At 45.2% G+C, this 69,422-nt stretch overlaps 6 protein-coding genes across 7 annotated transcripts in view; 3 read left to right on the forward strand and 3 right to left on the reverse strand.

The window, feature by feature from the left end:
- The first annotated feature begins 2,998 nt into the window (after positions 1–2,998).
- tor1 (torsin family 1) lies at positions 2,999–10,815 on the forward strand. The gene is made up of 5 exons (XM_015943258.3): positions 2,999–3,415; positions 5,425–5,690; positions 5,780–5,955; positions 10,132–10,259; positions 10,334–10,815. The coding sequence occupies exons 1-5, from the start codon at positions 3,217–3,219 to the stop codon at positions 10,576–10,578; spliced, it is 1,014 nt and encodes a 337-aa protein (XP_015798744.1). The 5' UTR covers positions 2,999–3,216; the 3' UTR covers positions 10,579–10,815.
- Positions 10,816–12,510: 1,695 nt separating this feature from the next.
- On the reverse strand, positions 12,511–14,492 carry nsa2 (NSA2 ribosome biogenesis homolog (S. cerevisiae)). The gene is made up of 6 exons (XM_015943263.3): positions 14,336–14,492; positions 13,741–13,928; positions 13,510–13,660; positions 13,209–13,388; positions 12,882–13,074; positions 12,511–12,767 (listed from the first exon to the last, which is right to left on the reverse strand). The coding sequence occupies exons 1-6, from the start codon at positions 14,336–14,338 to the stop codon at positions 12,700–12,702; spliced, it is 783 nt and encodes a 260-aa protein (XP_015798749.1). The 5' UTR covers positions 14,339–14,492; the 3' UTR covers positions 12,511–12,699.
- Positions 14,493–14,753: 261 nt separating this feature from the next.
- gfm2 (GTP dependent ribosome recycling factor mitochondrial 2) lies at positions 14,754–32,485 on the forward strand. The gene is made up of 19 exons (XM_054744613.2): positions 14,754–14,942; positions 15,023–15,092; positions 15,265–15,310; positions 21,786–21,883; positions 21,968–22,093; positions 22,174–22,351; positions 22,429–22,489; positions 23,668–23,850; positions 23,932–24,012; positions 24,082–24,230; positions 26,536–26,676; positions 26,750–26,849; positions 26,930–27,113; positions 27,186–27,262; positions 27,336–27,474; positions 27,544–27,711; positions 28,778–28,893; positions 31,890–32,072; positions 32,155–32,485. Exons 1-19 carry the CDS (start codon positions 14,901–14,903, stop codon positions 32,281–32,283), a joined length of 2,271 nt encoding a protein of 756 aa, XP_054600588.2. The 5' UTR covers positions 14,754–14,900; the 3' UTR covers positions 32,284–32,485.
- hexb (hexosaminidase B (beta polypeptide)) lies at positions 32,383–46,717 on the reverse strand. Of its 2 annotated transcripts, none has more exons than XM_054744614.2 (14): positions 46,415–46,717; positions 46,143–46,294; positions 43,722–43,787; positions 43,197–43,243; positions 42,992–43,102; positions 42,814–42,915; positions 41,616–41,748; positions 41,356–41,536; positions 39,917–40,003; positions 36,735–36,807; positions 34,922–35,102; positions 32,927–33,017; positions 32,741–32,845; positions 32,383–32,667 (listed from the first exon to the last, which is right to left on the reverse strand). In XM_054744614.2, exons 1-14 carry the CDS (start codon positions 46,666–46,668, stop codon positions 32,604–32,606), a joined length of 1,647 nt encoding a protein of 548 aa, XP_054600589.1. In that variant the 5' UTR covers positions 46,669–46,717; the 3' UTR covers positions 32,383–32,603. The 2 variants fall into 2 exon arrangements, with proteins under 2 accessions (XP_054600589.1, XP_054600590.1); XM_054744615.2 differs by lacking the exon at positions 34,922–35,102 and adding an exon at positions 36,175–36,349 and having other exon boundaries at positions 46,415–46,715.
- A 16,393-nt stretch (positions 46,718–63,110) lies between these two features.
- On the forward strand, positions 63,111–65,934 carry LOC139070363 (uncharacterized). The gene is made up of 2 exons (XM_070552489.1): positions 63,111–65,587; positions 65,685–65,934. Exons 1-2 carry the CDS (start codon positions 63,239–63,241, stop codon positions 65,712–65,714), a joined length of 2,379 nt encoding a protein of 792 aa, XP_070408590.1. The 5' UTR covers positions 63,111–63,238; the 3' UTR covers positions 65,715–65,934.
- Positions 65,935–67,629: 1,695 nt separating this feature from the next.
- Positions 67,630–69,422, reverse strand: part of LOC139070259 (uncharacterized) — a 2,832-nt gene continuing 1,039 nt past the window's right edge. The window contains exon 2 of the mRNA XM_070551989.1: positions 67,630–67,698. Coding sequence (XP_070408090.1) covers positions 67,630–67,698 — 69 coding nt within the window. The remainder of the gene's footprint in view (positions 67,699–69,422) is intronic.

The following is a 69,422-nucleotide window of genomic DNA, read 5'->3' on the forward strand; positions in this document are numbered from 1 at the left end:
GGTCCTATGTAAATGTTTTAGTGATGATGCGAGGGAGCAGGAGGAGAAAAATGTATGGGAATGGGGAGGAATGGGGGTTGTGTTCTAAAAATAACTTGGCTGTAAAACCCCTCATCACACACTTAATATACATTTCTCAGACAGGCATTAATATATTCATATTTTCTCTCGTTTAAACACTCTCAATGTCCTAATCACGACGCAGAACACAACGCGCTGTAGAAAAAAAAGCATGTAAAATCCTGCTACATGTAAGAATTCTTTTCAGGTGTATTTATTAGTTTTTCACTCAAAAACACTGCAAGAATACCATACACTCATCATATTACCACCACTGCAACACCATGAAAACAATAAAATAACCAGACGCGCCTCTCCATGTGTTGGGTTTGGGTCCAGCATTCCACTCCTGTCCCGTCCGTTGTGAGCTCTGTAGAAGACTGCAGTAGTAGTTGAAATGTCAGCAAAAAACGGTAAATATATATTCATATATATATATATATATATATATATATATATATATATATATAATGCTTTTATTGTTAATAAATGCAACGTGGCAAAGATTTTCCACAAACAGCAGTAATAGGTTGTAACACTTTCTTTGAGCTGCACCGAGCTGCACATGTGCTGCAAAGCATACCATACCATACCATTTTATTTATAAAGCGCATTCAACATGGCATTACAACCAGACAAGGCGCTGTACATTAAAAGATTACAGTTAATTAACACGTTCAGAATGACATTTAAAGCATAGTTTATAAGAAAAAATGAAAACAAGAAAATACTCGAACTAACAGTTGTAAAACACTAAAAACACAAAGGAATGTGAAACAACAGATAAAAACAAATGAAAGAACCACAGTAATACAGATGTTAATTATTGTGCATTCTATTGTAGAAAGAATGCAGATGTCGAAAGTGGTCAATGATTATGTATTATATGCAAGGTTGAAGTAGTGAGTTTTCATGCGAGATTTAAAAATGCTAATTGTTGGTGCTTGCCTCACTAGTAGTGGTAAAGCATTCCACAGCTTGGGAGCACAGACAGAGAAAGCCCTTTCTCCACGGCTTTTCAGACGTGCGTTTGGAAGAGCTAGGAGGAGCTTATCCTCAGACCTGAGAGCACGAGGCGGATTGTAGTAATGGACGAGTTGACACAGATATGGAGGAGCTTGACTGTTCAGGGATTTATAAGTGAGCAGCATGATTTTGAAATTGATCCTGAGATGAACGGGCAACCAGTGGAGAGATTTTAGAATCGGTGTAATGTGCTGTCTTCTGTCAACTCCAGTCAGGAACCTAGCTGCTGAATTCTGGACTAGCTGAAGTCTAGATTGAGCTGCTTTACTGATGCCGTATAAGCAGGAGTTGGAGTAATCCAGCCGTGAAGTGATGAAAGTGTGGACTACTGATTTGAGAAGACGGACACTCAGGATGTGCTTAAGTTTAGAGATACGCCTGAGGTGGTAAAAACATGATTTAACTGTGTTATTGACCTGAGCATCCATCTTCAGAGCCTGGTCTATTTTAACTCCAAGGTTGGAAATTACAGTGGAGACATTAGGTGAGAGATAGTTGAGGTCAGGTTGAAGAGTAGCCGGGATGCTGTGAGGATTAAAAACGATTACTTCTGTTTTGGAGTCATTCAGATGGAGGAAGTTATCAGCAAGCCAAAGATTAACATTATCGATACAATCAGACAGAACTTGCATTGATTGAGTTGGCTTGAATGAAAAGTAGATCTGACAGTCATCAGCGTAAAGATGGTATGAGACAGCGTGCCTTCTGAAAATGGCTCCTAAGGGCAGTATATAGAGGTTAAATAGTAACGGGCCGAGTATTGAACCTTGTGGGACACCCCAACGGAGTGGTTGTGACTCGGATGAACAGCCATCCAACATGACTCTAGCGGACCTGTTATAAAAGTATGACCTGAACCAATTTAGGGCTGAACCAGAAATGCCAGCCCAAGTCTGAAGTCTGGTGATCAAGATGTTATGATCGATCGTGTCAAATGCTGCTGATAGATCCAAAAGTAGCAGAACCACATGGAAACCTGAATCTAAAGCGAGAAAAATGTCATTAAACACCCGAACATGAGCAGTTTCAGTGCTGTGCTGTTTTCTGAAACCAGACTGAAAAATGTCCATTACCTGATTGTCATTTAGATGTGTCAGCATCTGTTCATACACTATTTTCTCAAGGACCTTAGATAAAAACGGTAATTTGGAAATTGGTCGGAGATTAGAGTAATCAGTGGGGTCGAGACCAGGTTTTTTCAAGATTGGCTGAAGAACGGCGTGTTTAAAGGCAGAAGGAACTTCAGCCAATGTCAAGCTACTATTTAAGATGTCTAGCACATTATGGCTAATGAAAGGAAAAACCTCTTTCAGGAGACGAGGTGGGATAACATCTTCTGGGGAGCCAGACGGTTTCATGGCAGCAACAGTTTTTTCTAGATAGGGCAGAGAGATGGGCTGAAAGCTTTGAAGTTGCACATGAGGGGGAATGACTGAATCATAGAATATATGGAATAGTGATGTGTCGGTCGCGAACGAACCGGCTCTAAGAGCCGGCTCTTTGAAGTGAACGACGGGAGCCGGCTCGTCATTGGGAGCCGTCCCCTCCCCCCTCCCCTTTTGCTTTGGTGAAAGCCACAGGCGATTGGTCAGCATATGTAACTGCGTGTCCAGACTGTCCACACACAGAGCAGTAGGGGTGGGGAAGACGGAGGATAAGACTCAGACACACAGCAGAGCACATGCGGGTGGAGGGAGACGAGAGGGAATGAGGAGAAGGAAAAAGGTGAGCGAGAGAGAGGAGAGTGTGACGAAGACGGTGAGAAAATGAGCACCAGCAGTCGGAAAGTGGAGATTTCTGAAAGTGTTCAGTTATGAAATCCATAGAAATGATAAATATTTGATATATAGAATTTTTTTAAATTAGTAAATCATTTTACACAGTTTTGCATTATTTTGGCTATAAATATACTCTATGCAACAGAAAATCTGAGGAGCCACTTGGGAGCCGAAAGAACCGGCTCTCTAAAAAGAGCCGGAATTCCCATCACTAATATGGAACCGTAGAAGAAGAACTACCTTTGGACCATAACGTAGCGCAGCTGCGTCTGACGTGTTGTCGTAGCGAACAACTTCTCTTCACTTCGGAAGGCAGGCTTTTCGCTAAGGACATTTTACGCAAAGCACCAAAATGAAGCCGAAGAAGCAACACGTGCTGCCTCTGCTGTTGTTATTGTGTTCCGGTATGGCAGAAGCTTTAGAACCCATCAGCACCACCATCGCGGTTAGCATGGCTGCAGCTCTCACCGGGTTTTTAGCCAGCTACCAGAACCTTTTCTACTACTTTCACGAATGCTGCCGACCGGAGTGGATTTCTCTCAACAAAACAGGTAAAAAAATTATTTGACAAACAAGCGAATATTTGTGCTTCAACAGTTTTGTGTTTTCTTTTAAAGATCATCCAATCCCATTTAAAACCCATGTCACCTGATCGTGACGTAGCAGGAAGTTCCATTTTGGAAAGCAGGAGCTAGCTTCTCCGCAGATTAGCGCCGTTTTCCCGCCGCGTTGAAGTTGTTTTTATCGCGAAAGAACGACTCATGTCTAAAATTTACCGGTTTTCATCATGAAAGTAGCACGAATAGGGTTGTGGGTACACGTATTATTGACGGTTAGCGTGCTTGTGGGTGCTTTTGATCCATTCACAACAACGGTGTTAGTCACTGTTGGAGCGACTCTGGGCCGAACAATCTATAAATATTTCCAAGAAACTTGCGATGCGAAATGGATCGCCTTTAACGCAACAGGTGAGCACACAGAAGCAATCTACACTTGTCAGAGCATCATTATTAGCTTTCAGATATTCACAGTTTGCATTAGAGGCTTTAAATGACAAGAACTCTGGAAAACCGAACAAGTCATCTGTTCTGCTGACTTCTATGAAGTTGTATTGCGGATGGATGAAAGACTACAATCCACTTTATTTAAAAAGGTCCTGCATTGACACATTGCCGCTTCTTTTCCGGAGTTTGATGCTTTTTTGTGGTTTAAATATCCACAGATTAGTATTTGGAGATTTTGCAAATTTAGAATATATATAAGATCCTATCTAAATTGTCATTTTCCAAAAAAAAAATTGTATATGTGAAGAAAAGAACCATTTAAAACGAGTACACGTTTTATTTAAGCTAAATATTAAGTAAGCAAAAGCCTGATTTGTCTAGACTTCTGCATCATACTGCATGAAAGCAAAGACTAGGTTTGCAGTAGGCTGACCTATGTATGTTTGTCTATTACAGATGCTGATGTATCATGGTCAGCAGATAGATGTGTGCTGCAGATTTTAAGGGGTGATATCTAGACGATTTTTGCCTTCTCTGCATGCTAATAACAGTGGATGCACAACCTTTTTAAACATGATCAGTGGTGTGCAACACCGGAAGACAAATTTTTAACTACTATTCCTGTTTATAATCAGTCACTGTTGAGTTTTCATGCAGGCTGAACATGAAAATAGTCACTTAGTTAGAGAAGGCTGTTGTCGATTTTGCATCCAGGACATAATCTGAGGCAAGATCTCCAAATATCAGGAAATAAGACTGCAAATCCTGCAGACTGCTGCCACTTTCTGCTGCAGCAGACTTGTAATCCAAGCAATTCTGGTTTGTTTGTTTGCACAAAATACGGCTTGCAAAGCATTCATTTCTACCAAAGACCACTGCAAATGCCCTTAACGGTTAATAGCCGGTCAGTGTTGGGCTCCATTGATCGGTCGTTCACTGGGAGATGGCTCATAAAGCTTGGTGGGTTATTTTTGTTTCTAACCGATGGAAATATGTATCAGCCTTGTTTCACTCAGGACAATTTGACTAGTAGGCAAAACATGTTTATATTAATTACAGCAGTATTCCACGACTGCTTCTGCACATGTTCTGAAAAATCCTCATAAAAGGACTACTTCTAAAACCAGCATAGTCCTTGTTACATTACATTAGAGGATCTCGTAATTTGCCCATTTTCTGACTCTAGAGAACTAAACTCATTTGGGGTGGGGACAACTTCTGTTAAAACCTTTAAGACACTTTGGGAACTCCCTGTTGTTGTTTGTGCCTTTCGTAAACCTGTTTTGTACTTTTGCTTTAAAAGTTAGATTTTTCAGGCTGATGTCTTTGAGGGTCTAGTCATTATTGTACTTTCTATGTTTTGTTAACTTGGCAAATCAACTTTAAAAACAAATGTTTAGAAACTAAATTGAGGTAAATGTTTTTTTTTTTGTTAGCAAAGCTGCACATTTGATCAAGCAGGCTCCGCTACTCGTGTTACGACGGGTTTTGTGTTCTGCTGAAACGACTTTTTAAGCCGCTAATCCCTGATTCATTTCCTCTCTAAACACCTTCAGGTCTAAAGGTCGATCTGGACACCAAACTTTTCGGACAGCATCTTGCATCGCGTGTTGTTTTAAAAGCTGTGAGCGGATTCATGACGAATGAGAACCCAAAGAAGCCCCTGGTGCTGTCGCTGCACGGATGGACTGGCACAGGGAAGAACTTCATCAGCAAGCTGATCGCTGAAAACATCTACAAGGAAGGGATGCACAGCAGCTACGTTCACGTCTTCACCTCCACTCTTCACTTTCCTCATCCGAGTCAAATCGATGCATACAAGGTGAACAATATTATGCATAATGCACCGTTGAACTGATACATGGTGGCACTGTTCGGCTGTTTGAGGGAGCTGGTCTCTGTCGCCCTCAGGCTCAGCTGCAGCAGTGGATAAAAGGAAACGTCACCAACTGCGAACGCTCGATGTTTATCTTCGATGAGATGGATAAGATGCATCCTGGTTTAATCGACAGCATTAAACCGTACCTGGAATACTACGACAAGATAGATGGGGTTTCATATCGGAAATCCATCTTCGTGTTCCTCAGGTAAAAGGCTGGTCGTCCTTCAGGGCCCTGGATTCAGTTTGGCTGGTTTTCTGTTTCTTTAGTTCCTGTTTTCTCACAGATAAGCTAACAGCTAGTCACACTGGTCCCACCTAACTAGTCTACACACATTGTGTAGCAGTTTAGTGTTTTAAACTGTGAATACTTCACATTCACTTTTTATTTCTGCAGAAACATCAGATTCATATTCCAGCTCAAATTGTGACAGGATCTTGCAACGAACTACAATCCTTTAAGTCTTTATGTCCTTAAGGAGCAAGTCACCCCATATCAATCTTTTTTGCTGATAACTATGTAAATTAGTGTCTAATCGTGCTGTAGACTCGTGTAGTCAATAATTTGGTACTTTAGTGCATCTTGGATCAAATTTAAATATTCTGCGTGCCGGCGCAAGAGAATATTGTCATCAGTCACTGTGTGCGAGCTGTAAACAGCAGAGACGAAGCATTCTGAAGTTTAGATCCACGTCACTAAATGGGACGGGTAACTGGGTGATGATTAGGGCTGGGGGTAAACGATTATTTTTAAAACGATTATTCTGACGATTATTTTATCGAATAGTCGACTATTCTAATGACTATTTAGAAAATTAATCTAATGATTATTTTTCTATTGCACAATTAACAAAAACCAGAAAATCTCAAATAAATTCCTCAAAAAAAATTGATAAATTCTTACTGTAAGAGAATAAACACTACAGGCCTTCCATTTTGTATACCACTGCATTTATTGTGTTGTTTGGTTATGTTCTGGTGACATGTAGAACTTGGGAGTGCAGGCTGCTGCCTGAGAGGTGGTAGAAGATGGAGTGTCTCCATGCTGCTTTGTTTTGGTCACTTATGTGCGTGAGGCGAGTGGTCTTACGGGTTAAACCAAACTCAGGTGATATTTTACACTAAACCGAAAACCCACAACACTCTAAATGTAATAAAAGGGAGATCTACACCACAAAAAAGATGAACTCTAAACCAAAACGTAATAGCTTATCCCAACGCAAGAAGCTGTTAGCGAAGATGCTAACAGTAGCTTTACCAACATTAAGTTCAAGTTACCAAGTTTAAATAAACCAAAAACACCCAGCAGCAAACAGACCAGCTCGGAGGAGAGACTGCTACCACCAAAACAGCTCTCCTCGTGTCTGAAAGAAGCTCCTTAATGAAGGGAGAAGCGCTCCCGGTGATTTTCTACATCTGCGATAGACACGAAGCAGCGCATCTGACCCCGGAAGTTGTTGTCTGTTGCCGGGAGACGAAGGCGGGCAAAACAGGAAAATAATCTAGTAGTGGACGGACGTTGTTCCGGGTCTTCGGTATTTGGCGGAGATCTTAGTGAAGGCGGAGAAGAGGGCGAACTAGAGGAAAAACAGGCAGATTCCTCCTCTATTTACAAACTCCTGGGGATGCAACAAGTGGGCGCGGTGCGTCGACTTCCGGATCTGACGTCGACAAATTTTTAGAATCGAGCCGTCGACTTCGTCGAGGCTTCGCTACAGCCCTAGTGATGATGAAACCAACAACAACCATCTAAGGGAGGCATCATCATCTTAATCTGCTCCGGTAGGTAAATAAAATGTTTAAGGTAACGTTAGCTTGATACGTTGGCTTCTGTTCAGCTAATGGTGCGTTTGCTTTCTCCTCGGAACGCCGACATTCCGACTAAAAGAAAACGAATGCGCTCTAAAACTAGGCTTCACTTCACTAAATGCGATGGACTATTGGGTGATGATGAAACCAGTGACAACGATCTGAGTATGAGGCCTCTTAATCTTCTCCAGCAGCCAAAATAAACTTTAAAGAGCAAGTCACCCCCAAATAAACTTTTTTTTTTTGCTGATAAACTAAATAAATGAGTGTCTAATCGTGCTGCAGACACGTGTAGTCACAATAATTTGGCACTTCAGTGCATCTTAGTTAAAATTTAAATATTCTGCCTAAAACTGGCAGTTTTGTGCCGTTGTCAGGTAAAACCTCTGCACTGTATTTTAATTTAAATCTGCCACCGCTATTGGCTAAGAGGTATGCTATGATGTAAACTGGTACATTATGATGTCACAATGTCGTTGTGAGCCTGTGTGTATTTGTTAGCGGCTCTGCCCTGTCGGTCTGCCAGGCAACAGCATTTGTTGCATTTTTCAAACAGGAAGTGGGAGTGGAGTTAAGCCTGGTTTATGCTTCTCCGTCAGCTCCGCAAGGGACAGACACACACGGATTGACGGAAGCGTTTTGCTCTCATACTTCTCCGTCTCCTGGAGTGTGTTGCAAAGCAATTCCCCAGCAGGACCACAGAGGGCGTAGCGTTGTTCTGTGGTATCTGTCATGTATCGGTCCAAGATCATGTGTTTATATTGTGTTTTTTTGTGTATATAAGAGACTTTTAACACGGACATATTTGTCTCTCATTCCCCCACCGCTTCATGCGCTCCCCACCTCTAAACCCACGTTTCCTGTCATTTCCGTCCACAAATAAAACGCTTGCTGTGCATCTTTTCTCTCCTCCAGTCACGGGAGAATTAAACGTTCCTATTTTTAGAGTTTTTTCGCGAGGTATTCTTCAAGCTTCTCCGTGTCTGCCGCTAGTTATCCTCGGCTCTCTTTGCAATGGTGGCACTGTAAACAACAGCGGCGTCCTGACCAATCACAAGCTTGCGTAATCCGTCTCGTTCGACGGATGTTTAAAAAAGTGGGCTCGACTCCGTACGTACTTGCGTGCCCTACGCAAGGACAGATAATGGTGTTGCGTGTCTCCGCACTGACGCAGACGGAGAAGCATAAATCAGGCTTTAGACTCTGGTAGGGGGTGACTTGTAAAAAGAGCAAGTCACCCCCTACCAGATTCTTCCTCAACTCCCACTTCCTGTTTGAAAAATGCAACAAATGCTGTTGCCTGGCAGACTGAGAGGGCAGAGCCGCTAACAAATACACACACACACACACACACACACAGGCTCACAACATTGTGACATCATATGGTACAAGGTAACGTTCTAGAGTACCTCTTAGCCAATAGCGATGGGAGATTTAAATTCAAATGCAGTGCAGTTTTTACCTGACAACGGCACAACACTGCCAGTTTTAGGCAGAAAATTTAAATTTTAACTAAGATGCTTTTAAATGCAAAACTATTGACTACACGTGTCTGCAGCACGATTAGACACGCATTTATATAGTTTATCAGAATTAAAAAGTTGATTTGGGGGTAACTTGCTCTTTAAGATCACGTTAGCTTGATAGTTTAGTTTGTGTTTACATAGCTAACGGTGCGTTCGCTTTGTCCTCGGAAATTCCAACTTCCGAGCAGGAAAAATAAACTGTTTGAAAATGAATGGCAAAAATTTAAAAAAAAGAATACACAGTTAATTTAGTTCACAGCAGAGTTGTTTGCTTCAGTGTAGTTAGCCGTTGATAAAACTACAAAGACCATCACACAGTTTGTCCAGCGGAGAAAGGAGAGAAAAAGGAGTACATGGAGCTGGGTTTAGTTTGTGAAACTCCACAATATTAAATTACAAACTGTTGTATGTATCAAAGTTAGCTTTAGTTTCATTTGTAGTTTATAAGACATGGTCTCCTCATCGGTCATTCCAGAGAGCATAGAAGAGGATTTAAGAACAGTTGTTGTTAAAGGTTTTCATATTGAATACTTGTACACTACGATGATAAAATACAAACAGTTGTTTGTTATTTATCATATTTATTGAATATGGTTATATATATATATATATTGGGAAAATAATATATATTTAGTTTAAAAAGCAATTAAAATAGTTATTAAACACTCAAAAGTATCGAAATTTGGTACCATTAAGTACCGGTATCGATTCATAGGTACTGGGAATTAGTAACGTATCGATTCAAATGTCAAAGGTACCCATCACTAGTCACAATGTCATCATGATCCTGTGTGTCTGTCCGGCAACAGCATTTGTTGCATTTTTCAAACAGGAAGTGGGAGATGTGTGAGACTCTGGTAGGGGGTGACTTGCTCTTTACATTTGTTTTGAGTGCAAACTTTGGATTTTTCTTTTTCCTTTCAGTAGACCTTAAATATTTGTCCTCATTTTCACCCGTCTGTCTTCATCATCCATGTCTCAGAACTAGCATGACTGCAGATGCTAATACCGAATACTTAAACATCTGTTTGGTTTAATCTCCGCTGTAGCAACGCTGGAGGAGAGAGCATCGTTCAGACGGCTTTGGAGTTTTGGAAAGCAGGACGAAGTCGAGAAGACCTAGAGCTCAAGGACCTCGAAACCTCCCTTTCTCTGTCTGTGTTCAACAACAACAACAGTGAGTGCAGATGCATCAAGGACCTTATTCTGGCTCACTCTGAACTTGTTTACAGCTGAATTTGTTTGTTTCAGGTGGCTTTTTTCGTACCAATCTGATAGACAAGAGCCTGATCGACTTCTTTGTGCCGTTTCTGCCTCTGGAATACCTCCACGTCGTCCAGTGCGCCATGGCCGAGATGAAAGCCAGACGACTGGAGCCGGACCGAGACGTGGCCGACAAGGTGGCCAGAGATTTAGTCTACTTCCCTAAATCTGAGCGAGTGTTCTCCGTCAAAGGCTGCAAGACAATAGAGAGCAAACTGGACTACTACACATAACGCCAGCATCTGATGGACAGTTTGTCACTACGTGCACTTTTTAAAAAAGAAGTAACTCTTTCAGCCAAAAGACTAAAAACAAGAAAACGGAGCCGACAGAAGAGGCCTCTGGCGGTTTCTGTGTGACTTCAAAGTCGTTGAGATAAAATCAGGAGGCCTTCTCTGACGTTGTGTCTCACTTACACTCTCTGAGCGGGCTGAAGAGCTCAGCGCCAGCTGAATAAAATATTAAAGCAATGGGAATGAAATCCTTTTGTAGACCATTAACCTGCTTTTATCTCACCAGAGTTTAAGGTCGCTGTCTTAAACCTTGGTGAATAAGGGTGACTTTCTGTAGGGGAACTTGCTCTTTTCATTCATTTTTCTTTAACATCAACTACTGAAAACAACTGCCTTAATTCTTAATCTCAACTTTTTAATCGTTTTATAAAACATCTACGTGCTTCCGTCAGTTAGCTGCTGTGGGTGGTCGAAGCAGCAGAGGGGACCCTAACCCCGGCTTTTAAAAACAAATTAGCTTTGTTTTTGTTTTTTGTCCATATGATCTGCAAATTCTGAGTAAAATATATTTTCTGATGTAAATGTATGGTTCTAGCTGGCTGGATTCATTCATGGGTTCATTTAACAGAACTGGCTGCAAGAACTCAGGATTCAACTCTGGCATCAGAAGTTTTGATTGAATACTTTGGTTTTAACACATTAAATCACATTTCCAGCTAAATGTCATGTCTCAAAAACAGTTTAAAGTACAAAAGAACTTCTCTGCTGGGTTCTGAAAGCTCTGAAATGGAATCTGTCTGTGAAACTTCGCTGCTGTTGCTGACACTATCAAGCTCTGACTGTAAACGTCGGATAAGTCAACAATAAATGTGTTTTCTGAACGTGTATTTCTCTGCTTAATGCACAAGTTGCAGGAAACTGAAAATGTCTCTTATAATTCTGGGTTTCTGTTTGGTTTAGGCCAGTTTGGAAGATAACTGTGCAATAGTGTAACTGTGTCAGAGATTAAACTACATAAAAACAAGTGTTTTAATGTAGATCATAGGGTTTATACTGACTGAAAATTAATGTCCAAATCAACTTTTTTTCTTATAAATTATATAAATGCATGTCTAATCGTGCTGCAGACACGTGTAGTCATTAGTTTAGCACTTTGTTTGTTTGTTTATTCATTTAGCAGACGCTTTTATCCAAAGTGACTTATAATTTATAACCTATAGGGCATGTTGTGATCTGTGGGGGAAACCGGAGGAAACCCACGCAGGCATGGGGAGAACACGCAACTCCACGCAGAAAGGCCGCAGCCGCGTTTTAGTTAAAATTTTCTGCCTAAAACTGATGGTGTTGTGTCGTCGGGTAAAAACTGCACTGCAGTTGAATATAAGTCTGCCATTGCTATTGGCTAAGAGGTACTCTAGAATGTTAGCTGGTACAATATGATGTCACAATGTCGTTATGAGCCTGTGTATTTGTTAGCGGCACGGTCTGCCAGGCAACAGCATTTGTTGCATTTTTCAAACAGGAAGTGGGAGTGGAGTAAGACTTTGGTAGGGGGTGACTTGCTCTTTAAGTCAATTTTTAAATAAAAACATAGAAGGAACTGAAAATAAGTAACTTTAATCCAAGGCCTATTCATGTAACAATTTAGAAGAGCACCTAATGAAAAGTTACCTATTCTTTATGCAGCTCTACAAATCAGCACTACATTCAAACAAATTATAATCAATTCTGTAATTTGTATTTGTTTATCTCTTATTTTCAATCTCTTTCTGCACCAACTACCACGGCAATCTCTTGCACAAATGGCAATAAAACCTTCTGATTAACCAATTTAATTCAGATTAACGACTAGTTAATATCACCCTGATGTGATTTTATTATTTCTGCATCAATCTCAGAAAATGTTTGCAAGTAAAATAAGTCTGGAAAACATTTGCTTTCATTCCAAGTTTATTTGTATCAAACAATTATTTCCTTTCCTGTAGCTGTGTCCTTTTTTGTTGTAAAAAAACCTCCAACCACCTCTTCTGAGGTCTTCCAGTCTTGTGAACATAAGTCTGCTGATTGTTGTATCTGAGATTTAATGGAAGATCTGAACAGTCAGCAGCCAGGTGGAGAGTCTTATACCAACAGAACTGCGTTTATACAGCCGTCATTTTCTGGGTTATTTGTCACCTGGGCGTATTTACCTGAGAAGCACATAAGATTAATTTAGATTTTACAGGCTTTTTAAAAACAAAGGTTTAAACGATGTCTAATAGATGTCATAATGACACTGAACAAAAAAAAAAAAAAGAGCTCACCCCAGATAACTTTTCCACCTTGTGTTACCAGGCCCAGCTCACTGACGTTGACCTCTATCACTGTTCCCTTTGTGATGACTCCCAGAGAGGTGTAGAGGGGGGAGGAAGGATTCTTCTTCACCCCGAGGATGGGGAGGCAGAATGTTGCTTTCAATTCTGGATGTGTTACATGAGCCTTCTTAAAACGTAATCCCTAAAAATAACAACATGGTCATTTAACAATTGGGCACAGAGTTTACAGCAATATACGACAATTAAATTTGACATAAAAACCATGAGAAACAGGGCTGTAAATGGTTCAGGACTTGAGCCACACAGTGATCCTACCATAGGTCTGATGAAACGTTCATACTTTGGGGGTTTTCGTGTGAAACCGTCACCGACAAAGCAAACTTTTGTGACCATCCTCTTCCAGGCCTTCTTTTGTCTCTTTCCGGTTTTGATAACTTTAAGCACCTCTGTCTCTCCTTGAGCACGAACCTTTGGCAGAGGCACCTCCCACTTACCCTACACAGAAATAAAGATGTTTGTTTACACAGTACAGTTATAATCATTTCAAACCCTCTATCAAGAAACTGAAAGATATTATTTCACTGAGGAACGTCACTGACAGCCAGCTTTTACTTACAGCCTTCTCTTTTCGCTTCTGTTTGATCATGTTGGAGAGAACCTTTGCACGAGACTGTCCCTCTCTGTCCAACAGGTAAGCTGGAACTGCACCTTTAGGTGTTTTGTCGTCATTCTTCTGCTTGGTGTTCCTCTGTTCGTGCATTTTGATGCTGAAAACAAACACATCAAGTTTATTTACAAGCGTATATGACAGGTAACGCTGAAGCCATTCATATGCCGCCAGACTCACGTCTTCTTCATCTGGATCTTCTCAGCATATCTTTGTTTGTGGTACAGTTTGGCCTTGAGACCAATCATCTTCCTGGCTTTGTGGGAGCGTTCATGAGCTTCTCGGCTCTCCTTCTTCCTTTTCTTCTCGTGGTGGTCCAGGCGATAGCCATGCCGCTTGCGGTGCAACTCAATGTGCTCGTTCTGAGGCTACAAAACAATAATATAGACATACGGGGGAGCTAGATTTGAGTTTTTGACCTTTAAACAAATACACTCTGCTTTATATTTGATATCTTCATCAAATACATTATTTTATCCCATCTAATTTAACGTAACTTTTCTAAATACAATTACTCGATGTATTTAAATGAGGAACACTCCTGACAGGGCAGTCAAAGGTCACTTGAACATCATAGTTAATTTGACATAACCAACAATGTAGCATACATACTCACACATTTATTTTATATTAAACTGAGCTAAATGTGTTAGGAAACGGAATAAATTCAGACTAGCAGATGGACTCAACACATGCGGACCCAAGCTAATTCTGCTAGCATGCTAAACAGCTCACAGAAGCTACAACGTACATTTTAAATGATTAATTTTCTCACCATTTTGTGTTCAAGGTGCTACGCTTAACAGAAAATACGGTATAGGTGGTTCAAGATGACGAAAACACAACTTATTTGGTGTTTTATGCTTCTGGCTGGGGCTTCTCTGATGTTGTTTTCCCCGAGCCGATACTTAGAGGAAGTGCGTCATCAAATTGCAACAGTTTTTTCCGCCGTCATTATCCGGTCCGCTGAAACAAAAAGCGATAAGTGGCGATTTTTAAAATAAGTGGTAGTTTTTCAATATTAAGTATTCATAGAAATATTATCAATTTACGTACGTGCTTATGGGGATTTTAAACCCGCGAATATAAATTAATTACATTTTTGTTTGCATGCGGAACTATAAATGTCATAGGCTAAAGGATCCAGAGGATGTATTTTGTGGTAGTAGCTGTAAGCGTGACTTTTGACTGGGTTTCAAGAATGTTTCTGTTCATAAGGATATTGTGACTTAAAAATTCAAAGTGCCGTTCAATATTTTAGTTGGTTGGTAACCAATGAGACATTTCTTCATTCAAATGCAGCTGGTGTGTGACGTAAAGGAGCTTTTATAACAGTAGAAATGTCTGTCAGAGCCTTACAGACGGTCAACAGAATTGTTTGGGTAAGATGTTTTATGTATTTATTTATTTGAATGCATGCTACCATAGACTGGTTGTGTTATTGACAGTATTCTGTCTACAGGGACGGCATTTATTAACTGCTGGACATCAGAGCTGCAGCTGCAGGTTGAGACACTATGACTTTCATCAAGGTATGTATCATATATGAACACACACACACATATATATATGCATAATCGTGTATTATAAGTTTATTTGTCACTAAAGTTCAATAATAGAGACCAACATGACTTGATGTGGTTCTTTCATTAAGGAAATAATGTGTTGCATCACTATATCTCAACTTTCTGCTCACTCTTGCAGATGATATCAAATCAGTGCGAACCGTGGTCAACCCTGATGTATCCAAGTAAGTTACAACAGTAGGAAACTAGATTACTACAACAGCTGTGACAAAGTATTTGATCCTTGACTGTTTTCTTCGGGTGTTACTTTTTTGTAGGACTTGAATGTTTATGTTTATTTATTTAGCAGACGCTTTTATCCAAAGCGACTTACAATTTATAACCTATAGGGCATGTTGTGATCTGTGGGGGAAACCGGAGTACCCGGAGGAAACCCACGCATGCATGGGGAGAACAAGCAACTCCACGCAGAAAGGCCGCAGCCGAGCCGAGTTTCGAACCTGCAACCTTCGTGCTGCGAGGCAACAGTGCTAACCACTGCGCCACCATGCAGCCCACAAAGTGTCTGAAATGTCATATCCCAACCGCCCCCTCTCTTTGTTTACTGGGAAACCTGGATGATGTCCTGTTTGAAACATCTTTGGCTCACGTGGTTCATATGCATCGCTAAGAAAACTATCCTCTTGAATTGGAAAAATAGAGAAAGTCTCTGCATCAACCAGTATAGAAATCTTTTGTTAGATCATATTACACTTGGTTTAGCCTCTGCTTCCACTTCAAATCAATCTCTCTGGGCTCCTTTTATCGGTTCCATCACATAGCGGTGATGGTGGACCATTGATATTGTCCTGCGAGATGATATGGGTGGGGGTCGGAGGGTCTGGGGGGCTGTTGCCCCCCTCTGGAGGTGCTTGGGTTGCCTCAGGGGGTGGACTACTGGCAGTTGTGAGTGGGGCCCCTTGGGGGTCTTGGCGGTGGCCATGGGTCACCGCCTGGCAGCTGCATTGCCCCTAGGCGGGGCCTTAGGGGTCGGGTCCGGACATGTATGCTGCCGGGGAGAAGGCAGGAACATGCAGCAGTGCCTGACTCGGGTTCAGGGGCCTCAGGTAGACCTTGGCTCCTCTGCTGTCCCATCACAGGGGAGGGGGAAGTCCAGGAGAGGGAGGACCCAACTTTACCTGGATGTCCTATGTCTCTAATAATCCAGAAGTTGTGCAAATGCAGGGATGGGCGTAGATATTCTGCTGGGGTGGGGCTGAGTTGGTGCCCTCGGACTCCGTGAGGCTCTGTAATGCTGCTGCTTTGGGCCCTGGCAGGATGGGCTGGGGTCTCCATGCCCTGGGTGGCATTTTGACAACAGAGGTGCCTATTGGGGCCAGTAGGGGAGCTGGCTCCCTGGAGGGCTAAGCCCAACCAGCCATTCCTCCCCATCCCCACACTTTCTCTCCTCCTGCTCCCTCACATCATCACACAAACATGCACATAGGACTTTGAGGGGTGGACAAGTCAGGGAGTGCGGGTATGGACCCCATTTCCGCATTCCTGTGGCAACCTGCCCCCCAATTTTATCTGCACCTTAAACACTTCCACCAACGACATTCCACCCAAACACATACTTAGGGCCTTGGGAGTGAGCCATCGACATATAAATATTGGACAATGGGTTTCCATAGACTCCAATAACACGTTTTTGAGGCTAAATGGGAGGTGGCCACCACCGCCATTTTGACCGTGTCACAGGTTCCGTCAAGCCCAGACAATTCCACAAAAGGGAAGAGAGGTGGAGCTGAGGGTGGGGCTGTAAGGCTGGGACCAACTGACGACACCCGGTCGAACTAGCTACAAGCTAACCTGAAGCTAACCCAAAGCTAATGCGGAGGTGGGAGCTAAGCTAACGGAGGTAGCAACCTAGTTACAACCGGAGTTAACGGTGCACAACATCAGAGCTTCTGAGTCAGAGATACGCCGGGCTGACCGCTGGGTAAAACCGGGTGGAACACAGAGGTCTCCCGAGAGCTCTACAAGCTGGCAGTCGCACAGCAGATAAGCGCCACTGTGATCAGAGATGCGCAGAGCTGCCGCTGGGGAGAACCGGGTGGAAAGGTTTCCATCCCAGAGCTCCACAAGCCGGCAGCCCGCGCAGCAGACAGAAGCCGCGATCAGACAGAGATGCGCCGAGCTGCGGGGAGAACCGGGTGGAAAACCTCGGTCTCCCGAGAGCTCCACAAGCCGATAGTGGGACCCCAGCTCCACCAACATGTTATATTTCAACCCATTTTCTAAAGTGCAGCATTATGTTAAATGCACTGGGTTTTACCCTATTACATTTAAATTTCATGGTTAAACAGTACATGTTAAAATCTAAGCTCAGCTCGGCAGTGACCTAAAATACATAAATATAATTTTACTTACTGAACAAAATGAAGTGGAGACTCCTTGGACGCTCTATTAGTGCAATTAATGCCACAGCAAGTCATTTTGTCCAACAATTGCACAAATAATATCCAAAAAAGAATACACAAACACAGAGACTCAAAATCCCGGAACAGTTTCCAGGCCAGACCGAGGCTCGACTGAGGCCTTTCCACGGAGCTAGCTCTGTGATCACGTGGGTCTGATGCTCATTAATTATACAGAATTTTAGGCTTTTAATACACTTAAACAGAAGATTGAGAAAAAAATTCACCCCCCTCAGAGTTGTCATGAGTGTAAACTAGATCATTTAAACCAAAAACATGTTTTGGTACCAGACTGTAAACATGTTTATTTCTGCTGTGAAATTAGTATTTTTAACATGGGAGTCAATGAGGATTTGCTTGCTTCTGACACCAGCCCCTAGTGGATTAGGGTGGAACTGCACTTATTTCATTTCCGGGTTTGCCTCAATTTTTCACCTGCATTGTGGGGGCTTGGAGTGAGCACATTCAACTGCATTTGGCAGGGGGATTTCTCAGCCTCCTCCCGAGTGCCGGTGCCCACTTCCAATTTTTTAAACTGCACTTAGACATCGAGGGCTGTGGGTGCAAGTGGGGTGGTGTGGTGTCATCAGCTGGCGCAGGCCAGACAATGCCTGCACTGCCCGCTCACCACAGCTATGGAATACACCTCATCAACACTCACTAACACCATATTGGAGCAGGCGGAGGGAGACTAGGGGTCTTAGCACACCTCTGTTGTCGCTTGGCTTCCTGGGGCTGGATGCTAGGAGGGAGATCTGGCCGTCTGGTTGGAGTCTGGGGGGTGGGTTGCTGTGTAGGGCTGCAACAACGAATCGATAAATTCGATGAAAATCGATTACTAAAAGCGTTGGCAACGAATTGCGTCATCGATTCGTTGTGTCGCACAACTCTTCCAAAAGCGCCCCCCCCCCCCTTCCCGCCAGCCGTTCCGCGCAGACCAGAGCAAGTCAGATCAGCGCGAGGGAGAGCCGGCAGATCAGCGCGAGGGAGAGCCGGCAGACTTGCGCTGCTGCGAACCGGTTCCGCATTGTCGCGCAGCGATCCAGGCAGCTGCTTCCAGCGCACGGTCCATTCTCAAAGTGGCGCAACCAAAAAACTATAATTAGCACACGATCGTTCATGTCCGCACATGTTCTCTATTTTCTGTCTTATTTGTGCCTGAAGCTCTCTACTGCGGAGCTCATCACCTGTGCTGTGGGGATGTCACCTCACGCAGCATCGAAAACGCGCTCTGCGCTTTTCGGTCAGGAGATCCCTTTGATCTGCTCAAAAGTAACTGATGAGGTGAAAAGGTAAGAATCCAGGCAACAGATTTTCTGGAGAATTATGAGGAGATGCAGGAAGATGAGAGACAGACAGGACAGGAAAATAGTTAAATAAAAACAAGAAAACAAAACAAAGTGTTGAAAAGTAAAATGTAGGTAGATTTATCTCCACGACACGTTTTTACCAGTAAAAAACAATAAGTTATACACATGTCATATTTATACATCTGATACAATTCAGATCACCTTCAAAACTCAGTCACACACCCAGGGCCGTTTCAAGACATTTTGGGGGCCAAGGCAAAATGCCCCCCCCCCCCCCTAACTGGGCTCCCCAGAAGCCTCTGTGTAATTCATGCCCTCTCCAGTAGTGTTAGTTATATGGTGTTTATAAAAGCCCCTCAGACATTACTGACATGTTCTAATATTATCAGATGAAAAACTAAATTATCAGACATGCTGTCTCATCTGCTTCTTTTAAAAACTTGCAAAAAGTAACAAAACCATTTAAAAGCCACTATTTGTGGATTCTCTGAAAGTTTCCATGGAGTGTGTGACAACTTATTTTTTCATTGATCCTATCGTCTAATCTCACAGCTGAAACAAGTATCCTTAAAAATCTGTGCACAGGAAGCTTACCGATGCTGTAGTAAAACAAAAGGTATAATAATTTATTATTAATAAAACCTTGTTGCAGCACTAAAGCAGAAAAATTAGATTTTGCATTAAATATGCAAAATATTTACATATGAATAGTTTTAGAGCCCTTTAATTGGCAGAATCTGATATTAATTTAGTTCTTACAAAAAATGGGTCCCAACATGGTTTGTGTGGCGTTGCCATAGTGTGACGTCATAGGCACAGATCCCCTGTCCTCTTGTTTGGAAATGGAAATATGGTCACCCTATATTAAACAAACTGTCCACCCAGGCTTTTGCACTGCACAGAGACGCTTCGCTGCCTACGACTGAACGTCAGTTGAGAGTCAGTCTCATGCAGACTGACCAATGAAGAGAGGGCCTCAAGTTAAGACCCTCTCCTCATTGGTCAGTCCACACGAGGTGGGTCAAAGGTTACTCTGGGCGGGTTACGTGTTGTCAGGCATTCAAGTATTGAGTATATTTACTGCATATTACAGTAAAATATTCTGTATGTGACCACATTATGGTGATCCTTGGGTCGTGATGATGGAGCCCTTGAATATTGTTGCCCAGGGTACAACAAAGTGTTAATCTGGCCCTGGTTCCGCCGTCACATTCCCGCAGAAACTGGTTGATCACACCGGGGCCAGACTACTAGCATGTGGTTTTACAACCACAATGTTCTCAGAAGCAAAAACGCTTTTAAAAGGGAGGGAGGAGTCCTAACTGTTGCTGCAGACGTGTTGTGTGAGAGTGCAGTTATATACTGGTTAATATATTTTTGGGTTCAGTTGCTTTCATGTGGCCTAATGTGAGTCTATTTGGGATCATTGGAATGATCAGCAGCATTTCTTGATGTGACTTTATGGCAGTTGCCCAGGGCATCATCGCAAGGAGGATGGCATTCATTTACTTTTGTTTTATTTGGTATTTTTTCAGTCAGTTTTGGAAATAGTGATCAATTTTGATTAATTCACAGCCTATGTTTAATTACATTTAAAATAAATATTAACAGATGAGATCAAACAAAACAGATGAGAATTGCCCTTAAGCTGTTTAACTTGGACCAAGCATTTTAGGTCACAGATAGATGTAGCTTAGGGTCTCTGTCTATACACTTTATAAGACAATTTAGGTGATGGCATGTTGTTTTTCTGCTATTGAACTGTTTTCTAATAATGTTGTGTTAAATAAAGTGAAGGAAGGAGAGAAATAACGTTTCCCTAGCAGTTTTTAAAAATTTCCCCATGTAATCCGATTAATCGATTAATCGTGTCAAGACCCCATCCGATTAATCGATTATCCAAATAATCGTTTGTTGCAGCCCTATTGCTGTGTTCAGCGTTGGGCGGGGGAGCCTGCTCATCAGCACCCCAGCAGAAAGGGTCGAACTCTTGGAACCGGTAATGGTTGTACCCCATGTGCAGCAGTACCGGGACCAGAGTGAATAGGGTGTGTATGGGGAGCATGAGTGGGTGTCCGGCGTGCATTTTTGTAAGTCTTTGGTTGTATGTGTATGTGTGAGCATGAGGGAGGGAGTGTGTGACTGTGTTTGTGTATGACTGTATATGTCAGGTGGGATCTTGGACTCCTCCCCTCTCCTGGAACTTCTTTTGATGATATAAATCTTCGTCCCCCCTCCCCCTGCCACACCTGGTGTGGGGTGTGGTGCCTTGGTCTGCCTGGGTCGTGGCTCCCGGGACAGGGGGTTTAAGATCTTTGGCGTCTGCCTGATCAATCCCGGTGGCTGCCTGGTGGGGTCTGGGTCCCTGGGCTCTGCTGGGTCCCCGAATCACTGAAACCAGTTTGAAAGCAATAGCTTAAAAAGTAAGTCACCCCCTACCAGAGTATTACTCCACTCCCACTTTCTGTTTGAAAAATGCAACAAATGCTGTTGCCTAGCAGACCGAGAGGGCGGAGCCACTAACAAATACACACACACACAGGCTCACAATGACATTGTGACATTATATGGCACCAGCTAACATTTTAGGGTACCTCTTAGCCAATAGCGATGGCAGATTTAAATTCAACTGCAGTGCAGTTTTTACCTGACGACTGCACAACACTGACAGTTTGAGGCAGAAAATTTAAATTTTAACTAAAACGCACTAAAGTGCAAAACTATTGACTACACGTGTCTGCAGCACGATTAGACACGCATTTATCTAGTTTATCAGAAAAGAAAAAAAAGATTTAGGGTGACTTGCTCTTTAAAGAGGTAAAAAGCCTTTAGTTTGGATTTAAATGTGGAAAAAAAGCTGAGAGAAATCCATTTGGTGGGAACTACTTTCACAACATTCTCATTTTAACAGCTGACTCGTGTTTCTGTAGGATCAGGAACATTGGAATCATGGCTCACATTGATGCGGGGAAGACCACCACCACAGAGAGGATGCTTTATTACTCTGGTTATACAAGAGCGTTAGGAGGTGGGCGTCACATGCAGACACACGTAGTTCATTCTTCATCGCTCATATTTGACTTGTTTTCCTGTGTCTGTTGATTTGCATTAGATGTAGACGACGGTGACACCGTCACAGATTTTATGGCACAAGAAAGAGAACGCGGCATCACCATCCAATCAGCAGCCGTCACGTTTGATTGGAAGAACCATCGGATAAACCTCATAGACACCCCAGGTAAACGCACTCTGCCAGAACTTTAAATATTCCAGAGGAAGTGGGAAGGAGCGGCCGCTGGACTGTGGGTGTGATTGCAGGACATGTTGACTTCACACTGGAGGTGGAGCGGGCGCTTCGTGTTCTTGACGGCGCAGTCGCCGTGTTGGATGCATCTGCCGGCGTTGAGGCTCAAACTCTGACTGTGTGGAGGCAGGCAGAGAAGCACCACGTTCCCTGTGTTTGTTTCCTGAATAAGATGGACAAACCTGCAGCTGAGTGAGCACCTCCACAGCTGGTTGTCTCTAAATGTACAAAGCATGACTCTTAACTCATTTTAAAATGTGTGTTCACAGCCTGAATTTTTCCCTTGAGAGCATAAGACTGAAACTGAAAGCCAACCCCGTCCTCCTTCAGGTAGGCTCTTTAAAAACCTGTTTTTGTTTTAAACAAAAAAATACCTTAAAGCAGAAACCCGGAGCATTTTCTCAGGAGCGCCATCTTGAGGCGAAAAAATATATTGCACGTAATGTCCCCCTTAGCTCCCATAATTACAGCTCAAAGCATCACCTCATTCTCTAGCAGCAGAGCTAAAAACGCCGTTTCACCATTATTGGTCTCATGTTATGCTGTGCTGCACACACACACACACACACACACACGTGTGTGTGTGTGTGTGTGTGTGTGTGTACAATGTTAATATTTAAAAATTGGCAATTTTCAGACTGTTTATTTGGAAAACTCAGGTCAGACATTTCCAATGGGTCATTCCCATCTGTACCGGGTCGGCCCGGGCCGGGTAGCCCCAGTCGGCCCCAGCCTGGCCCGGTTGATTCCACACATCTTTGTCGTAAGCCCATGTGGGCTGATTCTACCCACCAATCAGAGGCTTGCTCTAATGGAAGGTGTGAATTTGCTGTCAGCAGTGGGTGTGTTGGCCCTGGTCGGCCTGAAGCAGACCCCCTCGAGAAGAGGGCTGAGAATGAGCCTTGGTTGGCCCGGGAAAATACCAGGCCACCCAGATATGTAAACAACCTACGCTACCCGGCCCGGGCCGACCCGGTACAGATGGGAATGGCCCACAAGACACACCCAGTGTTCTGGCAAGGTCTTGTTCCATGAGACAGAAGGCAGTAAGATCTGCTGCCACCTAGCAGGCGGAGGTTTCAACTGCAGCACACAAAAATACTCCATGTTTACATGTAAATTCTCAATAAAAATAAATGTGCTGCTTTAAAATCTTGATTCTGTATCATGACAAAAAGTATTGCGATATTTGGGTACATCCATGTCCTCCTACATCCCTAAGAAATACTGCGAATACATTTTTCCCCAACTGTTTATTTTAGACTGATCGACTCCATAAATAAATGAAAAGACTAAAATCAACAGCACTTGAAAGCTTTCCTCTCATGATGATTGATTGCAGTTCTACTGCTCTTTAAGGCTTTTCTGGTGTTGAATCTAGAACCTGCAACATGAAGACATTACATGTCTCTAACTGGAAACTATTGCAGATGCTTTCCTACTTCTATCCTAGAAGTTTCGGTTGATGAACATCTGGTAAATGCATCGTTTTCTGAATCCTGCTACAGATTCCCATTGGCAGTGGTAGGAACTTCACTGGTGTGGTCGACCTTTTGACCAATCAGAAGCTGGTGTGGCAGCCGTCTCCTGGAGAGGACGGGCGAGTTTTTGAAAGCAAAGTTCTCACTGAGGTTGATGATCAGGAGCTCCTGCAAGCAGTTAGTGAAGCCAGGGCAGCTCTGGTTGAGCAGGTACACCATCCAAAAACCAGCAGCGACTGTCGGCTTTTATTTTCTAAAGTGGTCATGTCGTGCTGCCTTTACGACCCGTAGGTAGCTGATCTGGACGATGAGTTCGCGGAGCTGCTGCTGACGACGTTTAGTGACAACTTTGACTCTGTTCCTTCCATAAAAGTAGGTATTTTATTGGTTGGTGTGTGATTTTTAACTCTGTGACGTTGCTAATGGTGCTGATGTATTCAGCTGCAGGAGGCCGTGAGGAGGGTGACGCTGGCCCGTAAAGGTGTCCCAGTGCTGTGTGGGAGCTCTCTGAGAAACAAAGGTGTGCAGCCTCTTTTAGACGCCATCACCGCGTACCTGCCTGCTCCCAACGAACGCCACCATGACTTGGTGTGAGTAAACTCCTTAACTTCGCACCGACCCTAACTGATCGCTCTCAAGAGTGCCGGTCCGGTCTGTTGGACTTGGACAAAGATGGAGCTGACATGCCTGCGCTGCAGTCTGCTTCCAGCACATTTCCTGCATGTTTTAGATCATGAACACAGCTGACATGTTTAATTTAGTGATGGACCGCTCCTGTAGACACTAATGAATGCTGAGGAGACATTTCAGCTGTTAGATCAAGGTGTTAAAAAGATAAACACACAGCGAGAACATGGGTTTCACGAGCCAAAACGGCCTAGTCCGCCTTTTTCGTGCTAATGAAAAAGCTAAAATCATTAAAACACCAACATCTTCTTATGGGATGTTTGAATCTCATCCAGAACAAAACAAAGGGAGAAGATGGAGTCAGAGGGAGCCTCTTGCTGCCGTTTTAACAATCGGTAATTAGTCAGGAACACATTTCCACACACTTCAGTCAGGCTGTCCTCATGAGCACTTCTTGTCCACGCACATTTGCAAATCCACTTTGTTGTTGATGTGCAGCTGTCAAAGTAAACTGAACTTCCTGTTTGTGCTTTTTCACATTTAAAAACAGTAAAATCTTGTTGCATTATTAAATGATCAACCTGTCTCCCAGTCTTACATAAGACCTGCTCTCTTTGTGTGAAATGTTTGGGTGTGTTTTTGGTTTTATGCGCCTGTCACACTTAAACGCAACCTCCCTCAGAGTTAAAAGCTGTCAGTCTGTCGCCTAGGCAACGGGGGGTATTAGCAAAGAGCTAGAGTTGTTGAGTTGTTTGGCGGGTTTTCCTGTATTTGCTGTCGCGACTCCTTCATCAGCATATATCCACATTCCACTGTTATGACCTTATTCGTGATTATGAGGAACTTTCTCATTCAAATGACTTTTTAAACATCGGTATCGATCATGAGAAACATCTTTTAATGTGTTTTCGTGGCGCTGACAGTAAAAATCAAGACTTTTTCTCCTAATGCAGTTTTTGTTGTAAAATTTAAGCTTGTTAAAGGGACATTATGGAAGTTTGACGGCCAAAACATGTACAGAAATAATACATTTCTTCTTCATACATTCTCCTGCAATGCCCTGGTCCTGTAGAATGAGCCCTGGCATTTTTACAGCGATTGCCTGTTTTTCTGTAAAATCACAGAAAAAGAGAGATGCTCGGGTCGAGCAGGCTGCTTCATGCGCGTTCACGCTCAGGCATCGCCCGTAGCATTTGCTATCCGTAGCTTTAGCAGCAGAGAGCGAAGCAGTGCCACTTTGTCGCTGTTCCTAACGCCTAGTGATGAACCTAGCTACATTTCTGAGGACCCTTAGCTACTTTCTGTAGAACTTTCTTCTAGAAATTTCCTGCAAATTAGCAACAAAATAGCCAATTTCACTCCAAACCGTTCTTTGAACGTTGTTTCAGGTGTCATCAAGGATATAAATGTTACAGATACAAAGGACGTCACTGGTGCTTTAGCTCACCTAGTAAGACGTCGGACTCTTGTGCAGAAGACCCGGGTTCGATTCTGGGTGTGAACATAGTTTATTTAGTTTATTTTTTACATTAGTGGTATATTTTTTTTACAGTAAGACGCCCAAATTTTTATTTGAGACTCGCAGAACGGCATTGAATTCACAGATAAAAAAGATGTGGGTTCAACTTTCATTTTGGAACAATTTTTCAAGCAAGGGAAGGGAATGATCTGAGCATGCAGGAGGACTGACCCATCATAAACCTTTGTCGGCTGTGCTGAAGAGAAAGGTACAGAACCAAATTATTTATTTAATTAGCTCCGCGTTATCCTGTCCTCTGTCCTCCGGGCCACCCCCCCCCCCCCCACACACACACACACACCCACCCCCCCACACACACACACACACACACACACGGGACTGTCTCAACTGTTGTTTTCGTTAAAGAGCGTGCACGTACAGCATGCGCGCCTCGTGCACGAGCCTTCTATTGAAGCTGCCGTTACACTTCTGGCCTGAGGGGGCAATCACGAGCATAAAAATTCAAAACTCCGTAAAGTCCCTTTAACTGACAAAGAATGTAATAAAACATGAATAAGTTGGACTTTTTTAGCTTTCAAAGTAATTTTCATTATTATTTTTGTCCTATTAGTTTTACTCTGACGTAATTTAGATAAATTGTTGGATCAAACACTAAACTGAGGGAAGATAATGAATTAAATGTCTCTGTTCTCACTTTAAATGGGTGAAATTGAGGTGTTTGTTGTTTTTATCTGTGCTCTAGGACACATTTCTCCCTAAAACATAAACCCCGATTATCGTTCCGACAGGCGGTGGTACAAAGACGACTTGTGTGCGTTGGCCTTCAAGGTTCTCCACGACAAACTGCGCGGCCCTCTGGTTTTCCTCCGGATCTACTCCGGTACTCTGAAGCCACAAACGGCCGTCTACAACATCAACAGAAACAGCACGTAGGTGTTTTTAATCCCAGCTGCGTGGAGCGGACCAGCCGCTGACCGGATCTAACTGAGTTTTTGTTTTCAGTGAGAGGATGAGCAGACTGCTGGTACCGTTTGCTGATGAGCACGTAGAAATCCCCTCCATGGGTGCAGGGAACATCGCCCTGACCGTAGGACTGAAGCAGGTAAAACTGGACCTTTAATTTTTTCTGATTTAGTGTGAATTACTTTATCTTGTTGAAGGTGATTCGTGTTTTCCCACCAGACGATCACAGGAGACACCATCGTTTCGTCCAAGGCCTCGGCAGCAGCTGCAGCGCGCCGCGCCCGGAACGACAGCGGGACGGAGAAGAATCGAGAGCAGGCAAACATCGTCCTCTCTGGAGTGGAAGTCCCTGATCCGGTTTTCTTCTGCACTATAGAACCACCCACTTTGGCCAAACAGGCAGGTCAGTCTGCTGATTAAAGCTGCAGTTGGATGTTGTTGCAGTCAGGTAATATTTCTTCTTCTTTTCTGAAAGATCTCGAGAACGCCCTCCGCTGCCTCCAGAGGGAAGACCCCAGTCTGAAAGTCCGAGTCGACCCTGACTCTGGTCAGGTAAAACCACCTTTGGATTAGTTTTGTTTCATCAGCCTACCTGCCTCTAAAGCCCCGCCCTCTCCATCCTCAGACCATCCTGTGTGGGATGGGTGAGCTGCACATCGAGATCCTCCACGACCGAATCAGAAGAGAGTACGGCATCGAGACTCACCTCGGGCCGCTGCAGGTGGCCTACAGAGAGACGATTCTGCACGAGGCGTCGGCTGCAGGTGCAAACACTTAAAGCTCCGGTTTTCACTAATGACCCATTAGATACTAACACCTGGTGTGTGCTGCAGACACGCTGGACCGGACTGTGGGGGAAAGACGGAACATTGTGACTGTGCAGCTGACCGTCAGACCTGCAGACTCATGTGAAGTCACCTTTACAGAAGATCTAAACGCCCAGCTGATGCTGGAAACGAAAGAGGCTGTAGAGAACGGAGTGCAAAGCTCATACCTCCAGGGTAAGAGCGATCTGAACTCTGGTCATTTATTACAGCTAACATGGTGGCAGCAGGTACGTTCCGGTTCAGAAGGCAGAAATAAACAGTATTTTAAAATATGAAGCAGAAATAAACAAATTTGGAATTTCCCATTTGTAGCGGAAACTAAAGTAATCTTTGTGCAGTGCTGCTGTTCTTGACTCGAGGGTTTGGGACAGAATTATATTCAGCCTCACCCCGGCTTTCCACAGGAGCCGTCAGCAGCACGTCATAGCTGCTGATAGGAACCGCTGTGGTCAACAGAACCTTTTCCACCGGAGCCGTCAGCAGCGCGAGTCGGCCGCGTCTCAGGAGCAGCATGTCGCGGCCTTTACGCGCCGGTTCTATTTTCTACGCGCGACGCCTCTGAAACGGGTCAAGTTCGACATTTTTGGGGAAGGAAAGACAGGAAATCGGACGCGGAAATGGAGAGAAGCTCCCGAGATTTTCAGAATAAAGAACGTACTGCCTTCCGGTTGCTTTACTTTTAAAGAAAGTTACTAAATGTGCGGCCCCGTGAGAAGTTATCACCTAGCTAGCGGTCTCCTTTGTTTTTCAGGTCCGTATTGGCGATTATAAAACGGACAGAACATAAAACACAAACCATGTTGTAGTTTTCTCCTGCTTGTTGTTGTGTTTACTGACGAAGTCACTCGTGTGACTTCATGCTGTCGGTGACAGGTGCTCCCCTGCTGCTTCGCGTCTCGTGGGAAGGGCCAAGCAGCAGCTTACGCGAGCAAGACGTGCCGCTGCAGTAACGTGCTGCTGACGGTTCCGGTGGAAACCCGGGGTCAGAGTGTCTGGACTTGCTTTTCTGACCCACAGCAAACCACGAAGGTCGTCTTGTTCCAATAGAAAACCGGTTAAAAGCTTTTTTTTGAGGGAATGCACATCGCCTGCTGCCTTTGCCAGGTTTAAACTATTTCCTGGTATTTTCATCGGTCTTTCCTGTTAGCATCAACTGTTGCTGTGAACAATGCCTGAATGTGGATCAGGTGGGGATATTCTCTCACTGGGATCATTCGTTTTTATTCTCTTCCTCCTTCAGGCCCCCTGATGGGTTGTCCTGTACAGGGCGTGTCCACTCTGATCAGCAAGGTTGCCATGGAACCAGGAACATCCGCTGCCATGGTGTCTGCCTGCGTGTCACGCTGCATGTTGAAGGTAGACCGGTTAAACCAAGGGTGGGGAACCCTGGTCCATCAAGGGCCGGTATCCAGCATGTTTTAGTTTTAACCCCGCTTCAGCACACCTGATTTCAATCAGCAGGTGATTAACAGGCTTCTGCAGAGCCTGATGAGCTGCTGCACAGGTGACTTAACCACTGAATCAGAAATGTTGGCGCAAAGACGTGCAGGATACTGGCCCTCGAGGACCGGGTTCCCCACGCCTTAACCTTTATCGAGATAATGGCCGGTCTCTTATTGTGGCCGGGTGGAATGTGGTAACAAGCAAGTATGAGCGTCCCAGCGGCAGTGTTATAGTCCCCAAATCAACCAGCAGGAGGCAGTAGAGGTTCACGCAGACCTTTATTAGGCTTTTTCTTCAACGCTTTGTAACGCTACAGACACGATCCTCTATCACGCTCCTACCACACAGAGTCACGGTGTCAGTTAACCATGCTAATTCAACCCGCTCCACAGAACACACATCACCTTCCCTGTGGCTTACATAACACTCACACAACACGCAAATCAGCACATAGGAACTAGCAGAATGATAGGAAACACATATAACACAATACCCAGAATGCACCTGGTTTACAACCACAGCCAGGTCATTACACTATCAAGTTCAAAGAGAACGTGCTGATTATGCTGCAGAACACTCTGGAGAGCAGCAGTAGGGGGTGTATGAACTAGTCGACTTCACTATAGTGACTTTTTATGCCTGTCGTCGACTAGTCGCTGTCACGTGATAATGACCGGCAAGATGCAGCCCTCGGAAAAGACAGCAGCCTGCAGTCAGCAGGTGACAAGCTCCTGCGCTCAGGGGGGGGTGGGGGGGCAACGTGCTGTGCCAGACCGTAGGTACTGACACGCGATCGTTCATGTCGGTTCATTTCCTTTAATGCTTTCTGTCTTTTATTTGTGCCTGATGTGTATCGCTGCTGTGGAGCGGGGCGCATCAACTTGTCCTCTGACGCACAGATCACTGATGCGGCCGCCAAGCAGGGAGCGCTCCGCTGTGGAGCGGTCGGTAGATCTGCCTCCTGAGCACGGCCACAGTAACAATCAGGTGTCGCCACCTCAAAAACTAATTTAACACGCGATCGTTCATGTCAGTTCATTTCCTTTAATGTTTTCTGTCTTTTGTTTGCGCCTGATGCGTTTCGCTGCATGCTGTGGAGCGGGGCGCTGCGCGCATCACCTTGTCCTCCGACGCACTGATCACTGATACGGCCGCCAAACAGCGAGCGCTCCGCTGTTTTTGCGGTCGGTAGATCTTTTAGAACTGCAGTTCAAAGGTAACTCATAAGGTGAATAAATATGAACCCAGGTAGCAGTTTTTCTTTAGGATTGAGAGGAGATGCAGGAAGATAATAAACAGGCAGGACAGAAAAATAGTCAAATAAAAACAAGTTAGTTTTTGTACCTGGTGGTTGCAACAAACAGACACCATTGAAGGTAATCAGAAGTGAGGAACAGAAAATGAAATAATTATTTTAATGTTTAGAGCAGCAGGAACTCAGAGAGGCTGCAGGCGCATCAGTGTGTTTGCGGCTGCTGTGCAGGGGGAGGGGGGAGAGGGCTGAAGCAGAAACTACCGTTGTTAAAAGAAATGTGTTTAACTTTGAAAATGTGGGCGCAATTTTAATTGTCAAAAACTCCAGCGAACCATTAGTTCATTTTGCTCAAATAGAAATAGAGGCCTGTCTCTAATACTGGCCCTCCTTCCAATAAAGGCCTGGAGCTTGATGAGCTTGAGTCAAATACAGGCCCGGGCCTGTATTAGAGGATTTACGGTAGTTACGCTCATAGCTGCTAGCCAAAACTCTGGAGTTAAAAGTTTTCTGGCTTTACTAAAATACCTGTCTGTATTTATTTGATTGATGGTAGTTTTACTTTCTATTAGACTCCAAATGTAATAATTTGGCACGTTTCTAATTCATAATTTGTAATAATGTAATCGGCGATATTAGCATTAGCATTCCTATGGGTTTTTCCATGTATATTAGCATTGCGCTAACCACTCGCTGCCAAATTGCAGCCTTAGTGATTAGAAAATCTCCTTTTGTCACATCGCAATTTAATTGCACATGCAGTTAATCGTTCAGCCCTAATATACATGCAGCTCTATGCTAAAAGTGTATTTTCAAAGAGGTAATGATGGATTTCTTTGTAAAAGTTGTCCATCTTTCCAACAGAAAGATTTGCCTGGACCAACGTAACGTGATAACAACGTAATGTGATTGCGTAATTCCGTAAGGTTCATGTTCAGCCAATCAACTACTTAGACGTCATCGGCAGTCGACGGACCTCGAGCCAATTTTGCACCTGAGCAGATCTTGTACCGACACCGGCAGGGCGTAGCTTTACTATGCAAAAAAAACCACCTCAAACATATAAGCACGAACATCAACAATTCACAACATGAGACACAGAGAGGAAGGCGGGGGGTTGGGATCCTGCTCCCCCAGCGAGAGCAGCCCTATGGCGCTCAGCCACTGTAGCCACAGGTGGGAGGGAGATCTTGGGAGGAGCGCAGAGCACATTGACACCTGCAGGTTGATGACCTCGCCAGGCTGAAGTCCACCAATCCGAAGGCAGGGGGGTAGGTCGGGTTTTCACAGCATCTGTCTGCATTCCTTCATGAGGGTTTGTTGTTGGCATTCACAAGGCTGCCATGGCGTCAGATTCGGATAACAAGACTTTGTTTGAGTCAGGCAGAGATAATTTTCCTCTCTGCCTTGAAGTCTGTAACTGATCATTCAAGTCCTCCAGTGAAGCCAATTCAGGTTTTAAACATCTCCACACCGTCCAGTGACCCTCTCCGAGATGACATCCATTTTGCGCACTAATACCGGTATCGCAGCTAGAACACTGTCCAGCTTACAATTCACCTCGAGTAACGTCCCAGTCTGTGAGGTCTCCACACGGACGGTGCTTTCCGTGGGTGCGGGTCACCCACCAATCGCTCCCGTCTTCCCAATTTTCCAGGCTCTGAAGCTGGCAGGAGGACAGGTCCTTGAGCCCGTCATGTCACTGGAGGTCACTCTCAACGAGGAGCACCTCAGCTTTGTGTTGGGGGACTTGGCTCAAAGACGAGGGAGCGTCACAGACATCCAGAGTCGTCATGACAACAAGGTGCTGCTGGCTACGGTGCCTCTAGCCGAGATGATGGTAAGATGATCTAAATGTTTCTTCTGTATTTTCCTCATTTTTGGGTTCATTTTGCTGAAAGTCACGTGTTCATGCATTAAAGGGCTATTCCACCGCGCTGCGGACCGTGACCTCTGGCTGCGCGACGTTCTCACTGGAGTTGGACGCCTACGAAGCAATGAACCCTCAGGACCAGAACATGCTGCTGAAGAAAATGGGTGGTCTGCTGTGACCTCAAAAACAGACTCTGCAAAAATAATCAGCCTCCTGATGTCTGTGATTAAAAAGCACATTCCCGTACGGTCGCCGTGGACAAAAACCACTGATGCAGTTAAAATGTCAACATTTTTATTGACAGTTTTAAAAATACAGAAAATCACACTTTGTCATAAAAACAGATTAGAGTTCTGTAAAGACTTTTTTTTAATCAGTGCAAACCCGCTTTAATCGTCATCAGCTTGGCATCCGAGTTCTCACGTTTAGCTCTAAAGCAACCGCGAGGCAGACGTTTTGACTCGCGTCCCTTTCCCGTCCCCCGGGCCTCGGCTGCTTTCAGATACCCTTGTACTCTCGTGGACAATAGCTGGTGTACAGAGGCTGAGCTGGAATCCCGCGCCTTACACAGACAGACAGACGAAAGTGTTAACGAGTGTCGGTTATGACTACGTTACCCTTGTCCTGATACGTACTCGACCAAACGGCAGCGGTGCACAGCCAGCCTGTTGAAGGCGTCGTTGGTGTCGGTGACTTCTTTGGCGCTCCACAGTCTCTCAGCCACGGCGCACGCTCGAGGCCTTCGAATCGAGATGGAAAATACATTTTCTTATGCATGTTTACAACTTCCATGTCTTCAAACAGGATTCGTGTGACTTTACCAGAGTCTGGGAGTCAGATTAGTAGCATCCACGAACTCTCCCCACAGACAAGCTTCTCCACCAATCACAAGCTTCTTCTGATCATCAGTTCCTGTTTTTTTTTTTTAAAGAAACCAGTAAGATTTGGATGATGGAAGTTCACGTGAATGACATGTTAAAGTATGATTAAACGTTCTGATTCGCTAGTGAAAATCCTCTCTTCATTCAACAGGCTTACACCGACTCGCACAGCAGTCAGAACCGAGTCAAGAGTTCAAATCCGAGTCAGATGACAAAACAAGACACAACTCGCACGACATAGTCAGAATTATCAGCACTGAGACTGGACTTCATCAGATGCAAATGAACAAATGTCAATCAAATTTTATTTTTATAGCGCCTTCCACTGCCTTTACAGAAGCCCGAGGCTCTGAACGTAACATAAAAACCAAGAGACCACAAGGCGGATTAAAACTGCATAAAAGAGTGACTAAACAAAACAGATGTGATAAAAGACTAACATTTTTATAATCCATATTGCATAAAAGCCAAACGATTCAAACGAGTCTTCAAACGACTCTTAAAGACCTGCAGTGATGGAGACAAGTGGGAGCTCATAGTGTTGGAGCTAGGACAAAAGGCCCTATCTACCTCTTGTTTTCAGCCTTTTTTCTTGGGACGATGAGCAGATTTTGGTTAGCTGAGGGAAGAGAGAGCGTGGGGGCATGCATCTGAAGCAGCCCAGCCAGATATGGTGGGGCACCACCATTGAGGATGAGGATTGAAGATGAATAACAAGGGATCGAACCTGCAACCTTCTGATTACTGGACAACCTGCTCTACTTTTACAGACAGTTCATAAAGGGGCATTATGGAAGTCTGATAGCCAAAACATGTATAGAAATAATAAATGTCTTCTTCATACATTCTCCTGCAATGCCCTGGTCCTGTAGAATGAGCCCTGGCATTTTTACTGTGATTGCCTGTTTTTCTGTAAAATCACAGAAAAAGAGAGATGCTCAGGTCGAGCAGGCTGCTTCATGCGCGTTTACACTCAGGCATCGCCCTCCGAACCGTTCTTTGAACGTTGTTTCAGCCGTTATCAAGGATATAAACGTTACAGATACAAACGACGTCACTGGTGCTTTAGCTCACCTAGTAAGATGTCGGACTCCTGAGCAGAAGTTCGGGGTTCGGTTCTGGATGTGAACATAGTTTATTTAGAGTTTCTTTTTTACATTAATGGTATATTTTTTTACAGTAAGATGCCCAAATTTTTATCTGAGACTCGCCGAACGGCATTGAATTCACAGATAAAAAAGATGTGGGTTCAACTTTCATTTTGGAACAATTTTTCAAGCAAGGGAAGGGAATGATCTGAGCATGCAGGAGGACTGACCCATCATAAACCTTTGTCGGCTGTGCTGAAGAGAAAGGTACAGAACCACATTATTTAATTAGCTGCGCGTTCTCCTGTCCTCTGTCCTCTGGGCCACACACACACACACACGGGACTCTCTCAGCTGTCATTTTCGTTAAGGAGTGTGCACGTACAGCATGTGCGCCTTGTGCACGAGCCTACTATTGAAGCTGCTGTTACGCTTTTGGCCTGAGGGGGCAAACGCGAGCATAAAAATTCAAAACTACGTAAAGTCCCTTTAATTCATGTTTGGAGTGGCAGTAGAGCTCCACGTGGCAACACAAAAGGAGGGAGAAAGTGAGTTTTGCGTAATATGTCCCCATCTAAAGGAATTCTGACTTATTTGCATTTCCAGCACAAAGGACTTAGAAAATATCAGTTTGTCAGAAACCATTTTCACCACAATGCAGACTAAAAGGTTTAGACAACTGTCAGTTTTGTTTGACATTTGTTCATTTGCACATTTAAATTAAAACGATACAATAATTATGACTAGCACTGGGTAAGTGTAAAGGAATTAGCAGCATCCCAAGAGTAATAAAATGTGACTGGACGAATTGGGCAGTGAGTAAAAAAAAAAAAAAAGATGCACAAACCCTTAAAATCCTGTGGGTCGGCTTTGTAAATGGCCTGCCAATCCTGGCCGTAGGCGATACGGTTCAGGTACCAGGGAGAGGACAGCAGGGTGCGATACCCTGCCGATGTTATATTTGCCATCTCCCGCTGGTAGCTCTGCTGGTTTCCTTTCCAAACGTGGATAAGTGTGTCTGGTTTCAGCTACACAGCAGCACACATACGGAGGAGTCAGTCTCAGCCACACGGAAAGAAAAAGTTAAAGGCGGACATAGATGGAAATTTACGAGTGTGTTTGTGACATTTTTGACAAATGTCGGAACATGAAGGAAGTAAGTCTCGGAGGACTTTCTCCTTTTGTTTCTTTATGGAAGGTAAAACCTCGTCCTTCACTGGAAACCTCAAACATTTCTGCACCCCAGTAAGGGCTGGTTTTCTTAGAGATTGGTTTTACTGCATCTGCGTTTCAACCAGACCAGGATCAGTCCTCCAGGGACTTTTTGTCTCATCTTCTTAATCCTCAGTAGTGGCGTGGGAAGCTGGTATCCTCCAGAAGTCATGGGTGAAAGGTGGGGGGCACCCTGGACAGGTCTCCAATTCATCACAGGGACACACAACCAGTCACACACAATTTGTTCTGTGGGAGGAAACCAGAGTATCTGGAGAAAACCCCCATGCATGCATGGGGAGAACATGCCTACTCCATCCACAAATGGGCCGTTCCCATCTGTACCGGGTCGGCCCGGGCCAGGTAGCGTAGGTTGTTTACTTATCTGGGTGGCCTGGTATTTTTCCGGGCCAACCAAAGCTCATTCTCAGCCCTCTTCTCGAGGGGGTCTGCTTCAGGCCGACCAGGGCCAACACACCCACTGCTGACAGCAAATTCACACCTTCCATTAGAGCAAGCCTCTGATTGGTGGGTAGAATCAGCCCACATGGGCTTAAGGCAAGGATGTGTGGAATCAACCGGGCCAGGCTGGGGCCGACTGGGGCTACCCGGTACAGATGAGAATGGCCCAAAAGGCTGCAAGTGGGATTCAAACTTGCAGCCTTCCCTCTATCAGGCTCTAGAACTGCACCACAGCCCTTCCATGCACTTATCCAGCCAAACACCAACCGATCTACCCCGTGTTCCCTTCACGTCGGTCTGACTGTTAAAACTGTGCGTCTTTTATAAGCTTGTTGAACAAAAAAAAAGGCCCAAAAATCAAAAGGGACCTCTCACCAAATGTGCCGATTCAAGACAAAACGATAATTTTCAGAAAAACAAACTGACCATTGAAGTTGAGTGGCTCAACCTTGTAGTACTTCTGCCAGTCTTGTCCGATGCTAATATAATCTAAGTACCACGGGGCGGAGAGGATGGTGGTGTATCCTCCTGCCGTCACCTTGGCCATCTCCTTATCACTCCCATTGTCCATCCACACGTGCACTACCGTGTCAGGCTTCAGCTGCAATTGTTAGAGGTCATGCTCCTGTGCTTAGATGCAATAGCCTTTGCTCGCTGATAAAGGAATAGTTTGAAAGTAGATCTGTACTTTTATTCCAATTTTAATTAGACTCCTTTGTAATTTAGTACAGCGTCCTGAGATGAGTTTGGTGTTGATTGGTTCTAAATAAATAAACTGAATTGATTAAAAACATTAAAAACCCTTTTTGAAATGTACCTGGTCACATTAGTTTCAAATATTCTTTCACACAGAGAAATTTTCACTATAACTGAGCTTTTCAAACTATTCCTTTAATGACAAATAAGAACACCTACACAATTTTGAGATGATACTCAAATTCCTCCAGTTAAAGCCAAACATGCTGTGCACCATCGATAAATCCTACCTTGACTCCGTTGTCGAAGACTTCCTGCCAGATCATGTAGCCCTTCTGGGTAGTTGTGACAATATCCAGGAGTCTTTTGGAAAGAAAAAATACCGTTTCACTCGTAATCGAAAATTTCTTCTTAAAGCTAAAACAGCAAATCTGCAAAACAAGCTAGCTTAGGGGTGCTCTCTGCCAGGCGACACCTCTTTCAGAAATGTTTTCCTAACAGGACATGTGGATGAAATAAGTCTCTGCCCATGCCATGACTCCCACTTTAACTACTGAACTTGCTGCAGGTCATATGCTGGTGTGCTCAATGGTGCCCTCTGCTGTCATGGGATCTGAATCAATCTATTTTTGAGTAAAGTCCAGAGTGGCAACCAAGCCCCCACCATTAGTTGTAGCGTTTGTGCGTTCTTTTTGGATATTATTTATGCAATTGTTGGACAAAATGACTTGCTGTGGCATTAATTGCACTAATAGAGCGTCCAAGGAGTCTCCACTTCATTTTTTTTCGGTAAGTAAAATTATATTTATGTATTTTAGGTCACTGCCGAGCTGAGCTTAGATTTTAACATGTACTGTTTAACCATGAAATTTAAATGTAATAGGGTAAAACCCAGTGCATTTAACATAATGCTGCACTTTTGAAAATGGGTTGAAATATAACATGTTGGTGGAGCTGGGTTCCCACTATCGGCTTGTGGAGCTCTCGGGAGACCGATGTTTTCCACCCGGTTCTCCCCTCCCCGCAGCTCGGCGCTTCTCTGTCTGATCGCGGTTCCTGTCTGCTGCGCGGGCTGCCGGCTTGTGGAGCTCTGGGATGGAAACCTTTCCATCCGGTTCTCCCCAGCGGCAGCTCTGTGCATCTCAGATCGCAGCGGCGCTTATCTGCTGTGCGGCTGCCGGCTTGTGGAGCTTTCGAGAGACCTCTGTGTTCCACCCGCTTTTACCCAGCGGTCAGCCCGGCGTATCTCTGACTCAGAAGCTCTGGTGTTGTGCACAGTTAACTCCGGTTGTAGCTAGGTTGCTACCTCCGTTAGCTTAGCTCCCACCTCCGCGTTAGCTTTGGGTTAGCTTCAGGTTAGCTTGTAGCTAGTTCGACCGGGTGTCGTCAGTTGATGATCCCAGCCTTACAGCCCCACCCTCGGCTCCACCTCTCTTCTTGTCTGGGCTTGACGGAACCTGTGACACGGTCAAAATGGCGGTGGTGGCCACCTCCCATTTGTCCTCAAAACCGTGTTATTGGAGCCAATGGAAACCCATTGTCCAATATTTATGTGTCAATGGTGGCAACACAATCAACAGACCTGTGCACGAGAAAATGCTAACTTCCTGTTTTGAGACCGATTGTAGTGCTACATTTCCGGTAGCTTTATTTTGCGATGAATTGCTGCTGTGAAGATGGACTCCAAAGTACGAAAAAGGAAAGGTCGCGTTCGGTTACAAAGAGCACGAGGTGGGCTGGAGCCAGTGACAGCAGCTCTCATTTCGTTACTCTTATTCTTTGCTTTTTCTTCTCTGTGTGTTTTTATGCCCTTAAGGGGGCCGAGCCAATGCTAGCTCCCACTGCAGCACACTTCTCCATGGGAAACGTCGGTTCTGCCTCCAGAATTACGAAGAAATGAAGATCCAGCAAAGTAGGACGTAAGCTCCAGGAGAGGAAACGGTGTTCGTTTTTTTTACTGACTACGGAACGCTTTCTGGGAGGGTTCTGGGAAATTCCTGCAGGGATCAGCTGTGAGCGCTGCTTATACTGGCATTCTCTCCATGGAAACCCGGTTCTGCCTAAAGCAGAACATTAAGTTCTAGAGAGGGAACGGAGATATCAATCAAATCTACCCTTAGTGATTATGGGAAATGTCCGCTCTCTCCCCAGCAAAATGGACGAGCTCTCAGCACTGACCTGACTGCTGCGAGACCGCTGACAGCCTGATGTTTTATTACGGAGACGTGGATGAACAAGTTCATAGCAGACTCTGAGGTTTCCCTGGAAGGATGTAAACTCACGCAAGCCCACAGGAGAGCGGAGCAATTCGGTCAGTGTCCCAGGCATCTTGAGAAATGTAAATCACCGCTTGATTTGTCATCCATTTGGTTGACTTCTTTTTGCAAATCCTGACCATAAACGAGGCGAGACTATCACACAGGAAAAGTAGCCCTCAGCAGGAATTTTTATCCCAGAAGTAGTATATGCCAACACGTTCATAGTCTATTTCGGGAGATCGGCAAAACTTGTCAGTTAAACATACCTGCAAACTCGGAGGGGGTGAAAAAGATGACAACTACAACCCGACTCCCAATACAGTAAACAGACAGGGAAGCAAGTGTGGCAAGGTGGAGTAACGAGGGCCCGGGTGGGATTCGATCCCCAGACTCCCGGGTGAGAGTCATGCGCGCTAACCAGTCAGCCAAAGGGAAATCCCCTTGGCTAAGTAGCCAGGGCGCACGATCAATCGGGACGCTGTGACAGGACGCTCACACTGCCACATCTTCCCCCCTCTTTCCACAAGCACGTCCTTGTGCTCCTGCGTAGGGTGCCACAAACTTCCCATCCATGGACCTACTTGACAGTACTACATGGATCCTGCCAACAACGCCAAATGTGGCAAGGTGGAGTAACGAGGGCCCGGGCGGGATTCGATCCCCAGACTCCCGGGTGAGAGTCACGCCCGCTAACCAGTCAGCCAAAGGGACATCGATGTGGCAGTGTGAGCGTCCTGTCACAGTGTCCCGATTGATCATGCGCCCTGGCTACTTGGCCAAGGGGATGCCCCTTTGGCTGACTGGTTAGCGGGCGTGACTCTCTCCCGGGAGTCTGGGGATCGAATCCCTCCCGGGCCCTCGTTACTTCGCCTTGCCACACAAGTAAATACAAAAAAATAAAATTTCAAAAAGCACCGTGCTTCACCAGAAAGTGTCATTCATTTGTTTGCAACATCAACCCTCCACCCCATTACCGTAATGACTCTAAAAATAATCATCAGATATTTCTGCCACGTGTGGTGTGTTAAGAATGCTCTGGTCTTCATGAAAGGATGTCGGGATGGCTCTAATTATAGGTCATAGCTCTTAAACGTGTCAGATCGTTTTGGTCCAAATGAGGACAAGCGACTGTGCTGGTGGTGGCTGCACACAGTTTCAAATACTGTTTGACAATTTTAAAACTCTGCTGTGTGAATCAGGCCTAAGAAACAAACCTTTGAATGTAGAAGGACTCCAGTTTGGTGAAGTCCTGCCCAAAGCCCTGCTGCTCCATGAACTTCTGAATGTCTGGGTTGGATTTCCTGTTGGGGGGGGGGGGGGGGGGAACGTAACATCTGCTAACATCTGTTTGAACTTTGACATTCAGCATAAATATATGGAGCCTAAGTCACACCCATCTACTTCCGCACCACGGGTCCCTGGAAGAACGGAAAAATGAATGCAAGTCGACGGGGCTAAAAACGCTATTTTCTAATTCCGCTTGTTACGTGCCATGGATTTCACATATGATGTCCGTGAATTTTAAAGAAGGTTTTTGATGCCAAGATTGCGCTTATTTTCGAACGGGGGGAAACATTATTTTAGGTTGTGTGTGAAAACAAGTCCGGGACTACAAATGCGCTTCACCAAAGTGACGTCATCGAACCAGACACGGAGAAAAACAGAGGGAAAAGGGCTGTAAGTTCAGCAAACTTCCCACAGGAGGAAAGAACCACCATAAATCTGGCCATTTGGTAAGTAGCAGCCTCCCTAGGGGAGAGCAGATTGTGTGGTCAGGTCATATATGCAACGTGCCAATGTAGTCATGCTAACTACGAACTTTTACAAGCTGATAAATCTCAAAGTACGTGACTGGCGTGGTCGAAACACCCATCATTAGTCTTCATTTAGATTGCAGTACAACGTGTGTGATCCAGGGCGTGAGGCAAAGCGGATTAGAAAATAACGTCGTTAACCCCGTTGACTTGCATTCATTTTTTCGTTCTTCCGGGAACCCGTGAGCTGACCAGAAAGGGAGGAGACTAATGGGCTCGACACACGGGAGGCGACATCGCCTCTCCTCCATTCATTTTCAATGAGACATGCGCGACAAAGCAATAATCACGGGTCTCCCTCCTACCAAGCGAAACGCGAAAAACGTGCGTGTGAAATATTGCGCTCGTGCACGTGTCGTGCACAGGCGACCCAGCAACGCGATCCCAGAAAGTTGAAACATTTTCAACTTTTCATCGCTGTCGCTCGGACGAGGACCAATCAACGGAGGTTTCATTCACTGACCAATGAGCGGACAGGATGCTCCGTACACCTCCGAGCAAACATGGAGGAGAAGTTGATTATTATTATGTTTTATAGTAAAATCAGAAGTAAGATTTCACATAACTCTAGCAGCACCTTGTGAAACATCATATCTACCACTGTTTTAACTCTGAACTGCTTCAATAACCTTAATTCCCTCCAACCTGACACAGCCAAACAAAACAACGGAAGTTTCGATTTCGCCATGGAACAGAACGCGTAGACAGCTTTGCCGCTAGTCGCCTCCCGTGTGTCAGGTAATAAAAGCGACAGCGTCGAATTTCGCTGATCGCGGTCGTTTGTCACCTCCCGTGTGTCGAGCCCCTTAGGCTCCCCATCGAACCCTGTGCAGTCTCACCAGCAGGTGAAGTCCACCTCGTCACCTCCCAGATGAACGTAGGCGTCGGGAAACACGAGGCTGATCTCCTTGAATAACTGGCTCATGAAGTCGTATGTGGTGTTCAGGATGGGGTTGACCGGTCCAAAAGTGCCGGAAGGCTTGGAGCCAGAGTAACAGGGGGTGAGCAGTCCGGGCTGGCCTGAGAGGGGAAACGAGCGACATCAGGAGAATAGAATAAATAAAGTAAAGATGGTCGCCTAAACACAAGAGTAACTCACCTTTACCCCAAGACTGCGTGTGTCCTGGAGTGTCGAACTCCGGGATGACCCGAATGCCTCTCAGACGAGCAAACTCAATCACCATCTTCACTTCTGTGGGTGTGTACACGTGAGTGTATGGGTGGTAAGCTCCCTGGGAACATTAATGATCAAAAACAAGTCATGAAGGGAAAGAAAACATCTAGATTTGTTTTTGGCGCATTTCGGATTTTCACTTTCTGACTAGGGATGGGTACCTTTGACATTTGAATCGATTCGGTACTAATTCCCGGTACCTACGAATCGATACCGGTACTTAACGGTACCAATTTTCGATACTTTTGAGTGTTTAATAATTTAATTCTCTTTTATAATAATATATATTTCTCAATATATAACCATATTTGATAAATATCACGATAAATAACATTCAACTGTTTGTATTTTAACATCGTCCTTGTAGTTTTATAAGCTGATAATTAAACTGAAGCAAACATCTTTACTGTGAACTAAATTTACTGTGTATCTTCATTCCTTTTGCCATCTTTTTTCAATTGATTTTTCCTACTGGGAAGTTAGAATTTCCGAGGAGAAAGTGAACGCACCATTAGCTGATAACAATCGTGGCTAACATATCAAGCTAACTTTATCTTAAACAGTTTATTTAGCTGCTGGAGCAGATTAAGATGAGGATGTCTCACTTAGATTGTTGTCACTGGTTTCGTCTTCACCCAATCACCCGTCACATTTAGTAAAGTGAAGCCAAACTTTAGAGCGCGTTCATGTTCTTCTAGTCGGAAATTCGGAGTTCCGAGGAGAAAGCGAACGCACCATTAGCGGAACGGAAGCTAACAAATCAAGCTAACGTTATCGTAAACATTTTATTTACCTACCAGAGCAGATTAAGATGAGGATGTCTCACTTAGATCGTTGTCGCTGGTTTCATCATCACCCAGTTACCCGTCACATTTAGTGAAGTGGACCCAAGCGTTAGCGTGCGTTCTTTCTACCATGCTGCTCTGTTTACAACTGGCTCGCAGCGACCGACGACATAACGCTCTTGCGCATGCGCAGCTGTCTAGGCAAGTTCTCGTTATGAAGGACGGATACCGAAACGAGGCACCGTTTCAAATGACGTGAATCGGTGCTCAGTCGGTACTATGGAATTCGGTCGGTACCTTAAAAAGTACCGAATTCGGTACCCATCCCTATTTCTGACCTTCTCGCTCAGCTGAGGAAACGTTTGGCTCAGGTAAGGAAAAGACGAGTCATCGACGATGTGCCAGTGGAAGATGTTGAATTTGTTCATCGCCATCGTTTCCTAGAAAATTAGACATGGATTAGAAAAATCACATTTAGAAGTCAACTAAATTATAACAGAAAAACAACGACCTTACCAGATTAGCAAGGATGACTTTTACTGGGATGAAATGTCTTGAAGAGTCCAACAGAACACCTCGGTGTGCAAACCGAGGGAAGTCGCTGATCACTGTTGAGTTGATGGTTTTCTAGGAGGAAAGTCGTGGAATTAAAAAAAACTGCAGAAGTTTAAATTTGGTTCAAAACTTTTGGTCAATTTAAAGGTTCTTAAATAAATCTTACAGCTCCAAATTCATCCTCATACACCAGCTGGCTGAACGTTTCCAAACCTAATCGATTATAAAAAATAATACAAAGAAATGGAAGACATAATCAAGTTTTTTATTTTTTAAACAAAGGTACAATAAATGTAAAATTCTAAATAAAGGTCAATTTCTTTACCAAACGTTCAGATAAGTATAAAATATAATCCAAATGATGTCTTGTATAAAATCTAAATTATTTGAAGTTCATATTAAAAACATCACGTCGTTTTATTATAAACTAATTTTACATTTTTTGAAGGAACACTGCACTAAAGACTGAGCACTTTAGAAAAGGTTTTAATTATTTTTTGTAAAACAAATTGACCATTTATATAAAACAGTTTTTATTTAATGTAATTCATAATAAAATTTAGAGTGTTCCAGTGTTTCACATCAATTATTGTCAGACGAAACGATCTAAATTCAAAACAGCAGAAATGTAATTATTATCACTGTCGCTTTATTTTAATAATTAATAAATCATGTGGGTGAATAAACCTACCATGCAGGGCTCCCCAGACCTTCGGTGCTTTTAGGACAGCAACAGGCTGATCTACTGACAGCTCATCTGCAGACGCAAATAGGAAACATGTTTATGTATTTAGCAGACGCTTTTGTCCAAAGCGACTTACAAGTGATAATCGGCATTTTGCCCTTGAGGCTAACAACAACAATAACAACAACAAATTGACATCAATCATGGAGAGGACGGAACAAGGAGTGGACAGTAGAGAGGGGGGACGGGTGCAGACAAGGTGCTAGTTAAGAAGATGCTCTCTGAAGAGCAGGGTCTTCAGGAGTTTCTTGAAAATGGAAAAGGAAGCCGCAGTTCTGGTAGTGCTTGGAAGGTCATTCCACATTTGTGGAACGATGCATGAGAAAAGTCTGGATTGTCCTGAGCGTGGTGTAGGCACTGCTAGCCGACGATCCTGTGATGACCGGAGCGGCCGGGCCGAGACGTAAGCCTTTGCAAGAGGATTCACGTAGATGGGAGCCGTACCGTCTCGGTACCAGGTACCGAAACATAGATTATGAGGGTTGCTGTGAAGACTGACACTAGTCAGTGACTCGATACAATCTGCTGGGTTCCTTATAGGAACCTCTTTACTGACTGGCTTAATGAACTGAACTGTATTGGAACGTTTACTGTGTGAAGTGCCTTGAGACGACTTGTACTGATTTGGCGCTTTATAAATAAACTTGAATTGAATAGATTACACCTGGACTGGACTGGAGCGTTGGTCTGTGCTGATCCTGATGTTTGATGTCTACGTAAACATTCTCCCTCTCCTAATAACATTTTACTTTGTTTGACATTGAAAGTGCTACTACTAGTTTACCTGTTTAATTATAGATCCACTAGGATAAATACAATACAGTTTATCGCTCACCAAATAGAATATTTACTAAGAAATCACAATGTAACCATAGACACATTGAGTGCGTTTACATGCAGCCAGTAACCCTTTTAAAACCCGAATATTCACAATAACCCGGTTTCGCACGGCCATGTAAACACCGCCAAAAACCCGGTTACTACACCTGGGGTAACCCTTTTCTAACCCGAATGTTTGGTCGTGTAAACGCATTCCGGGATATCCCCATCAAAGCGTGTGTTCTGCGCATGCTCTGTGCGCAAGGAATCTTGGTCTTTTGAGTAGCGAGACGTCTTGTATGCGCCAGAACACCGGAAGTAAACAACAAGTTGGGAGCAACATGGCGAGTCGCGGCACAGCACCACACTTTTGGAGTGACGAGGAAACCTCTGTCTTCATCGGTCTGGTGAAAAGTATGAACATTATGTCTTTTGTTGACGGCCGAAAGTACAGAGACGGCGAAATATGACGCATGTTGCGTCTTGACGTAGTCCATACGTCCTGACGCTACCCCAATGTCCGCTTTTAAATCGGGTTATGCAAGTTAGGGGTAACTCTTTCTATTTATGCTTGTAAACGGGTTATTCTGATCAACTCAGAAACCCGAATACCGACCTTAACCCGATTCATGACCCGGATATTGGCTGCATGTAAACGTAGTCAGTACTTGGTATATATGTTGTATGTGTGTTTGTGTGTGGGTGGGCTGGTGTTGGTGTACGCATGTCTCCGCTCTGTCTTCTCGGTCCCCAGTGAGTCGTGGAGGATGGCTGCTTATACTCAGCCAGGATCCTCTGGAGGTTTCTTCCTGTTAAAAGGGAGTTTTCCTCTCCACTGTCGCTAAATGCTTGCTTAGTATGAGGGTTTCTGTAAAGAAAATCCAATCCAACGCAAGTTGCTGGGTTCCTTATATAGGAAACTTTTTTTTCTGATTGGCTTAATGAACAGAACTGTATTGGAACGTTTACTATGTGAGGTGCCTCGAGACGACTCTTGTCGTGATTTGGCGCTATATAAATAAACTTGAATCGATTTGAATAGGATGTCCAGGTACCTGCTACTTCTGATGTGCATGAAGCGGTCGTGCATCAGTGCTGAGGCTGGGTTAGTTTTAGTCCACCAAACAAATAGCAATAGATTACGGTTTTATCTTATTAAAGTCCCTCTGATAAGGTATCTGCCGGCCAGACAGTCGATACAATCTAGCTTCTGCTGAGGCAGCACCACAGTCCAGTACAGCAATAAGAACATATCCTGTGTTCAAAATGTTAAAGTTTAACATTTAAGAGTTGTAATGTTAACATTTTAAGTCCACAAGCATAGTTTGCAATGGCTGTTCCAACTTGTTATTTTCACTAGTGAATTAGCATTAGTGGTGCATTTATGTCAGATGTTGGGATGTGAGCTTATGCAATAAAACAGCTCTGCTGATTAAATAAAAAGAAAGAAGTGGAATTCCAACCTTGTGAAACATGTAACCCGGGTACGGCCGCACCATAATAAAAAGCTCTCAAGTATGATACCAATGAGGAAACGCGGGGACTCACATGACTCGTCAGAAGACTCGGTGGGGAAGCTGTCACAGTCCGAGTCAGGTGATGTGATCCACACCTGGAGCTCTGTCACCTCCGAGGGGCCCGCCGGCTGGTCTCTGCCCCTCTTCTGATTCTTGGGACCAACGAACACGTACTCATAATACCTGCAGGGACGAGAAAACAAAGTGAAACTGGTCACTGAACGCATCACAACGCCGAATCTGTCTAAAAGTCCTCAGAAAATACAATTAAATAAATAAAAAGCACACAACGGGGACTCTCACCTCCTGTAGGCGCTCTGCAGGAGGTTGCAGCTCGGACCCGCAGAGGACTCTTTGGCATCAGTTATCTGGAAGTTGGAGCTGCTCAACTTGAATGAAACATCGGAGATGTGCACTTTCTGCGGCAGAGGCCACAGGGATCCGTATTGGGACGGTCCAGCCACAAGCTCCGGCTCCTCTTCGACGAAGTGATGCTGGAAGCCCCGGGAGAAGCCAAGAGCCAGCAGGACGACTGTAAACACAGGTAGCGCGGCCATAGTGGCAGGAAAGACAGAAGTCACAAGACTAACCGGCAGGGCAGGCAGGAGGACGGGGGTATTGGTTAGAGAAGCGGGAGGGCGGGTTTTAACATGCGGAAAAAAACTCCCTGTACATTTTTAAAGGGGAATCACATTTACAGACACGGCTGTTCTAGTGATGGGAATTCCGGCTCTTTTTAGAAGGCCGATTCTTTTGGCTCAGCTCACCAAAAGAGCCGGCTCTTTCGGCTCCCAAGTGGCTCCTCAGATTTTCTGTTGAGTACAGTACATTTATAACCAAAATAATGCAAAACTACATGTAAAATGATTTACTACTGTAAAAAAATGCAATATATCAAATATTTATCATTTCTATGGATTTAATAACTGAACACTTTAAGAAATCTCCACTTTCCGACTGCTGGCGCTCATTTTCTCACCGTCTTCGTCGCACTCTCCTCTCTCACGCTCGCCTTTTTCCTCCTCTCGTCTCCCTCTGCCCGCAGGTGCTCTGCTGTGTGTCTGTCTGAGTCTGATCCTCCCTCTTCCCCGCCCCTACTGCTCTGTGTGTGGACAGTCTGGACACGCAGTTACACATGTTGACCAATCACCTGTAGCTTTCACCAAGGCAGGGGGGAGGGGGGAGGGGACGGCTCCCAATGACAAGCCGGCTCCCGTCGTTCACTTCAAAGAGCCGGCTCTTAGAGCCGGTTCGTTCGCGACCGACACATCACTAGACTGTTCACACTCATTCACTCAGTCATCTTCTAACCACCTCACTAGGGTCTGTCTCTGGGGGACCAGGGGACACCATGGACAGGTCTCCAGTCCATCACAAAGACAAACAGGACATACAGGGATGTTTAATACCAGTGGTGTAATGTCGATATGTGTTCCCCCTCGAGATCTGTTTCTTTTGCACCCAACTGCAAGTGGAAACGACGCAATCACAAAAATAACCCTCACCCTAACCATAACCACCCTGGCACCAAGAATGCATGTTTTGCATAAATATAATTTTTGAAAATATTATGTGTAGCACAATTTTTATGTTTGTTTCAGGGTTATGGGTGCAAAAGTAACAGATCTCGAGGGGGGAACGCATATCAACGTAACACCGGCTTAAAAAAGAACAAATACTCAATATACTGATGCAGTATAACTCTTATTTTTCAATACAGATAACCAATACGCTGGGTATCGCCCCTAATAAAAAACAAAAGGCTAAATCCCTGGCTTGGCTCTTCCTTAGAGACTGGGTGAGAAGCTCGGTCATCCGGGAGGGGCTCAGAGTAGACCGTCTGCTCCTCCACATCGAGAGGAACCATTTGACCATTTGAGGTGGCTCGGGCATCTGTTTAGGATGCCTCCTGTATACCTCCCCGGTGAGGTTTTCCGGGCATGTCCAACCAGTAGTAGACCTAGGACACGCTGGAGGGACTGTATTTTTCAGCTGGCTAGAGAATGCCTTGGGATTCTCACAAAAGAGCTGACCCAAGTGGCTTGGAGAGGGAAGTGTGTGGCCTCTCTGCTTAGACTCCTGTCTCTGCAACCCAACTCTAGATAATTGGATGAAAATGGATGGAAAGCCTAAATCATTGCCATAGAATGCAATCAAAAATTTTAAACTTTTTTTTGTGGAAATTACACCAACTATTTCAATTCAAGTCAGGCAATGTAAAACAGTGCCACATTCATTTTGTCACCATCAGCAATCGACTCAATTCAATTATTTATTTATATTCCACCAATCAAGGTAGCCCAATATGCTGAACACAATACAATAAGCTTATATAAAAATAATAGGATACAAGAAAAAAAATGCACCGAGTAAAATCGATTCAAAGGGTGCACCCTGTTAATAAAATAAAAACCAAATAATATTTTACAGCATCAACATTAAATGACCAAGAATCGCGCAAAAACAACAGAACAAGCCAGCATTCGATAATTACGAGCAGTTACCAACCTTTGCAGCTCAATAACAGTAAAAGTCACCTAAGAGACAAGCAGAGACCTAAAGTGCAGCTTCAGTTGGGCTTAAAAACTCCAGAGGCCATATTACTATTGGAATGAATTAGCTGGGTACAAATGGGTTGAAAATGGCCTCGTTTTGATAAAAAGTGAACCTGTTTGCTTTTTAGATAAGATTTTGATTCTAAATTGATGTTTGCATACTTGAGTGTTAATGATTGGTGTAATCTCAGCTATTGTCCCACAGGGCTAACCCCCACCCCAGCGCTCTGAACAGGATAAAGCAGATGCAGAGAACATCCCACATGACCCCTTCCACATTGCTGTCCAAACAAAAGCCTAACGTCCATTCTCCGTCCAGCTCTGACGTGAAAATCAGTACTACAAACAGCACACATGAACTATTTTTGACGTTTTTATAAGAAAGGGTTGCTTTTAACAATTCTAAAATATTGGCCACAATTTTCCTGTCATCAATCGAATGTTTCACTGAACTTGTTTGCACATTGTGAAGTATTTTTATCTGTCATGGTGCAACATGATAAAAATCCATTTATGGGAAAACTATTTTATTAGTGCAGGAGGATTTTCTTCAATTAAGTAATTATTCAGAATTTAGTGTTATCCTTCTGTGAGAAGAAACATGGAGGAAACTGTAAAGTCTGGCATGCGTTGAAAAGAACTCTAAAGGCACCAGACAAGAGATCACCAGCTCACTGATCTGGCTAAACCAGTTCCTGTTACAACGTAGATGCAATGTGTGTTGTTTCCACGGATTCTGACGTGTGTCAGATGATCCAACCAAAAATGTGGTTGATCAGATTTGTTCTCTCAGTTTAGTAAAGCCGGGCGTACACTGTGCGACTTTTTCACTCGCAGCGTTCAGCTTCAGCTCAAACTGTACGACTTCCTCGCAGGGCAGATCTCACGAGTCATGTGCTCACACTGTACGACCCAGTTCTCGGATGCGACCTGACTGCTCACACTGTACGACCCAGTTCTCGGATGCGACCTGACTGCTCACACTGTACGTCTGGTAGCAACACGTCGGACCTAAAAATATGCTAAAAATAGCAGTTTTTACTCAACACGTCAGACTTTTTTGTCTTGTTTTGCCTGTTGTCCTTCGGGAGTGCTGCAGGAGGACACACAGGGATTTATGGGGGTTGGATGAGGAAAACGAAATAAAGAAAGTAAATCTGTGTTTTATGATCAGTTTAATTTGACATGAACACGACAAACACGCTTTCTTGACAATCTTTGTGAGTAAAAAAACGTGTAGAAATAAAAACGAACAGCCTGTGTTATTAGGGAAATAGCGGGCGAGCGGTGTTGATGCAGGATTGCGCATGCGCCGTGAGCGGTTCTGATACATTTTGGGTCGCAGCTGCTCGCAGTGCCGCTTCAACAGTGCAATACCCTCACGAGGGACGAGCAAAATATTAAACACGCCAGAAGTCCGTGCGAGCTCACGATTGCTGATCGGTAGCTGGTCATGGTGTTAATCGCCTCTCGTAACCCCCTGTACACTACACGACGCTCGGCGAAAAACTCGTCCCGATCTCGTGGATTCTCGCACGAGTGGAAAATCGGCTCAAAAAAGTGAAAAAGTCGCACAGTGTACGCCCGGCTTAAGTCTGTGTGCACCCTGTTTGCGTTTCGACAATGCACTGTTTGTTCAAATAAAGAACTGGTTGGGAAGGAGGCTTAGAGATGCTACAAATTGTTATCCCATTGTATTTTTTGATAATACAATTACAGTCATTAAAAAAACAACTAAATCATTTGTATTTGGGTTTAACAGTTAAATTAGAAACAAACTCATTTCTTTGTATTTAGAGAGCCGTTGTCTTTACGCTGCGGGGCAAACCCCTGTAACATGAAGCTGTTTGTCTGCCATTAAAATGAGCAATTGATTTGGATTTAACAAAATCTTTAAAAATGACTGAGTTTGATCCCATTCTTCAATTGTCACAAAACTCAAAGAGAGTCGTGTTGCAAGCGTTCCAAAGCTTGATATTCCAAGGTCTAACTCTGATTTTAAGATAAGGTCCAGAACAAACATTAATAGGTAAAATGCTTTCACTACATTTGTGTACAACTCACAACCAGAAGAAATGTTAGCGTGTGATTCCAGACGCTTGCTTGTCAGTTTTTAGAGTTTAGAAGAAATTTTAACTTAAAGGATGGAAATTCTTGGAAAACGCTGTTCAAGCAAGCTACAAATACTACTACTACTAATAATAACTCTGAAGACTGCACACACCACACAAGCAAAGCCTGCTCCCATAAAAATCCACGAAGCACACTAAAACACCTGGTACCACATGGAATCCCCCCGCGCGGTGGATTCACCCCAAACTCCGACGCGCTGAGCCGTAGGCGGAAGGTGGTCTGCGGAGCTATTCAGCCGGCCGGTGAAGCAATCCAAGCCCCCCGGGCTTTAGAAGTGAGCGGCGCGCCTTTCGGCCCCCCGTAGACGATCTCCCAGCATCCGGGTCATGGCACCAAAATGTTGGGTAATTTTATTATTCAATCCAGGATTACCTCAAAGAAAGTTCAACACACACAAGGGGGTTAGAGTAAGCAGTTTCAAACCAATACCAATAACCAATAATCCAACACCAATCAATAACCAGACTTTGCAAAGTCGGAGAGAAGGAAAGATACACACCAGTGCGTTGTCAGTTCAGTCTCTCATCGGGCTGACGCCTTCAGAAAGGTTTTATTAAAGCACACACACAATAAAAGATAAACGCACACACATCGTTCTCAGACTCTCACCCAGGACGAAAACATTCCCAGGTGCTTGTTATAAAATCAAACAAGGAAGTCGTGGTCTGGACTTTCTCAAAGGAGTCCTACTGATAACAAGACCTCGCACCAGTCCTGGTAGCGAGGCCGAGGTCGGAACCTCCCTGTTGGAACTACAAAGTAAAATGAAAATATAACGTGGACGAACCTTCGTTTCAATTCAACACCAGATGTTACACAGTCAAAATCATTTATACTGTTTTTATCCAACAGATGGATTCACGAAGCTGCAGTCAGAGATCGTTTAACTCTTTTTATTGAAAGATGAATTTAATCTCTCACTTCCTGTAAATTTGAAACTCTGACTCCTTCCTCAGGTGGCCTTAGAGAACCGTCTGGAGAGACTGAACCGTGATCTGGGATCCATCCGGAAGAGATCCCACGTCCTCCGATCTTCTGCCAACATATAGCACATGGGCTGCATGGTGGCGCAGTGGTTAGCACTGTTGCCTCGCAGCACGAAGTTTGCAGGTTCGAAACTCGGCTGCGGCCTTTCTGCGTGGAGTTGCGTGTTCTGCCCATGCATGCGTGGGTTTCCTCCGGGTACTCCGGTTTCCCCCACAGATCACGACATGCCCTATAGGTTATAAATTGTAAATCGCTTTGGATAAAAGCGTCTGCTAAATGGGGCAGCAGTAGCTCAACAGGTTGAGCGGGTTGTCCAGTAATCGGAAGGTTGCAGGTTCGATCCCAGCTCCGGACAGAGAATTCTGCTGTTGTGTCCTTGGGCAAGACACTCAACCCACGTTGCCTGCTGGTGGTGGTCGGAGGGACCGGTGGCGCCTGTGCTCCGCAGCCTCGCCTTTGACAGTGTGCCCCAGGGCAGCTGTGGCTACATTGTAGCTCATCACCATCAGTGTGTGAATGTGTGTGTGAATGGATGAATGATACACTGTAGTGTAAAGCGCTTTGGAGTCCTTACTCTGAGAGGCGCTATACAAGTGTGGTTCATTTATCATTTATTATCATTTAAATAAATAAACACAAACATGGTTCCTGCTACCACTCAGCACAGCACGTGTGCCGTGAGCTCATCTGTACTCAACACATTTTTATGGCCATTTCTGAAGAACACTCTTGAACCGTCACCTTATCGTGGTGGAGGAGTTTGAGTGCCCTAATGATCCTAGGCCCTAATGATCCTAGGAGCTATGTTGTCTGGGGCACTTAGTGCCCCTGGTAGGGTCTCCCATGACAAATTGGTCTTAGGTGAAGGGTGAGACAAAGAACGGTTCGAAGGATCTTTCATGGCGGTTAAAATGAAGAGTCGGAGTACCCGGCCCGGAGGGTTACCGGGGTCCCACCCTGGAGCCAGGCCTGGGGTTGGGGCCCGTGAGCGAGCGCCTGGTGGCCGGGCTTTCGCCCATGGGGCCCGGCCGGGCCCAGCCCGAACCGGATACATGGGCTCGTCCAACTGTGGACCCACCACCCGCAGGAGGAACATGAAGGGTCCGGTGCAATGCGAATCGGGTGGCAGACCAAGGCGGGAGCCTTGGCGGTCCAATCCCCGGACAAGAAAACTAGTTTTTGGGACATGGAACGTCACCTCGCTGGCGGGGAAGGAGCCGGAGCTTGTGGCAGAGGTTGAGCGGTACCGGCTAGATATAGTCGGACTCACCTCGACACATTGCATTGGCTCTGGAACCCGAGACCTGGAGAGGGGTTGGACACTCTACTTTGCTGGAGTTGCTCCGGGTGAGAGGCGGAGGGCTGGGGTTGGCTTTTTGTTAGCTCCGAGACTCTCTGCCTGTGTGTTGGGGTTTACCCCGGGGGACAAGAGGGTAGCTTCCTTGCGCCTTCGGGTCGGGGAACGGGTCCTGACTGTTGTTTGTGCTTATGGGCCAAATATCAGTTCAGAGTACCCACCCTTTTTGGAGTCCCTGGGACGAGTGCTAGATAGTGCTCCATCAGGGGACTCCATTGTCCTGCTGGGGGACTTCAATGCTCACGTGGGCAATGACAGCTTGACCTGGAGGGGTGTGATTGGGAGGAACGGCCCACCTAATCTGAACTCGAGCGGTGTTTTGTTATTGGACTTCTGTGCAAGCCGCAGTTTGGCCATAACGAACACCATGTTCGAACATAAGGATGCCCACCGGTACACTTGGTACCAGGGCAGCCTAGGTCACAGGTCGATGATAGATTTTGTAGTCATATCATCTGACCTGCGGCCGTATGTTTTGGACACCCGAGTGAAGAGAGGGGCGGAGCTGTCAACTGATCACCACCTGGTGGTGAGTTGGATCAGATGGCAAGGGAACATGCCGCGTAGACCTGGCAGACCCAAACGCATAGTGAGGGTCTGCTGGGAACGCCTGGCAGAAGAACCTGTCAAGACGGTCTTCAACTCCCACCTCCGGCAGAGCTTTGACCACGTCCCGAGAGCAGTGGGGGACATTGAGTCCGAGTGGGCCTTGTTCCACTCTGCGATTGTCGAGGCGGCTGTTGCTAGCTGTGGCCGTAAGGTGGCCGGTGCCAGTCGTGGTGGCAACCCCCGTACCCGCTGGTGGACACCAGAGGTTCGGGGAGCCGTCAGGCTGAAGAAGGAGGCCTACAGGGCGTGGCTGGTCTGTGGGTCTCCGGAGGCAGCAGACAGGTACCGGATAGCCAAGCGGGGTGCAGCAGTGGCAGTTGCCGAGGCAAAATCTCGGGCGTGGGAGGAGTTTGGTGAGGCCATGGAGAAAGACTATCGATCGGCTCCAAAGAGGTTCTGGCAAACTGTCCGGCGCCTCAGGAGAGGAAGGCAGCAACTCGCTCACACTGTTTACAGTGGGGATGGGGAGCTGCTGACGTCAACTGAGGCTATAGTCGGACGGTGGAAGGAATACTTTGAGGAGCTCCTCAATCCCACCAATGCGCATTCCGAGGAGGAACCAGAGCTGGGAGGCCTGGGGATGGACTGTCCGATCTCGGGGGCAGAAGTTGCTGAGGTAGTCAAACAACTACACAGCGGCGGAGCCCCGGGGGCGGATGAGGTTCGTCCTGGGTATCTCAAGGCTATGGATGTTGTAGGGCTGTCATGGTTGACACGTCTCTACAACATTGCGTGGTCATCGGGGGCAGTTCCTAGGGAGTGGCAGACCGGGGTGGTGGTCCCCATCTTTAAGAAGGGTGACCTGAGGGTGTGTTCCAACTATAGGGGGATCACACTCCTCAGCCTCCCTGGAAAGGTCTACGCCAAGGTACTGGAGAGGAGGGTCCGATCGATAGTTGAATCTCAGATAGAGGAGGAGCAATGTGGTTTTCGTCCTGGCCGTGGAACTGTGGACCAGCTCTATACCCTTGCAAGGGTGATGGAGGGGGCATGGGAGTTTGCCCAACCAATCCACATGTGTTTTGTGGATTTGGAGAAGGCTTATGACCGTGTCCCCAGGGGCACCCTGTGGGGGACACTCCAGGAGTATGGGGTGGGTGGCTTTCTGTTAAGGGCCATTCAGTCCCTTTACCAGAGGAGCGTGAGTTTGGTCCGCATAGCCGGTAGTAAGTCGGACCTGTTCCCAGTGAGGGTTGGACTCCGCCAGGGCTGCCCTTTGTCACCGGTTCTGTTCATCACTTTTATGGACAGAATTTCTAGACGCAGCCGTGGTGTGGAGTGTGTCGAGTTTGGTGGCAGGAGAATCTCGTCTCTGCTTTTTGCGGATGATGTGGTCCTCCTAGCTTCATCCAGCTCTGACCTTCAGCTCTTGCTGGGTAGGTTCGCGGCCGAATGTGAAGCGGCTGGGATGAGGATCAGCACCTCCAAATCTGAGACCATGGTTCTCGACCGGAAAAGGGTGGCTTGCCACCTCCGGGTCGGGGGAGAGGTCCTACCTCAAGTGGAGGAGTTTAAGTATCTCGGGGTCTTGTTCACGAGTGAGGGTAGGAGGGATCGGGAGATCGACAGGCGGATTGGTTCGGCGTCTGCAGTGATGCGGACGCTGAGCCGATCTGTCGTGGGGAAGAGGGAGCTGAGCCAGAAAGCCAGGCTCTCGATTTACCGGTCGATCTACGTCCCAATCCTCACCTATGGTCATGAGCTTTGGGTAATGACCGAAAGAACGAGATCGCGGATACAAGCGGCCGAAATTAGTTTCCTCCGTAGGGTGGCCGGGCTCAGCCTTAGAGATAGGGTGAGGAGCTCGGACATTCGGGAGGGACTCGGAGTAGAACCGCTGCTCCTCCGGATCGAAAGGAGCCAGTTGAGGTGGTTTGGGCATCTGGTCAGGATGCCTCCTGGACGCCTCCCCGGGGAGGTGTTTCGGGCATGTCCTGCCGGCAGAAGGCCCCCGGGTCGACCCAGGACACGTTGGAGAGGTTACATCTCCAATCTGGTCCGGGAACGCCTTGGGGTCCTGCCGGAGGAGCTGGTGGACAAGGCCGGGGAGAGGACGGCCTGGAGCTCCCTAGTTGGGATGCTGCCCCCGCGACCCGGACCCGGATAAGCGGAGGAAGACGAGACGAGAGACTCTGGGTTATTTTTTATATGTTGTAAGAATATTGAGAATTTTGAAGTGTATTTTTAGTAAAACACAGATTTATAGAGGTGTTTTTAGGCTTTGAAATATGGATATAAAAACCTGTTTTACCACTGGGAAGGAAATGTAAACAGCATAAATGGGATTTCTCAATACAAAGACATTCTTTCACCAGGGGGATGCCTCTGCCGTTTTTATTTTGGGTCAGTGGAGAGTTGTATATTTTTATTTGACATGTGTTTGTATTTATTTATGAGCCATTAAATGATCCTTTTCATTTTAAGTTTGTACATTTCACTTTGGGCCAAATTTCTGAACTTGAAACTTTTGTTTACTTGAATCAAAGATGCCTTTTTTATTTGTTTATTTTTGTTGTCTACTTGTCTGAGTTCTGCTGCAGCTCGTGGCTCAGAGCCAAGCCAGCACACGCTTGCGTTTCACCGCGTGGTGTCCCACAGACGTGACCTTTATTGGACCTGGAATGCTATTTCACAATAAAATAATCTGTTTTATTAACACTGAGGTATTATTATTTAGCAGCTTGGAAGAAAACACCCGTTTGTTACAGCGGTGAATCAGGTGCTGCACTGTGGTGCAGTTGGTAGCATCGTTGACTCACAACGAGAAGGTTGCAGGTTTGAATCCTGCCTGCATCTTTTCTGCTTGGAGTTGGCGTGTTCTCACAATGCATGCGTGGCTTTTCACCAGGTTTTCCGGTTTCCTCCCAAGTTTAAGTGGAGGCTCTAAGTTGTCCAGAGGTGTTATTGACTGTGTGATGGACGGGAGACATGTGCAGGGGGTGTTTCCCACTTTGACCTTGGGGCTTCCAGTCCATACTCTGAACAGATGTTTCTGTAGACGATGCCAGCCACTTGGTTGTGGCGTTCCATGTCTGCTTTCCCTGCCAGCATTCGACACCCTGCAGGTATGTGGTGGATTGTCTCAGGGGCCTCTTTGCATAGCCTACAGTTTGGGTCTTGTCGGCCCAGCTGCCCTGGGGCGCACCGACAGAGGCGAGGGTTCTGAGCACAAGCGCCATCAGTCCCGCCGACTACCACCAGCAGGCAAGTTGGGTTAAGTGTCTTGCCCAAGGGCACAACAGCAGAATTCTTTATCTGGAGCCGGGATCAAACTTTCAACCTTCCAATTACTGGACAACTTGCTCTACCTCCTGAGCTACTGCTGACCCAACTAATAATAACAGGCCTAATTGAAAAGTAACTAATAATAGTAATTCACAATAATTAAGATTTAAATAATAGCGTTACAAAACCAATCAGATACAAATTAATTAGTGGCTTTCTGCCATGATCATGAAACAGAACACAGAACTTTCAAACCCAATTAAGACTCTGAAAGTGGTAACTGACTTTCAGCGTCATACTACAGATCCAAAACGATGACGTCACAGAAACGTAGCAACTCATGTTTATTGATTTAATTATATTGATGACTCATTTTTCTTTTTATAACAACTGCTTCTAATTCAGTTCAATGATGAATGAGCGTGCGTCTGTGCTCCGCTAGGGGGCGCTCGTCCACAACAGGTGAGGCGGACTCAGGTTGATCTTCAACCGGAGACCGCAGGAGAACACCGGGGCGGTGGAGCTCCGACTGGCGAATCCACGCACACCGGGGGACCGGGGCACGGTAACGGGAGCAACCGGATGCGACCCTCCCTTCGAGTCTATCCTCGTCATCAGCGCTTCGTGACAGTGAGGGAAACACCTTTTTACTTTTACAGGTGAGTCTGATGCTCTGACCAAAAACAGTACAGCTCTGCTAACCAGGGATTGTAACTGGAGCTGGAGTCTGTCATCATGACGCTGATTGGTGGAAAGTTCATGAATCTGATTGCGTTTCATTGCTTTCGTCTTGCTGGTGGGTGACATGTTTGCTGCTCCTGTCAATTTCTGTTGCTGTTTCATTTTGTCTAGAGCAAACTTTTATTTCTGTTTGTGGCTTTTAAGGCATTGTGGTAAAAAGTTGGGTCAGATTGTGTTTGTTTAATAGGTGAATGGTGTGTGTGTGTGTGTGACTGATTTTATGTTCTTGTGGTGGTTTTGTGTCCGTCTTCTGGTCTTTTTGTTTGTTAGTTTTATTTTGGTCCTCATTTGTGTTTTTGTTATTGTGATTTTCTTTCCAGACATTTATTGTGTTTCTTGTAGTGCCAGTGCAGGGGCAGTTCGAGACCAGTGGTTCCCAATCTAGGTTCCATGTCCCCCCCCCCCCCCCCCCCCCCAAGGGGGTCCCCACACTTTTGTCTTTGTTGAACTTGTGAGGTCACCAATATTATATTTGTAAAAATTACATCTAATTTCAAAATTCTGCACACAATTATAAGCAAGGAGAGAGACAGTTGCATGTATCAAATAAGGTCTGTGGTTCATTTTCTGTTCTGTTTACATCGACTGCGGGGGTTTTAACAGGAAATGATGTACATTTACCTGTATGTGACTTTTATTTTGAAAGTTTCCGGATGTTTTACACTGCTTTTGTGTTTGACTTCCTGTTGGGAGCAATCTAAGCTGTGGAGTAAAAAATAGATTTGAAACGTAATGACAGCGTCCTCTCGCTTCTGGGGCGTGACCAAAACCTAACACTTTGCTGCCGGTGGAAAGGTACTCGTCCACTAAAACGGCGGCTAATTGCTGTGTCGTACCTCTCGCGGCTGTGCCGCGACGCTTTCACGAGCAGTGGAAAGAAGCGGCGAGTGCTTATTATTGCTTAGGCTCTGACCTGAGCAGGGGAAGCACAGGGGGTCCAAGCTTGCCGTTAGGGTGGCACTGGCCCACCCTCAACCCCCCCCCCCCCCTTCCCCTAGAGCTGCCCCTGCATAAGCGGACGGTGAGTTGTCAGGATTTATATATTCTTTATCATCTCTGAGCCTTACAAAATATTTGTAAAAAGCTGTAAACACCAGTGTAAAGTGCTTTGGAGTCCTCAGCCTCAGCGATACAAGCGCGGGTCATTTAAAGCCATGTTTCTCCTGATTAGCCCCTCCTATCAGCACGGCAGTCAGAAGGTTCTGTTTCCTCCCATTTCAGGTTCACCGTGTATGATTTTGAACGTGTGCAGTGAAGATGGAGCTTGGTACGATCGGATTATTGAGCCAGAACGATCAGGTTTGCTCCAATGAAAGCTGCTAGGAAGCAGCCGCCGCAGAAAGAATGAGTCAAGGTATTGATTGCCACCCTCAACTCCCTCTTCCTCCTCCTTCCATCCGTTCCTCTCTTGCCTCCACCCCGGCTTTTCTCTAAAGATTTGAGGAGAGGTGGCATGCAGGCAGGTTGAGAGCTGCATACCAGTGACGAGACGACTCCAGTTTTAGAGGAGGGGACCTTTTGTCTGAAGAAGCCACGTCATCTTAGTGTGTGAAATCTATTTTTAGCGACGTAAACGGAGGGATTCCAGCCCACTGATCAGGGCTTCACAGTCAGGACTGGGTGAGGCGAAGCTGCTGGAGTGCGTGACGTTGGATGTGAATGGTCTGCTTGTCTGTCTCTGCCTCCGTCACCACCATCACCACCATCACCACCATCACCACCATCACCTCCCCAGACTGTCAGGGCGACAGCAGACCAACAGTCTGCCTGCTGGTGTCTCGTCTGTTTCACGTAAACACAAATAAACCACGTCTCTCTCACACAGAAAACCTAACTGGTTTGCATTTATTTTAGTAAAAGTAAACATTTTTCTAATCAAACTGTCACAAACTGAAGGATTGTCTTATTTTTTTATACAAAAATAAAATAATGAACATCATTTTGTGGCTCTTCTGTGTGTATTTGCACATGTTTGTGATCTGTTTGTGAGCCTCCGTGGTTTAACCGTGTTTGGAGTTTGTGGTATTTTCTATATTTCCTAGTGGTGCATATTTTCCCGTCATGCTTCCGTCGTTCCATATCTTGTACCGGTCTGGAGTCTTTTTGTGGTTGTTTGGCTCTCCTGATGGCCCCTAAATGTTTTTCCTCCTTGTGGTTTTGTGTGGCTTTTAGTCATTTTATGCTCTTTAGTTTTTTATCCTATTGTTTGTCGTTTTGTAATCAATCATTCCTTTCCTCATGGATGCTGTAGGAGGCTACATAAATGAATGTACTGTATGTAGAGATCAGGCAGGGGCCAGCTGCTCTGTTGTAGTGGCACATGTGTAAGATACAGTAGCTTTTCAGCAAGTTTCTAAATCAAACTAGTTTGCAAAAACATTTTGATATTGTTGTTATCCCTCTTAATGACAAGAGAACCTGTCATGTTGCTGTTAGCCAATCACAGGTGAGGTGTTTGCATATCATAAATATTAATGAGCAAGACTCCAAATTGCCGTTTTCTTCTCCTCAGACTACTCCTGAAACAAGGGCACCATTATTTTTTCTTTGCCAACGCACACTCCTATCAATAAAAAGTTCTACTTCGGAGTATTTAGTGATTGTAAAAACCTCTAATTTTAGGTATTACTATTACTATGTCTGATTTAAGTAAAGTTTTCACTGATATCATGCTCTCTCTCACACCAGTGACTGAAAAATAACAGACAAACCCTCTGCGCCGTCACTCGCAGATTTCTAAAGAGCTGAACTGACCGTCCAGAGGGCGGCCCCCCCAAAACTGCCATCTTGGTCACTGTTGATCGATCAATATAATATAAATCAATCAATCAATCAATCAATCAATCAATTAGATTTTATCTATAAAGCACTTTTCACACAAAGTGCTACTCAAAATACTTTACAGAATTAAAATGACCCCAAATTCCCATAACAGTTTAAAACCATTAACACACACACACACACACACAACCAGTAAAATGTTATATTCGGCTGAGTCCAGATGAGCCAAGTAAGGTAAGGCAAGGAAACGCCATCAGAGGAGCCGTCTGCCCCGACAGCATCAGGTCTTCCACACCAAGTCAGGGCGCTCAGAGGAGGGGGAGCATAGACCCCTCCTCCACCTAAACACTACCCGTAGAGCGCCCAGGAAGCAACAGTCGACCACCACCCCCGGGGCAGAGGGCCCCTACAGAGAAAACACTGGATTAAAACGAGTACAAATGTGAAAATAAAAGAGCTAATATAAATGCCAAAAGTAAGAAAATAAATAATAAATAAATTCATATGGACAGTAAAATTGTAATATTATTCAATAATAAAACTGTGCTAAAATGTAATCATATAAAACATGCAAGGCCAGTAATAAAATATAATCATGTTAAACAAGAAATAAAACTATAGTAAATATTTAGATAAAAGCTAACTGTCACGTTTTGAGGATGTTTAGCACCCAAATATGCAGCAACCCAGGATGACACGAGGCAGGAGATGATGTAAAGTAAAATCCTTTATTTTGGAAGGATGAACAAAATAAATCCAAAGGCAGCGAGCCTAATGTCCAAAACTCCAAAGCAGGAGAAACAAAGCTCACCAAGAGGACGACCAAACGCTGACAGAATACAAACACAATGGACCGACACAAGACAAAGACAAGACAGGGCTTAAATAACAGGGAGGAGTAATTAAGGGAACAGGAAGGAGGTGTGTGGAGTGAGGGCTGGAGGGAAGGCAGGTGACAAAAATTACCTAAATGGGGAAACAGAACCAAAGGAGGACAGATAAACCTAAAACTACAAATCCAAACTAAAAGGCTGCGGGAAGGACTAACACACACACACACACACACACACACACACACACACACACACACACACACACACACACACACACACACACACAGACAGACGGACATAAATAACTCACACACACACACACACACACACACACACACACACACACACACACACACACACACACACACACACACACACACACACACACACAGACAGACGGACATAAATAACTCACACACACACACACACACACACACACACACACACACACACACAGACGGACATAAATAACTCACACACACACACACACACACACACACACACACACACACACACACACACACACACACACACACACACACACACACACACACACACACACACACACACACACAGACAGACATAAATAACTCACACACACATATACTGGGCTGGGGAACAAGAGGCTGGAGCTGCAACTGGAGGGACAGAGGATAACTAAATGAACACCGGACCAGAGGGAATGATAAAAAGGCCTACTAACAGAAGACACAATATAGAGATGCAGACAAAGGACACATGAGAAAATAGAACCGGCGTGTAAAGGCCGCGACATGCTGCTCCTGAGATGCGGCCGACTCGCGCTGCTGACGGCTGCTGACGGCTCCAGTGGAAAAGGTTCTGTTGACCACAGCGGTTCCTATCAGCAGCTACGACGTGCTGCTGCAGTAACGTGCTGCTGACGGCTCCTGTGGAAAGCCGGTGTTACGGCCGCAGCCGTTTTGAAGCCCAGAGGTGTGCTCCGCGCCGTTCCCTGTGCAGCAGCGCAGCACCACGGACAGCTACGCTCTGGGATGTTTCCTTACTCCAGCACCATGGAGAGCGCCGGAGCGGCAGGCACAAGCAGCTGGGACTTTTTATCTCATCAGCCGGCCCTTCAAAAGCGGCCAGCTGGAGCTCATCAGGGGAGAGAAATGTTTGGAGTTGCAGAGGCAACGTTTGTTCTCTCCCCGTTGGCAGTTAACAGGTTGTTGTTGGCTTTTTGTGAAGAAGCAGCTTTAGAACCTTTTGTGTTTTGGGATAATTGCAGTTAAGCGGTAATTTTGGTTTTGGTGTGTCTGCTAGACCATCTTGTGGTTTAAATTACCAGGTGGGGATTATTCCCCTTTTGAAGTCTCAGTTTCCTGAGCTATTTTTGTTGTTTGGGTAACCTAAGTTAATTCAGCATTTGGTTTTGTCTGTTAGACAAACCTTGGTTAATTTAAGGGTGGGATTTTCCCCTTTTGCTGTTTCATTCCCTTTTTAAATAAAGGAGATTAATTTTAAGAGTGGTTGGTCCTCTGGACATTTTTAGTTATTCGTTTAAACTCAGTTTGGTAAGGGTTTTTGGCCCTTCTTTTGGTACTTTCTTTTTGTAATAAAATCCTTGAAAGGAAACTTTGAGTTTGGTCTTGCTTGGACAAGCCTTTTTCTCCCCAACGAGGGTCACTTTTTGTTAGACTGGTCCATCTTATGTTTATTCCCCTCACCTTCCTAGCTGAGCCCATAGAGGGGTGTAACATAAATGGGGGCTCGTCCGGGATTTCACTGATTTATAGCTGTTTTATTACACAGTTATAGCCTGTTTTAGATCAGTTAAGCCCGTGCCAAACGTTTGGACTAGTTTTAACATTTGCTCTTTGTTGGTTTTGTGAAGACACAAAACCCACGCTGTTTTGTGTTGTGTCATTTTGTTTTGTGCTTAAACATGGCTCAGTTTTGTGTGGAGACATTTATGGAGGCTCCATCCCGTGAGGTGCTGGAGCGTTGCCGCAAGGCTGACCTTCTGCAGATAGCTGTCAACCTTGCTCTTGACATCCCAAACCCTGTGCTGAAAAAAGACTTGAAATTGCTCATTGTGGAGCATTTGGAGGACATTGGGATTTTAAAGACTGAGAATGAGTCTGGTGCAAAGACGGAACCAGAAGGATCTCCTGCAGATACTGATGAATGTGACGATCCTGAAGTCCCTGCTGCTGCGGAGGATCATGAGGGTGAGACGATGGAGACAGGAAAAACTCCTCTAACCGTACGAAAGTCTGTTCCGACCTCCCCAGGTTCGCCGACGGAAGGATCTCGAGACGCACGACTGCAGGTGCGGCTGGCACGTCTGGACATGGAAAGAGAGGAGAGAGCCCAGGCTAAAAGACTCCAGATGGAACTGGAGGTTCGGAGGATGGAGATTGAAGCTGACACAGCTGTGAGAATAAGGAAATTGGAACTGGAAGCCCAGCTTTCCAACCCTGGACTTCATATCACGCCCACCAAAGCTCCGCAACCCGCCACAACCCCGGCCTTTGACATTAGTAAGTGCATTTCCTTAATGCCTACATTTAGAGAGACCGAGGTTGACAGCTATTTTGTAGCTTTTGAAAGAATTGCGGAGACGTTGCAGTGGCCGCGCGGGGTGTGGTCTCTGCTGCTCCAGTGCAAGCTGAGCGGCAGAGCTTTAGAAGTTCTGTCTGCGCTCCCTGTCACAGATAGTCTGGACTATGACCGAGTGAAAACTGTTATACTACAAGCGTATGAGTTAATTCCAGAAGCTTATCGTCAAAAATTCAGACAAGCTAAGAAAAGTGCTGGACAAACACATGTGGAATTTGCACGTGAAATAAGCATGCTGTTTGATAAATGGTGTTCGTCCACAAAAATTAAAACTTTGAGTGACCTCCGAGAGCTTATCCTTTTGGAGGATTTTAAACGTAAGCTGCCTGAGAGACTGGTAACCTACTTAAACGAACAAAAAGTCAGCACTTTATCAGCTGCGTCCCTTTTAGCGGACGAATTCACACTCACTCACAGAGAGATTGTGAGGAGAGATGAGAGAAAAGACGTTCAGCCCGTTTTGATGAAGAAATCCATAAAAAGAAGCTCTCAAAACGGAAATCCTGAAACCCGTACCTGTTACTATTGTCACAGAACGGGACACGTTCTTAAGGATTGTTTTATGTTGCAGAAAAAGAACGGGAAGCCCACTGCAGCTCCTAAGGAAGTTGCATTCCTTAAAAAGTCGCCTGTGGTTAACCCCTTGTGCGCCGCCGGGGAGCCTGATGCTTGTTTTGCACCCTTTATTCTTTCGGGGGAGATCTCGTTGACTCCTGGTGATGCAGACAAGCAAAACGTTCGCATTTTGAGAGACACAGGTGCGTCTCAAACGTTAATACTGAGCAGCGCACTCCCATTTTCAGCCAGTAGTTCACGCGGGTACGCTGTTTTGTTACAGGGAATTGAAATGAAATCCCTGCCTGCCCAGGTGCACCGCGTTCACCTGGAATGCCAGCTCGTTAGCGGCTGCTTTGATGTTGCCATTTGTGACCATTTACCGGTAAACGGGGTTGATGTGTTGTTGGGGAATGATGTTGCTGGAGGTAAAGTGCTACCTCTTCTAGAAGTAGTTCCTCAACCTCAAGCCGAACATGTAAATTGTGCTGCTGATTCACATTTTTACCCAGCTTGTGCTGTCACCCGTTCGCAAACGCAGAATAATGCGGACATCCAGTTAAGTGACTCAGTGCTGATGAGACTCCTCAGTGATGACTCCGAACAGACAGCCCATGATGAACTTGGATTTGTTCCGTCATCAGACGCAGAAGAGCAGAGAGAAAAGGCTGATGCTGATCCTCAGCAAGGAGAACCTTTTCCACTTACGGCAGAAACCCTTTCTGCTGCACAGAAGAGTGATATTACTCTGAAACCTTATTTTGAACAGGTGACCACTTCAGATAAAACAGACAAAACTACAACACATTATTTATTAGATAATGATGTGCTGGTGCGTTGTTGGCCTCAGCCCGCGGCTGAGGGCATGGAATGGGGGTTGGTGAAACAAATAATTGTTCCATCCTCTTACAGAGAACATGTGGTCTCCTTGGCACACGAGAGTGACTGGTCTGGCCATTTGGGTGTCAACAAAACTTATAAACTGTTGTTGCAGCATTTCTTTTGGCCAGGGATGAAGAAAGAGGTGTCTCTCTTCTGTCGGCGTTGTCATGTCTGTCAGATGACAGGAAAGCCGAACCAGCCCATTCCTCCTGCCCCGTTACAGCCCATTCCTGTAGTGAGTACGCCTTTTGACCATGTCATCTTAGACTGTGTGGGACCTTTACCTCCTTCTAGAACAGGAAAGCGATTTTTGTTAACCCTTATGTGTTCAGCTACAAGGTTTCCGGAGGCCATACCGCTGAACTCCATCACCACCAGGTCTATAATCAGAGCTCTAACCCATTTCTTCTCCATCTTTGGGTTACCAAAGGTAATACAGACCGACCAAGGGACAAACTTCAAATCTAAACTGTTCAAACAGGTAACAAAAACCTTAGGAATCACACATGTCATGTCATCCGCGTATCATCCTCAGAGTCAAGGCGCTTTGGAAAGATGGCACCAAACTTTAAAGGCAATGCTGACAAAGTATTGCTTAAGTAAAAGCAAAACGTGGGAAGAAGGATTGCCTTTTGTGTTGTTTGCTGCTCGTGAGGCTGTGCAGGATTCTCTTGGTTTTAGTCCTGCCCAGCTTGTGTTTGGACACACTCCTCGTGGTCCCCTGAAAGCTCTAAAAGAGAGATTTCTTTTTTCTGATCCACCTGACAGAAAAGTGCGGGAGTATGTCCAACTCTTCCAGAAAAGATTAAAGGAAGCAAACTCTATTGCTAAAACTCACTTGGACAAAGCTAAACTGAAGATGAAGGTTCAGTAGGATAAGACGGCAACCAGACGTAACTTTGCAGTTGGAGACAAGGTACTGGTTCTAACTCCTTTGTCCAATTCGGCTCTCAGCACCAAATTTGAGGGACCATTTGAGATCCTGAGTAAGCTCGGGGACACAAATTATGTGCTACACACACCTGCCAGGAGACAGAAAAGCAGGGTTTGTCATGTTAACATGTTGAAGCGCTATGAGGATGGTTCCCCTCTGTCTAAACCTGTAACAACTTGTGTTTTAGTACCAGATGCTGCTAACAAACCTATGGTACCACAGGAAGCTGGTGAAGTCGGAGAAGACTTCCCCTCTAGTTGTAGTCCTCGGTTAAATAACTCCGAGGCACTTAAGGAACTGGAAGGACAGATAACACATTTGTCACCTGAAATGGCTGGAGACTTGGTGAAGTTAATTCACTCTAGGAAGAGTCTGTTTGTTGATGTGCCCACTCAGACCACTGTGTTAGCACATCATGTTGAGGTGAGTGAAGCCAAGCCCATTAGACAGCATCCGTACCGTGCTAGTCCCGAGAAAAGACTGATTATGAAAGAAGAAACGGAGTACTTATTGAAAAATGGCTTTGCTATTCCCAGCAGGAGCCCCTGGAGTTCACCCTGTCTGGTGGAGAGGAAACCAGATGGAACCGCTCGGTTTATAACCGATTACAGGAAGTTAAATGCGGTTACCATCTCAGACTCGTATCCTCTACCCCGTATAGATGATTGCGTTGACAGTGTGGGACCTTCCAAGTTTGTGACTAAGTTGGACCTGTTAAAGGGATATTGGCAGGTACCTTTAACAGAAGAAGCTTCTCTTATGTCAGCTTTTGTTACCCCAGATGCCTTTTTACAGTACACTGTGTTACCCTTTGGCATGAAAAATGCACCTGCCACCTTCCAAAGGTTAATTAACACTTACTTCTGGCCTCTCACATTGTAGTGCTTACCTCGACGATATTGTTGTTTATACAGACACCTGGGAAGAACACCTCAACACTCTCACTCAGTTATTTGATCGTCTGGTGCAGGCCAACCTGACCCTGAACTTGGCCAAATGTGACTTTGTTAAGGCTACCGTCACTTACTTAGGTAAAGAAGTTGGGCAGGGGAAAGTAAAGGTCCTGCATGAAAAGGTGAAGGCTATGATGTCGTTTCCTCCTCCCTCTACTCGCCGAGAACTGAGACGGTTCCTGGGCATGGTTGGATACTATAGGGGGTTTTGTCGAAACTTTTCTGCCGTTGTTCTTCCTCTCACAGATCAGCTAAGTCCCAAAAGGAAGTTTGAATGGACTTCGGAGTGCCAAGCCTCTTTTGAGGCTGCCAAGCTGCTGCTGTGCTCTGCTCCTGTCCTGGCTGCACCCGATCTGACCAGGCCGTTCAAGCTGGAAGTTGATGCCAGCGCTATAGCCGCTGGAAGTGTGCTGATCCAGGAAGATTCAACTGGTATTGCTCATCCGGTCTGTTATTTTTCTAAGAAGTTCAACCGACACCAACTGCACTATTCCACCATTGAAAAGGAAACGTTGGCTCTACTCCTTTCATTGCAGCATTTCCACGTTTACGTGGGTTCCAGTTGTTCTCCTACAATAGTGTATACAGACCATAACCCTTTGACTTTCCTCAGTAGGCTGTATAACCAGAACCAGCGGCTCATGCGGTGGGCGCTCATCCTACAGGAATATGCCATCGAGGTTCGACACAAGAAGGGGACTAACAACATCATTGCTGATGGGTTGTCCAGAAGTTTTGGTAACCTGTAGCGTCCAATAACCACTACATATCATAGATGCATACAATTTGTTTTAACTCCTCCTTCCAGGGCCCCTTGTAGGCACAAGGGCTTCACCCTCTTTAGGGTGTTGCCGTTTGTTGTTTTCTCTAGGGTTGCGGCAAGAGGCTAGTGTTGTCTGTGTCCTGCAGACATCTCGGGAGCACCCCAGGGTGATGGGGGACGGGCTTGCCAATGGGCCACCCCTCGTCGTCGCTGGTTTGTATGTGTACACCCACACATGTGCTTAATCTGCCCGCCTTAACCCGCATGAAGAGCAAGGGTTGAGTTAGAGAAGCTCCCCCATAGGTAGTTAGCGGGATGCCCTGGTTGTGTGTAAATGGAGGATACTGTTGAGTTTTAAATGCATCTTGCGTTTTAAGAAAAAAGATGGTGGTGTCTTAGGTATGGTTTTAGATTCTTTATCTCACCCCCTCCTTTTTTCTTTTAAGGGTGGGGATGTTACGGCCGCAGCCGTTTTGAAGCCCAGAGGTGTGCTCCGCGCCGTTCCCTGTGCAGCAGCGCAGCACCACGGACAGCTACGCTCTGGGATGTTTCCTTACTCCAGCACCATGGAGAGCGCCGGAGCGGCAGGCACAAGCAGCTGGGACTTTTTATCTCATCAGCCGGCCCTTCAAAAGCGGCCAGCTGGAGCTCATCAGGGGAGAGAAATGTTTGGAGTTGCAGAGGCAACGTTTGTTCTCTCCCCGTTGGCAGTTAACAGGTTGTTGTTGGCTTTTTGTGAAGAAGCAGCTTTAGAACCTTTTGTGTTTTGGGATAATTGCAGTTAAGCGGTAATTTTGGTTTTGGTGTGTCTGCTAGACCATCTTGTGGTTTAAATTACCAGGTGGGGATTATTCCCCTTTTGAAGTCTCAGTTTCCTGAGCTATTTTTGTTGTTTGGGTAACCTAAGTTAATTCAGCATTTGGTTTTGTCTGTTAGACAAACCTTGGTTAATTTAAGGGTGAGATTTTCCCCTTTTGCTGTTTCATTCCCTTTTTAAATAAAGGAGATTAATTTTAAGAGTGGTTGGTCCTCTGGACATTTTTAGTTATTCGTTTAAACTCAGTTTGGTAAGGGTTTTTGGCCCTTCTTTTGGTACTTTCTTTTTGTAATAAAATCCTTGAAAGGAAACTTTGAGTTTGGTCTTGCTTGGACAAGCCTTTTTCTCCCCAACGAGGGTCACTTTTTGTTAGACTGGTCCATCTTATGTTTATTCCCCTCACCTTCCTAGCTGAGCCCATAGAGGGGTGTAACAGCCGGGGTGAGACGGAACAAGTTCGACATTTTTGGGGAAGGAAAGACAGGAAATCGGATGCGGAAACGGAGAGAAGCTTCCGAGATTTTCAGAATAAAGAACGTACTGCCTTCCGGTTGCTTTACTTTTAAAAAAGGTTACTAACTGTGCGGCCCCGTGAGAAGTTAT

The sequence above is a fragment of the Nothobranchius furzeri genome, chromosome 6 (genome assembly GCF_043380555.1).
Source record: "Nothobranchius furzeri strain GRZ-AD chromosome 6, NfurGRZ-RIMD1, whole genome shotgun sequence".
Classification (NCBI taxonomy): Eukaryota; Metazoa; Chordata; class Actinopteri; order Cyprinodontiformes; family Nothobranchiidae; genus Nothobranchius; species Nothobranchius furzeri.

Bases quoted from the DNA above. Each gene is read 5' to 3' on its own strand.
- tor1 (XM_015943258.3), top strand. From the start codon at position 3,217: ATGAAGCCGAAGAAGCAACACGTGCTGCCTCTGCTGTTGTTATTGTGT. The intron at 5,691-5,779 runs GTGAACAATATT...TGTCGCCCTCAG, and splicing joins GTCAAATCGATGCATACAAG to GCTCAGCTGCAGCAGTGGAT. The intron at 5,956-10,131 runs GTAAAAGGCTGG...TCTCCGCTGTAG, and splicing joins TCCATCTTCGTGTTCCTCAG to CAACGCTGGAGGAGAGAGCA.
- nsa2 (XM_015943263.3), bottom strand. The intron at 13,661-13,740 runs GTGAGTCTGGCG...GTTTGTTTTCAG, and splicing joins AAGATCCAGATGAAGAAGAC to CATCAAAATGCACGAACAGA. The intron at 13,389-13,509 runs GTAAGTAAAAGC...ATTTCTGTGTAG, and splicing joins AGAAGCGAAAAGAGAAGGCT to GGTAAGTGGGAGGTGCCTCT.
- hexb (XM_054744614.2), bottom strand. From the start codon at position 46,668: ATGGCCGCGCTACCTGTGTTTACAGTCGTCCTGCTGGCTCTTGGCTTC. The intron at 43,103-43,196 runs GTAAGATTTATT...CTTTCCTCCTAG, and splicing joins ATGAGGATGAATTTGGAGCT to AAAACCATCAACTCAACAGT. The intron at 42,916-42,991 runs GTAAGGTCGTTG...CTAATTTTCTAG, and splicing joins AAGTCATCCTTGCTAATCTG to GAAACGATGGCGATGAACAA.
- gfm2 (XM_054744613.2), top strand. From the start codon at position 14,901: ATGTCTGTCAGAGCCTTACAGACGGTCAACAGAATTGTTTGG. The intron at 15,311-21,785 runs GTAAGTTACAAC...GTGTTTCTGTAG, and splicing joins GTCAACCCTGATGTATCCAA to GATCAGGAACATTGGAATCA. The intron at 32,073-32,154 runs GTAAGATGATCT...CATGCATTAAAG, and splicing joins TGCCTCTAGCCGAGATGATG to GGCTATTCCACCGCGCTGCG.
- LOC139070363 (XM_070552489.1), top strand. From the start codon at position 63,239: ATGGCTCAGTTTTGTGTGGAGACATTTATGGAGGCTCCATCCCGTGAG. The intron at 65,588-65,684 runs GTGAGTACGCCT...TTATGTGTTCAG, and splicing joins CGTTACAGCCCATTCCTGTA to CTACAAGGTTTCCGGAGGCC.